This window comes from Diuraphis noxia, unplaced genomic scaffold (assembly GCF_037042655.1).
Source record: "Diuraphis noxia isolate RWA-SAM2 unplaced genomic scaffold, SU_Dnox_SAM2 contig0001, whole genome shotgun sequence".
Taxonomy (NCBI): Eukaryota; Metazoa; Arthropoda; class Insecta; order Hemiptera; family Aphididae; genus Diuraphis; species Diuraphis noxia.
In genome coordinates this window covers 83,556,325-83,628,413 of record NW_028301711.1, presented here as the reverse complement: position 1 = coordinate 83,628,413, position 72,089 = coordinate 83,556,325, and the positions used below count along the sequence as shown (strand labels likewise).

Genomic DNA, 72,089 nt, shown 5'->3' with positions numbered 1-72,089 from the left:
GCCAGATTATCAAATTTGAATTTACGGCGGTTGTCAGACTATAGTCTATAATACAACGTTGATAATCGGCGATTAATAATCGCAGTAGAAATCGACAAAAAAAAAACCCAACAAAATTAGCAGATAACAAAAATTAGAACCAAATACCTAAAACTAAATTATCGTAGTATTATATTATACCTATATATTAACGCTGTACGGCATTGCATCATAGTAATCGGCCTATTTACTTAATCTATAGGTACATTTACAATTTATTTGATAATTCAATTGAGAAAAATCTAAAAACATGTTTACTAAAATATAATTTCATAACATTTTGACAGATTTTGATTCAAAAACAGGTAAAAATGCAAAAAAATCTCAAAAAACCCAAAAAAAGCAGTAAAAACTAAAAAATCGTAAAATATGCAAAAAAAAGCAAAATAAAATTTTTAATTTGAGTTCTCTGTATCATGAAACACATTTTTAGCTTACTCTGCTATTTTTTAAGCATCTCATAAGAAATATGCAAATGCTATAAAATCCCAACCCTGGTTATGACATTTGAGCTTAGTGAAAGTAACACGGGAATATGATCAGAAGATAGTTCTATTAGTCCTTCAGCTTCAACATAGTTAGAGGAAATATTTTTAACTACGAAAAAGTCTAATAAATCAGGGATTTTATTCGGATCAGTTGGCCAGTAAGTTGGTTTACTCGTAGAAATTACTTCGGCGTTGTTTTATTGACTGCTTTAAATAGAGCACGTCCTTTCTGAGTGATAAGTCTTGATCCCCAGTAGGTGTGTTTTGCGTTGTAGTCTCCGCCGACAGTGAATCTGTGTCCTAGCTTTTGAAAAAAAAATCAATAAACTTAATTTTGTCTGCGCCTCCCTTTGTTTTTTTTTTCTTATTATCGACGACGCTGCCGGAACTGCTTGCGCATTACGTCAACAGCGCCGCCTAATTACGTCAACAGCGCCGCCCGTCTGCGCCTCCCTGTGGTGGGCAATAAATAGCTGTGAGGTCATTGTTGCCATCATTGATGCTTACGGTTGTGGCTTTGTAAGTATAGTTCTGAGTGTTTCTCAAGCTCAAAATATTTAATAGATTCTTTTATGATTATCGCCGCACCTCCTCGAGCTTTACCACTAGGATGGAAAGTGGTATAGATACTATAAATTATAGTCTATAATTTCTAATTTTTAAGACAGTCCAGGCTGTAAAATGTATTTTTGATATAAGAGCTATATCAATGTTTTCATTGTTCAAGAAATCATCAAGTTCTTGTTTGCGTTGTACTAGCCCGTTGGCGTTCCAAGCTATGATTCGCTGTGTGCGATTCATTTATTTTTATTTTTATTTTTGTTGTTAGACTTAGATTGATTATTTTCTAATCCATCTAGTCTAGATGTGACGATTTCTAACGATTTTGCTATATTATTTAAAGCAGATAATACATCTATTAACGTTGGGTCGTTTACATTAGTCTGTTGTTGTTGTTTCGACGTCTGGGGCGTTAAATTAATACTGGGAGAGCTAGTCATCTGTGCATAAGATATAGCTGTTGTGACAGTTTTCGCTGGTTTTCGTTGAATGCGTTTTACTGCAGAAGCCTTTCTTGGGTATGCTTTTTCTTTTGCTTGTTTGTAGGCAGAACAACCCTTCCAGTTTGCAGTATGAGCTTCACCGCAATTGGCACATTTAGCTTTTGATTTTTTCGGCTTATTGCAGTCTTCTGTTTTATGCTCTTCGCCGCATTTTACACACATGGATTATTTGTGGCAGTAATTTTGTGTATGTCCAAAAGACTGACAGTTTTTACACTGTGGTAAATCTTTTTTCTTTCTTGGTGGTTCTATTTTAATTTTATGATAACATAGAGTATCTAACTTGTAAATATCTTTGTTATTATCTTGTGGAACCAAGTCCACAAAAAATAGAGGTAATCTTATTCGTTTCTTTTCGCTGTTTTTGTCATTTGGGTTTAGCTTTTTTATGATTTGAATGTTTGAAACATCACATGCAGAAAAACCTTTGTCAGCTAGTTCTCTTTTAATTTCACATATTTCAGTTTCTGGGTGCAATCCGCTTATTACAACACGGAATTTTTTTCGGCTTTTAATTGATATCTATGAAACTCGATGTTGTTTTTTTCAAGAACTTTTAATGTTCGTTTAAACTGGTGTTCATCCTCTGTCAGGATTTTTATGTCACCGTTAGCGAAAGTTTTCAGTTGCTGTTAATGCCCTGGGGCTTCTTCACGAGTTAAATTGGTAACTAAGTTTTGTATGTCATTTACACCACATGCTGTTATTGGTGGTGATTTATATGTTTTAGGCACTATTTTGATGATATTATTATCTATTTCAGGGGTCTCCAACCTTTTTTTACGGCCGACCAAATATGATATACGCTTTGGCATCACGGGCCAACATTTTTAGAAATGTGTTGTCTAAAAAAAAAATATGTGTGATTGACGAGTTTATCTATTATTAGTTAGTATTAGTGTATATGTATAACTATTATAAGTTGTTATGAATAATACCCACCAAAAGAAAATGTTATAAATTCATTTTATTTTATTAATCAATTCAATAAAAAATAAATTAAAAACAATGAAAAATAATATATTATTTTCAAAACATTAATTACGTTGGCGGGCCGGTGCAAAAAGCTTGGCGGCCCGTAGGTTGGAGACCCCTGATCTATTTCGTTGATGCATTTATTACGTAGGTTTGAACTAGCTTCTGAGCTGTGACTCGTTTTTTCATGTACATTTGTATTGATTAAGTTTTCATTTATAGAAGTATTATTAAAATTAATATTACTCACTTGAAGGTCCAGTAATTGACTCTGAAATTGTGCATTACTCGCTTAATTCGATTACAAGTTTATGTAATGTTTCATTTTCAGTTTGTATGCGAACCAGAATTGCTTGATCAACTAAAATTTAAGCTGGCGCCGTGTGAGCATTGTCCATAGAGCCCATTGCTGGGGGGCGGTCTAAGCCGCCATCGCCATGCGCGATGACTTAAATAATTTGTGTTAGGACACTTGACTTTTGCGTTGTAAGCAAAAACATCGTATAGATATATTTAATTTAATTAAATAAACACTTCGCACAATTCGACACAAACGAGGGGAACGTACGTGTTGTTAGTTTGGCAGGCAAAACGCAACTCAAAATTACATTGAAAAATAAAATATTAGTTTCAAAATAGAATATATGACAATATTTAAATATAATATATCCTAGATTGATAAATCATCTCCGTTCAGAATCGTTTTTCGTATACAATGATACCTATCATTGCATTCAAATCTAACCTACCCTAGCCAGAGGTCAACCCCAGCACCTAATGTACAGCAGAGCGACATCCTCTTACCCGCTTTTTTTAAAATATTTAAATGTATAAATTGCAGGCGATAATATCTCTGCACAAATTCCAAGTTTAACAAGTCTTAGAACTGCAAAAATTAAAGCAATTTTCGCAACCAGGTTCCATTCTGACTCCATAGTTTCTATACATATGATGAAATACAGTAAAAATTATAGTTCAACAATTCATGATATTGGTTATGACAAGTTTTTTGTTCATTTATGGAGTAACAAACAAATACAAATTTACAAAGAATCGTATTCGAAAATAGGTATCCCATGTATATCATTTGATGCTACTGGTGGATGCTGTAGAAAAATCAAAACACCAGAAAGTAATCAGAGTAGCCACTTATTTTTATATGAAGGTGTAATGGAAATTGATGGGAGATCTTTCACGGTTGTATCGATGATATCTGAAAAACACGATACCTTAAGTATATGCATCTGGCTAAAACGATGGTTGAAATGTGGTGTCAGAGCACCTAAAATGGTTGTTTCTGATCAGTCATTGAATCTTATGTCGGCACTTGTTCAGTCATTCACCCACTACGATTCACTTAAAATTATCTACTCGTATGCTTTCACTTAGTTATGAATACCAGTTCAAATAATGAATCTAGGACAAAATATCCATGGACAAAATATCCAAATTTATCCGTTTTTACGTAAATTAATAGATTACACATTACTTTCTAATAAAATTAACTCAAATTATTTAATTATAAAAATATATCTAATATATAATAATTATATAAATATAATTAATATATTTTATAATTATATATATATATAATTTTTAAATTTGTAGAAAATAGTGTAGGTAGGTAGTCATTTTTTTAGCAAATTATTCCTGTATTCATAAAAACAAATTGTTTTACATTTTATTTTATATTATTTGACTATTTGAGTAATGTTTGTGCAGTATATTTTGTGATATTATTATACTACTAACGTAATTTATATACTTAGGAGTTAATTTTATTAGAAAGTAAAGTGTAATATACTAATTTACGTAAAATTTGGATATTTTGACTGTTGGATATTTTGGTTTGGATATTTTGACCGATTACCTCATATAATATACCATCATGCTACGATGCTACGTAAGGAATGACATTAATCATTTTGTAAAATTAATATCTCAATGGAGTCCACTTAATAAATCGAAATTCCCCAGAACAAAACAATTATTTGTGAGATCAATGACACTCTTGATATATTGTACATCGATGGAAGAAATTAAAAACATTTTAGAAGCTATTTTTAAAATAGCACTCAGTAAATACGATGGCCCACTTTTAGTACCCACTGATAATTCAGTAGAAACTCCGTGTGCTTTGAGTAAGAAATATCTTCAAACCCTCATTTCAAGTAAAACATCATATTTACAAACTTTTGATAATTTTATTGAAGAAAGTGTGTCTATAAATATAAATGATCAAGAGTCTTGCAACGACAATAGAAATGATGAATGTGATGGTTCGTTTATGAACTGGGCATTATCAATAGCAAATAACTGTGAACTAGAAGTGGAAACAATTGAAGGCGAATACGATAACGCACAATATATACCTGAATATGAATACCTTTCATAGTCAAAGCTATGAAGTTGTATCCCTGTTGACCTGGAATCATGCTGAAATCGTTTGGTTATGTTGAAGCCACAGTTTCAAGTTTCGAGTAGAAAGCAATTTTAATCAGCTAAAAAATAGAGTTTTTGAAGCAGATAATTTACCCATAAGAGTAGATGATTTTGTAGAAAAGCTAATATCATATTATATTGGAGATAATTTACTGTTACAAAACTCATAGTTATTGCTTACCGTATATAACCCTACTGATGAGGGCTACACAGAACCGAATATAAGAGAAGATAATGACTCACAATCACCAAATCAGCGTATTACAGTATCAGTATTATCAGATGATGATAATATTATTGATGGAAATATGATTAAAGAGTACCGTGTAAATGTAGTGCACGAAAAAATAGTCGATCAAAATAAATTTAATGGAAATATGATTGAAGAACATATTAGAAGTGTAGTGCACGAAGAATTCGTAGGTAAAAAAAAATGTAATGCACAAAATGAAAAAAATAAAAAATTGGACCGAGAGTTTGCGATAAAAACGTCTTGTTTACCATGTATGAATGGAGATTTCCCGACAGGTATATCCCCACAAGTGTCTATTTTGTAATAAATCTGTACACTTATTTGGTTGCTCGGTTAAACATGTGGATAGTGAAGAAGGCTGCGGAGAAACAGGAATATGTTTGTCATGTTTCAACCAATCGGAAGAAGAAAACGCTGAAGAACACTGGCAAAAAAAAAAAAAAAAATATCTAATTTGTGCCACAAACGATCTGCTAATTCATATCTTGTTTCCCAGCCAGGATTCAATCATTTAGATTTAAACCAAAAAGGTTCTATAAAAGCTATAATATTTTTGAAAAATGGGAATACTTTTCAAAATAAACTATGCACATTACCAGAAATAGGTAAAGTAATTCTTAATAATAGCTGTTCGCCAGATTCATTGATACCAATTTTAGCCTGTGCTGCAGCAGACAGTAAAGTTTATTTTGAATATTTATTAGGCATATCAAAAAAAGATAAGACTGCCAAATTTATCATGAGTATGCTAAATACAGAAACTAAGAAAATTATGCATAAAGAATGAATATTATTATTAGCTCCTCATTTTTTATCCAAGGACAAATATCTTGTTTGAGGATTTAGTACAATTGATGCAATGGACACACTATCTTCAACAGCACATAAATTATTTAAAAATATGCCATCTTACAAAAAGATAAATCGTTGTGAAAATTTTACATGTGAAGAGTTTTTCATTGACCAAAGTTGTGAAGTTATAACTTTAACTGCGGTTGATGGAAACATAAACATACAAAAAGAAATGGATGATTTTTAAAAAAAAACATCTACCATATGTAATTATTGTAACTCTGTAAGAAACATTACAGTAAGCGTTAAACAAAATGTTTTGATTGAGCTGATTTCTATTCCAAAAGGTATTTATTTTTTAATTATACCTCTATATGATGCTTATAAATAATCATTAATTATTTTTTGTACCTATAGAACTTGAAGTATCAACAGCATTCCGGATATTGACATAAAAAATTAAGTACAGCAAAATTATGCTAGAGAATTAATGTTGACATTGGATGACATACCATAGACATTAATTCTAAATGGACATACATATTACCTGAGGAGAACTATTATCTTTAATAGTGGTTTACGAACAGGTCTCAGAGTTGCAAGTGGTCACTACATGGCATTTGCGTGTAGAAAAAATAATTATTGGGAAGTTTACGATGACCTAAAAGATAGAATAAGTCAGCCAAAAAACAACTCAAAATAATGTAGAGGTTATAATTTATACACTTTAATAATATCAAGAACACAATAGTAGTATCGGGGGCACTTGAGCACACTTTTCCTAAAAATATCAGTAAAAGATCACAAGATTGATTTTAATCAGAAAATCATCACAAACAGTTAACTTTATCAGAAACGCTCGATTAATCAGAATTAGAACACAAAATGAAATAAAACATAAAAAGATCAGTAAACTGTAATTAAACATAAAAAGATCAGTAAAATTAATTAAATCACAAATAGATCACAAAAATGAAATAAAATCCTCAAATGAAAAATCTTTAAAAAGAAATTGAATATGTTATTTTAAAAAAAAATAAAAATTATAATAAACAATGGAATCTATAAAACATCTTAATAAATTACAAGAAAATGAAATGCAAAATGAAATAGAAAAATCAATATTAAATAATAAAATATTTGTTAAGTTTTGTAAATATGAATAATATATTACTAATAATAAAAATATTAAAATCATGAAATATAATCTAAATGCAATTCCTATTAAAGGAAATATTATAATCGTCGATAATGGACACAATATTTCTGGAAATGGAAAGCCTTATGCTTCTAAAATACTAGAATCACCAACTTGGCTCGAAATTTGTAAGATAGCTAATGATTTAATAATTACAACAGGTACTTTTTTATTCAAATATCTTCATGATATTTGTGTTTTTCAAGATTTAGGAAATATTAAAATTTGTTGTCTTGGCATGGGAGGTACAGATTCCGATCACAAATTGCTTAGAATATAACTAAATAATCGTCATTTTTTTAATAGAAATGTTTCTATTAAAAATATCTTAATATATTATATTTAAATAAATTTTTTATAATTGTCAATAAATTCTAAACATAAATGTCCACATATAGGAGGATCATTATAGTTTTGAAACTTGTCATTGTTATACCACAGATTATCATCACCTAAATAATTTAAAATTTCAGGAGGAGGAGTACTCGAAAATGAATCAAAATATATTTTATTATTTTTTATTTTTTTCCATACAACCCAATGAGAACCATTTTGAGTAGAATTATTTAAATTAAATATCCCACATTCATTTAACCAAGGTTTTTCAGGTAATTCATTTATCATGAAACAACCTCTAATTTTTTTTATATTATTTCCAAATTTTATCATATCAAAATTACTTAACGGTTCGATATTGATATTTTTTACTTTACTCCAAAAAGTTGTATAACAACCTGGATAATTTTTAATGTTTTTTCTAAATGTTGATATATCGAAATTAATCATTTTTCGATTTTTTTTTTTATTTGTCTTCGATTCAGAACCTTTATTTTTTTCCATTTCTTTATTGTGCCGAATTATTTCCTCTTCTATTTTTTTCTTATGTTTACTATCTTTATAACTATCATACAATGCAATTAAAGCTGGAGTAGCTACTGCTGCAGCTTCTAGAAAAGGTAAAATTAATGGTAAAAATCCACCTTTAATTTGCTTCGGTGTAATCTCCAACCTTACTCCAGAATTTTTTTTCTTGGCATTTTTTAATTTATCTATTTGATTTTGATCTAAATAATATTTATTTTCTCCTTTATATATTTTATCACTAGCAATATGAATTGTTGAATTAGAATTTTTTTATGAGCTTCAGCCAACTTTTTTTATGGTTTTCAGTTAATTAAAAATGCATTTTATTGTACAAAATATTTATTTAAAAAATATTAAATTCATTCCTAAATATCTTTTTGTTTTTATTAAATTTAAATTTGCAGTTGTCAAAGCAGCAATTTTTTCATTCAAAGAACTATCAGAAGCATAAAATCTTTCCATTGCTTTTTTTTGTAAATTTTTATCACCAATATGTCTTGTTTTAGTATCTTTATGATATTTATAAAAATAATCATGTTCTCTTGCATATTCGTCTAACTTGTTAATCGGGGGAATATTTTCATCTAAATTTGTAAATGGTCCTAGATAATTATATCCAGGCCAATGTATCGGAGGTAATTTTGAACAATTTAAAAAATCATTAAAAAGCCCTGAACCTTTTATAATATCCTTTGGTAAATGTGTAATATACGACATTAAATGTTCTACACCTTTAACGGGAATATCAATTATCTTTTCTATTTTTTTAATACAAAAATTAAGAATTTCAAGTTTTTCGTCGTGATAAGTGTTTTTTCGCGATCTTTCTGCAGATGATATAACATGTAGTCTGTCAATTAATTGTTTAATATTATATTCTAACTTATTTGTTGTTTCTTTTGGTAAATTTAACAAAGATTGTAGTAAATATTCAACACCTTTTTTGGGAGTATCAATCAGTGTTTCCATGTTTCGTTTAAACAAATGAACAATACCAAGTTTTTCATTATGAAAACCATAATTTCCCGCTATTTCTTCAGTTAATATAAAATATAGTCTGTCAATTATTTTTATTATATTATCGATATAAATAAATTCAATAGGATTATTTGTATATTTTATTAAACATTCTCCTTTGGGTAAACTTTGTGATTCTTTCAGTGTTGGTGATTTATCTTTTTTTGATGTTTTTGGTTTATTTTCTTTAGTTTTTGTTGTTGTTGTTAGTTTAATTTTTTTCCCAAATAGGTTTAAACATTTCATTATATTTAGCACTTACACTTGATTTAGGTTTTCCTGTGTTAATATCATTATTTTGATATATTGAATCTGTTTCAATTAATATTTTTTCATAATTTTCAAAATCTTCTTTTGTATAAAATTCTGGTTTTGTAACATCTATATGAGTTAATAATCTCCACATACCTGGGGTTAGTATATTATGTTTTTTTCCATTTAAAATTATATCATCAAAATCAAATATTATAGGGTATTTTCCGATCATGAATTCATCAGTTTTACTACTATGATATATTCCAAATGGATTAATACCTCTAGCTTCATTTGGTAAAGTTGGTAAATATTTTTGCGCATTTTCACCTAATATTATTATATTTTTAGGCATAGGAGATTCATTTGTTGTTATTCGTGGAGAATTTTTAGGTGTTTTCATAATATCTTGATCTTCTGTTAGTCGTAATAATTCTGGATTACGAGATTTATAAGGATTTGTATAAGTAGGTTTATAAGGAGTAGGTATTATCATTTTTTGAATATCATTATCAGTTTTAATAGCAACCTTTTTAACATCATTAACAGATGATTCAACATTTGATAAGGCTTTTAATATTGGTTCATAATGTTTTACTTTTTCTTCTGATTTATATTTATCGTTTAAAACTGTTTTTCTATAGTTATTTTGTAAATTTTTTTTAAGATTAATTATTTTATGTACCTCTGCTGGTTGTTTTTTATTTATTTTTTTTATCTTGTGTTATAAGTTATTCTGTTGATGAAAACGGGCCAACTATAAACTCAGGATTTGTAACCAATTTTCATGGTGGTGGTTATTTTGAGGCTTATGGTTACTTATAATAACTAGCTTTAGGAATCTTTAAAGACCATCCATATCCTGTTTTCAATGTTAATATGGAAATAAGTTTTACGAGAAATACAGATGATGATGCTTTGTTAAAAAGAATTATTACAAGATCAATAAATGGGAAAGTTATTGAAGGAGATGGAAAAGTTGTTACAGGAGTACAAGTTGTGAAGATGTACAAATTATTAGGAGAAAACGAAATGAAGTAAATTCAGCTCCAGCGGCACCAATAGATTTAAAAACTCTAAAGTTACCCAAATATATACAACTTAATCGTCAAATGATGGAATAAACGAACAGTTCTTATTAGCAGATAGTGGGCAGGAATCAGATAGGGTCTAAATGTTTGGCCGACTTAATGGACTAAAAATATTAAAAAATTCCCGAACCCGGTACTGTGACGGCACTTTTAGAATTGCTCCATTATTATTTTCCCAGGTTTATGTTATTTTGGAAGAAGCATTATGAATTTTGCATACTCGTAAAAAGCATTATCGCATTAGCTTTCGTTCCTATATCAGATCTTGATGATGCGCTAGATATTTTATCAGAAAGTCTACCCGAAGAACTTATAGATTTATTAGATTGGTTCGAAGACTTTTATATTGGCCGGAAAAATCATAGTCGTGAAGGTCGACGGCCTGCGCGATTTTCTCCGGCAATGTGGAATTTATACGAACGTGTACTAACAAATAAAGACCGTACAAATAACCATGCAGAAGCGGCGATTAGAAGATTAAATCTGTTTTTGGCAAACAAACCTACAATTTGGGCTTTCATAAACACATTACGTAAAATACAAGCAGGTACGGATACACAGTATGAGCATTTGGTAACGGGTAATAGTCCACGAAAAAAGTTTAAAAAGTTTAGAGACACAGACAATCGTATTTATAAACTAGTTGATAGATACGATAAAAATGACATTCCAACATTTATCAGGGGAATATCAAATAATATAGCGTTGAAATAAAATATTGACTATAATTGTATAAACATTAATTAACATTAATTGACTATATTATTATTATAATATTATTTTTTTACTAATGTACCTACATCATTTTTTAATCTGTATTATTTTATATCTAATTATTTGACTATATAAGTTATATTATATTACTTTAATAATTTGCATTATAATAATATGTATTTTGTCATTATCGCCGAATCGGCGTCGCCGAAACAGCAGCGCCGAAAATATCTATCACCGAAATGGCAGCGCCGAATTGACAGCGCTGAAAAGCCCCATCCTCCCTTTTCTGACAGGAAAGCGAATCTTGTTGGTAATTTTTTTTTTTTTGGGGGGGGGGGGGGGGGGTCAAAAGTAAAAATTGATTTTGTAGTAAAAATGTATAAAAGGTTCAATTTTTATAGATAGAGATTGAAAATTTAAAACAAGCTTTCACAATAACCTAACCTAGGTTATTAAAACGCATTTTTTTTTATAGTTATTTTACGTTCAAATTCGGACGATATTTAAACGAAGAAGAAAGATTTTAGATTTGTGTTATATTTTTAAAATATTATTCGTGTATACCTATTTGAAACTTCTTAAGTATATTATTGTATACAAATATGATAATAAACAAATAATAATAATTCAACTTCACCGGCTACCGTAATAATAACAACAACCTTTTTTACCTAACGGCGCACTTGATCATTTTAAAAAATTTAACGGCACAAAAATTAATAATTAATAAAAAAAAATCGCAATTGTGTCATTGTTCTTCTAAAAAATGCTCTTTTTTGTATTTTTGACATTATCTAATTATAATATTCACAAGATACTTATATTAAATAGGAGTTGTAGAAATACAAACTACAGTAATATTTTGAAACTCCAATATTTTTATTCATTAATTTTGATAAAAAAATAAAAAATAATGTGAAACTTAATAAATTATAAATATTAAATTGTTTTTGTTTAATATTTTAATAATACAAATTTAATGTGATATTCTGGTATTTTTTACATAATTCCTCTATTCGGGGTGAAACAGTTGAAACAGCAAGACACAAATCAGGTTCAACATTTTTCAAACGATTTCTACTGCTTGTTTTTATATTGTTCAGAGCAGAAAATGCCTGTTCACAAAGATATGATGTAGTAAATGGTAATAACAATAGTATCGCTTTCTGAGATGGATATTCTGAAGCTAAATTTAACCAGAAGGAATCTATGTTACTTTTCTGACTATTCAATAATATTCGGATAGTAGAACTAGAACACATATCAATGAATTCATTCTTTTCGTCATTAGTAAGATCAAGTTCATTAATATTGTCTGTAAAATCAAATGGCAACACGACCCAATCTGCAGATGTTGTCAACGATGTAAAATACCTAATGTTCAATTTTTTCTTCGAGTAATATAAGATGTTCAATTATAAGTTGTTATAGGTAGTTCTTTAACCCATCGTTGGTACACATGTGAGCGCACCCACACAGCAAAAACATATTTTAAAAACTTTTTAAAAACATTATCTTGCAAATTAAGAATGTTTTGAAAATGTTTTGAAATGGTTATGGATTTATTGCGCAAAGCTATTGAAAACATTTTAAAAACATTTTTTGGCCGCTGAATTATAACTTTAAAAATATTTTTAAAATAAAATGGGAAATATTATTTTTACATTCATGTAAAAATATTTTACTATTTAAATTTGCAGAATGTTTTAAAAATAATATCCGAAATGTTGATTAATAATGTAATAAAAATATTATATTTATTTCATTTTAAAAATATTTCTAGAGCATTCTATAAAAGTGTTTAAAATATTTTTAAAATAATATTGTAAACATTTATTGATATAATTTCTGAACATTTTTTCTCCACTGACTAATATATTTTACATTTATAATAGTTACTAGGTTTTAAACCAATTTAATATACTGGACAGTGCAGGACATTCATCTTTTTTTGTAATAAATATAATATCATTCAACTTTTCACTTGCTTTTATTTTCCTTTCATAATACATAATAATACACAATGAAAAAAAAAATATATATCCAAAATATATATATAAAAAAAAAAATTGTAAATAGTAGAAATACAAATAATAAATGCATTATTTTTCAAAATACAATCAAAATTAATTAGGTACCTTTAATTTATGAAAAGAACCCATACATTATTAAAATACAAAAAAAAATAAAAAATAATAGTACCTATTCAGTGATATTAAAATCATCTGTTTAAAATATTATATACCTAATTAAAATTAATCAAATAAGAACCTTATTTTATTTAAAAAAAATCTAAATATAGGATATAGAATAAAAAAATAATCATACTTATTATTATATAGTGATATTTAAGTTATTATTATCTGTATCAGAATTTAGTGAAAAAGCATCTTTTAAAAGTTTCTCATGTTGACGAAATTTTGCTCCAGCAAGAAATTGACACAGTGGGAATTTTATCTCTTGGTCAGAAGCATTTTTAAACTTTGGAATTTTCCTGATAACTTCTAAAAAATAAATGGAAATACCTCTTGTTATATTATCATGCCTCAACTTACATACTTTTTTTTTACATTTATATTTAAAAAAAAAAATCATATAACGCAGTATTGAATTCTCCCTTTTACATATAATTTGTTAAATTAAGTATGTAAATGCAAAGTATAAACATTTAGAATTAATTATGATTTTTATAAATATAATTTATTTTTTATCTTTCAGAAAACAATGTACAAACTTACCAAAAACTAAGTTATTAGATTTTAAACCTTTAAACGGTTTTTTTCCTTTTTGCCCCACATACGAATAACTGGATAACAAATTATTATGGAATAATTTATTAAGTATGAGTTTTACAGTATCACCTATATTTGATGCTACAAGACGTACTAAATCATCAACTTATTTAACAAAAATATAATATTAGCTACAGCAATGCATTTAAAAATAAATATTTTAATCAACATATTATACAACACTTGAATGTAGGAAAAAAAGTCCCTGGAAAAAAAGATTCGGAAAAAAAGTCCCCGGTGAAAAAGTCCCCGGTAAAAAAGTCCCACGGAAAAAAAGTCCCACGGAAAAAAAGTCCCCAAATTAATATTTGATTTAAATTAAGTCTTTTATCGTATAGGTTAAATTAAGTCTTTTATCGTATAGGTATTTATAATTTATATAGGTACATAGCCCATAGGTTACTTACATGTTACATATTTTGCTGAAGATAATTAACAAACAACTAAATTAAATAGGTACAAAATATTATAATAATTCAATATCTTAAACATCTTTAATAATATTAATTAAAAAATATAAAAATACATTTATTTAGATATATAAGATATATTCCTCTCGTAAAATAATTTAAAATTTAATAAAATATGTCGTATAATATTATTTAAAAATATAAAAAATTATTTAATTAGTTATAAAAGATATTATGTTAAATAATAAAATATGTCGTATGTTAGGTATTTAAAAAATATAAAAATGCTAAAAAATATAAAAGATATGTAAAACAATAAAATATGTCGTATGTTATTTATAAAATATGAAATGCTTTTAATCAGTATTTAATAAAATGATCTTTTTCTTGAATTTTGACCTATATGTTTTAAAAAATTAGAAACATCTTTAGATTCGTCCTCGTCAAAACGCTGACATAAAATATTTAATCGTACTTCAATTTTTTTACCAGCTTTTGTTTTTCTCCGGTTAATTTCTCCTATTTCAGCCAATGCCATTCTTGCTTTGTCCGTTCCAACTTCTTGACACATTTTTGTAAGTAGTTTCCAAATACTGGGATGTTTAATGCCGACGAGATGGGAAAACCTATTATTCCAGCCCTCACAAGCATTATTAGTTCTATAAGTGCTTTGGGATAAATGATAAAAGCACCCACGAATTGAAATATGTTCACCAAAAACTGTTTTGGCAGCTTTGTGAACTGCGATTTCAAAATCAACATTGAAGTATAATGGATCTGGGTACAGTTCACGATTGTTACACTCATTCAAAATTATTTTGAACATTTCTTCGTAGGTGTTTTCCGTTTTTCGCTCGAGTAAGCAAAACACTGGCGTAATAAAAATGTTGTTAACTTGGATTCGAATGACGTATAGCTGTAAAAAATGCTCGGGCGCTAAACCAAAGTTCCCATCAATAAACCAGGTATCGGCATTTGCTAACTGTTCTAATGAACTATTTTTCCGGGAACTTTTTTTCCATGGGACTTTTTTACCGGGGACTTTTTCACCGGGGACTTTTTTTCCGGATCTTTTTTTCCGGGGACTTTTTTTCCGTTTACCACAACACTTACTAGTTTTTGTTTATATACATGATCACATAATTTTGTTTCAAACTCTTGTAATTGTTCTTCATTGTGTAAAGGAAAATTAGAAATAAAATCTATATCTTCATCGCATAATGCACTAATTTGACTATATTTGTTGATGTTTTCATGAAATTCTGTTTGCATGTTTTCTAATCGACCCAGCTTTAATGACATCTCATTCATGGTGTGTTTCATATTTAGGGTTGTTCTGAACATTGTATTTTGTATTTCTAAAATACAAACAACCACATAATGCAATTATTTTAATCAAATTTATATTATATATATTAAATATACTACTTATAATACATTATATTCACCTGTCATAAAGTTTAAATGATTAAGTACAACTTTGTTTTCTGATGCACCTTCAATAGATTGGTTATTCATCTCAGATTGACATTTAAATTCACTTGAAACTATTAATAAGTATTATTTAAATGTAATATATATACAGTAAGTATTATGAACAAATAAAATATTTTTTATGTTCATTACTTGAAGATAATCTCTTGGAATGGGACGGTAAATGCACAGTGTTAATGACATTTGTTGATTCAAATGCCTGCAGTTCTGCATTAACTTGTAAAGTTCCTATTAAATAATTATATAAAGAAAGTTGGAAGGTATAAGATAAAACTGTTTTCTAATATTATTTTTTTATAAATTTACCTGGACTTTTAGCCACAAATTCAACATTTCTAAATTCATCATGGTCAATTTCAGAAGATGTATATAATAAAAATTAATTAAATTGTATATTTTTAAGCATAGAGGTATTCAATAAGCATATTCGCCCCCTTTTTTCTATAATATTTCAGTTTTTAATATTTTTATTTTTTTATTTCAAGAATTTTAAAATATGGTTAGGACAATTAAATTGTTATCATTATATTCTTACTTAATAAGGCAGAAACAGGCTCATATGTCTTATCGATATCAGAATCATCGTCTCCGGTATAATTGCCTGTGTCATCATCATTAGAAACTAAAAAATACATAAAAAACTTATATTATTAACAAACTTCATACAACTATATAAGTCAAGATTTTACTGTATACTTTGTATTTTACCTTCATCTACAAAATGTGGTGGAGATAGTGAAATATTATTTTTGGTTTTATTTTTTTTTATGCATCCATCTTCAGCAGCAGATGATAAATCTGATGTAAGAGATGCTTTTGACGCTTTTTTCCTAGCTTCAGTCAAAGTCACTTTAAATAAAACATTATTGTTATTTATAAAAAAAATAATAATTCACATTAAATTCAACTTACATATATCATTGCTCAATACTCTAACTTTATACTTTTTGTATTCAAAGCTGCTTGGTATTGAATTAATTTCGATTAATTTTCTAGCTTCGAGGGACTTACTAGGCCAGACACATTTCCCATTTTTATACCAAACTTTTGGTACAGCTTCTACCAAATTTTCATCTTCAAAATGAACAACAATGTACATTCTGATAAGATTATTTTCACTTTTTAAAGATAATCTGCAATTATGCACAATATAATATAATAACAAATTACAATTTATTATATTTGTATTATAATTAATAAAAATAAACACCTTGTAAAAATCTAATAGAACACTACAGAATATTATTATAATACTATCTACCTCGCTATCTACTAAAATAAATCAATTTGAATACCTTAAAATAGAATTAGATGTATGTCATAAATCTGAATGTAATATTGGAAGAGCTAATAATTTTTTATTATAATCAATTAACATCATTTTTTTTTTTTTTGACATATTTTTACAATGATTTTGTCATTTGAAAGATCACTTAGTAGATAAATATTTAATTTTTCAGAACTTATAGGACTATCATAAACTGGTAGTTTTTTCAAAAACTCTCGACATACAATAACAGCTTCACCCAAGTAGTAAGCAATATTAAGACACTGTACGACTTTTCCACAAGAAGTTAAAATATAACTGTCCCGAATTTGTTTTGTGTTAATAGTAAATAAATCAAAGATTATTTTGGAATATTGAGGTCACAATAGGTCCAATGTAGATTAAAAATAGTCGTAGCTCAGTCGCTTTCCATCTACATATTTCTTGTATTTCTCTTGGTTTTCGAGCAAAGTTAGAAGTTATATACTTTTTTATACTAAGTAGGGATAATGTAATTTGATTTGTTGATCTGCTAGACATACGAACACTTAATGGACCTTTAGAAATCCAAAATAATATTAACTTCCGCATAACTCCTAGGACGACTAAGTGCATGTAATCCAAAGGAAAACATTTTATAACATCTAAATTTGGTATATCAGTTATAATTGAAACTTTATCACTTATGTGATGGTCTTCATCAGTTTTATTTATGTAATTTTCATGAGATCTAGCTGGCTTCTGGGATGTGTATGGAAAACATACAGAACTAAAATATTCACCGTAAATAGTACACCTAGTACAAGAAGCATAACCAGAATGACTTTTTATTTTTAGTACATAACTTTTTGCAGGAGCATCACAACATATCATTTTGATTGAAACAGCTACTTTTTTTCCATTAATATCTATTCCATTTTGTGAAATATTTATCATCTCAGAAACAAAATCCGATAAAAAATCATCACTATTTTTAGGTTTTTCATAGCCATGATACAAACCAACAAGAAATACATATTTGTTTTTAAATGGTTCAATTATATAAGCGAGTATAGGATAGAACTGACTACCACTACTTTTTGCTAATGGAAGTCCATCAATACCAATTGCTATATTAAATTCATTCACATTAATACAAGGGTAATTATTTACAAATTGATGTATTTCTGCAGCCAAACCAAAATGAAAATATAGCCCTGGTTCTACTACTCGATAATGGGTGTTTAATTTGTATGGTGTTTGTAAAAATGTACGAGCATCTTTGGGTAATGCTGGAATAGGAACACCTTCAAATGATTTTAATACACACAGTAAGGAATTTACAGTAGTCAATGACACATTACAATTTATAGCCTAGTTTGCTAAATTGTGTGGAAAAGATGATACATTTGTAGATGACAAATTAACAGTACTTAAAGTATCTAAAGTATCAACAGTTTCAGAACATGTAGTATTATTATGTCTAGTAAAATCAAAACTTGTACTAGTTGTCAATAGTATTATTAGTTGGAACGTTCAAACACGAAGTGGATGTAATATTTTCTTTGGATAATATACTCAAAGTTGAATTTGGTTTTTGTTGGTCAACATATTTTTCTACATTATCATTTAATTTATAAACATGGTCTAGTTGTGTTTAAATACAATTATTGATAACATCTATTTCTTCTTTAACTTTACGCCTTTTAGTCCTTTCACTCATATTACTTAAATAACAAAATAATATGTTATATAGATAACTATACAAAGAACAAAATAAAGGTACAAATTCACACTGCCTATAGTACCTATATATCTAGTCAACTAAATACAGTGTGTGGAGGAATAGTACTCTCTCGTTGGCTTTAGTATATATGTGTACCAACGACGGGTTAAGGGGGAAGGTCAGGTCCAACAATTTTAATCAAAAAGTGGTCCCGGTCGCAGTCTAATTACAGTGTAAGTAATGGATCAATTTTTTTGAAAATAGTGTTATAATTTAAAGGAATATCTCTTTTACGCTTCTTGTACATTTGATTTTACCAAAAATGTTTTTTTAAATACGTAATTATTTTTTCTAGTTATAAAAATTCAAAAGCGTATAATAATATCTTAAAACCTCACTTCACAAATCTAGTGTACAAGAAGCATAGTACATGATGTGAAAATTTCAAAAAACTTTATTTGAAAATAATCGGATGAAATTAAGTTCATCAAAATGGTTTTTACCTTTTTTAATTCTCTGGCAGTAAGCTAACGCTGTTAGTGGAATATTTTGTTTCCGCAACCCAATAATGCTCCATTAGTAAGTATTTGTAAGACCAAAATCGAAACTCGAAAGTTGTTATTTTATTTTGCCTTTCATGTTTTTTAAACTTAGTTCGTAATGGTTTGAAATTTGTTATCACATAATTTATAACTTAATTCAACAATAGGATTTCTTTATAATAATTATAACATCGTAGTGGAATAATTTTGTGTAATATAATAAAGTCATCATATTATAATATACAACATAGTGTGGTAAAATTTATAATTACGAAATCTCAGAAATATAAAGCTTAAATTTGTTAATTGAGCCAGCCGGGTCACTTGTGATACATTTTTATTTTTGGACAAATGTATTTAAAATATTCAATAACGAATTAAACGATTTTCGTATCATGTAAAAGTTGGTATTTTTTTCCGGGCAACGAAGTGCACGTGGTCATGGAGTAAAGTATAAAATTATACATGTATTTTAATTATGTAATGGATCATTTCTAGTTAGTTATTTAATGTTTAATAATTAAATTTTAATTTGATATAAATTAAATTTTACTTACGTGTTTTCCGTGTACATTGAAGTAGAGAAAGCTATTTGGTAGACTAAAAAATATTAAGAATAATTTTTGGAATAGTAAACATTTTTTTCAAATTTGTGGTCATTATTTAATATTTGTAATTTGTGAGTTCTAGAATGTAGTAGTCATATCAATGATAAATCTAAATACTTATAATGTATTATAATTTATTGAAATTTTGATTTTTATAATATCCGTTTTATAATAAATTCTGTTTGTGATTAGTTTGTTAAAATTAATTGGTTTATTAAGTGAATAACTTGTATCTACTGTACTGCAATTGTATTTTTTTTTTATTATTATTATTAAATAATAAAAATAAAATAAATCATGTACCGCTTTGTAATTATCCTTTTTACGTAAAACATCAAAAAATAATAAAACCTATTAAAATTACACAAATAAAACTTATGTTAACATTAATTTTTAAATTCACTATCATATTGTATACAACATTTCACCAATGTCGTAGATAACACTTGTACGAGCTACTGTAACTCTTGGCTGTAGATCATTGTAAGCTTCCCATGCACCATCGTTTCTTCTACACACACAAACATAATGACCAATGCTTTTAGAATTTAAGGGTCCACTGTAGGTATAGGTACAATTGCAGCTCTTAATATCAGATTTTTTTTTTTAGGTTAAGAATAATTGGCAAATTTGTGACGGACGATTTTGTTATATCACAGTCGATCCATACCTAACTGATTTACAATTTCTATGGTCAGGGAGGCTATTCAGAAACTCATACGAAAAAGATCCGTATACGAACGATTCACACGATTCACTTTCGTATACGAATGGAAAATAGTATTCACAAAACATTTATATTCGTATACGAATCTGTGATCCGTATGGGAATAATTTTTCCACGATTAACAGCGGCAACGTCGCAAATTTTTATTTTTATCGTGGAAGAAAAAAACTATTTGTATTGTGTACGTAACATTTCCCGCATTTTAATAAACCTTTGCTCTTTTTACTGTTTTGACTGTTCATTCGATTTTTTTTTTCAAATATCAAAATGTCGGTTGAAAAAAGATTTAAATCAAAGTCGGGGACAAACGACCAAAAAGCAGCTATGGTCGATTTTTTGTTGCATAATTTCCCTAAAATGGCGTTTAATGTATTTTCAATTTATATTGAATTTTAAATTTGATCAGTACACTACACAATATAATGCAATAATATAACATACTTATATTACTAATATTAAATGATTAAAATAGCACAAGGAATACAATATTTAACAGTAAAAAAAAAACTTACCTATGTTTAATTTAGTCAATAAATAATATTTAATTTAAATTTATTGTATAAAGCTGTTTTTCAGCTTTCATTCATAAGCTAATTTTTTATTAAAAAACATAAAAATATTATTTATGAAAACGCTGGACACATTTCAAAATACAGGAATTATTGGTAGAGTCAGTACGAATTAACTATAACATTACTGTTTACTTATAAAACTCTTACATAAATATTTATTTACATAGTGCATTTTTCATAACATAAAAAATATATAAAAACCGACAAGTCTAAGAAAATGAAAATAAAATATAATAAATGCATGGTTATAATAGTGACATAATATTTACCAATTGGCAATAACATAATATAGTGAATATGAAAGAATATGTAATTCACATTTTTTTTTTTGTGGGGAGAGGTGATGGGTGATTATTAACATTTGAATATGTAATATTATGATCATGTTCATCATGCTATTGATATTTACGATATGTAAAATAATTAATATTAGATATTATGCTTATTAAACACGAGATAGCTTTTAGTCCGACTTAAATACACGTAATAATAGGAGTTTTTCCAAATTTTACACGCATCTGACGGCCGAATCCCTAGGAAGCATGTATGTTTATTAGTTTATTAACTAAGTAATTCTTGAAAATGTGTACAAATTCAACATGTCATTTTGCTAATCACTACAAAATTTGCGATACTTTAGAAAAATAAACAAATCTAACTTACGGAAGTACCTATATGACTCAACTACTATACCTCGAATTGAATAAGTTTCAAAAAAGTTTTCAACTTGCCTATAAAAAAGGATCTACTGCTGAATGCTCGTGTCTAGGAGCAGCATTGGCATTTTCTTCTACTTGTCCGAGGACTTCAACGCCGGAAAGCAATTCATAAAAATCCAAATCGTTCATCGTTAGATTTTAAATTTAAAATAATAAAAAAAACTCAACAAAATGAAAAAAAAACACGTTAAACTTTGAAACAAGTCACGGGTGTGCAGGTATACAGTATACACGGTGCGATTGTTAGCGTTGCACTGCAATAATGTTTAGAAATGTAATTGTAAACTCGCTAAAATTTAACTTTTTGATGACAAAATTATAACTGGGATATATAGGTTATCAGAGACGACTTAAATAAGAGGATAAGTAAACTGTTTGTAGATAAAAACAGTCAACACAATCAACGTTTGATTATGATTTATGAGTATAGAGCGCGGATTTTTATAAGCATTAAAAACCAACCAAATATGCGCTAAAAAATCTTAAATACCTATGCATAAATTTATGCACTAAAATATTAAAATATGCATGAAAAATAAAAAATATGCATAAAATGATTAGCAAAAAAAAATTAATTTTTGAACATTAGTAAAATAAAGTCAATGTTCAATATTATGGTTGTAACACTCATAACCAATATTTTCTTATCTTAGTTTACGTATTTTATTAAGTATAAGTCCTAAGGCAATATTGTGAAAAACCCGTTTATTTTTACAAGTATACTTATTAATTTACTTTGATATTAATCGAAACTATAAAAATATAATATTTTTTTCTTATTTTATAATAGACAAAATAGGTAGTTTATATTTTAAAAATTTCTAAAAAAAAAATTTTAAAAAAACATCGAAATATGCACTAAAAGATGAAATATGCAATTAAAATTTTAAAATAGAAAATTGCAAAATATACAAAAAATATGCACTAAAAAGTGTCTTTTTTAAATAATTATGTCATGAAATAATATTGTAATGCTCACTTAGCATATCATACGATCGACCAAAATAAATGTGCAAATGTTTACAAATCCGCGCTTTAATTAATAGTATGAGTTTATAAAATATTATCTATATAATTTGTTTCTACGCGCGTCATATGTTACTAATTGACTTTTAATTCAAAATTCTTGATGCAATGAATACCTATTATACTTAAATATATTAAATTATTTAGATGATATCATGATATTATAATAAACATAAATCATCAATTATAACTATAAGTCTCGTCATTCAATTTTAAACCATAATCTAAACCTTAGAACCGGTTAAATAACATGAATCCGCATACGGAAACCAATTTTCATATACGGAAACCCATCCGAATCAATCGTGTGAATATTTTTCACATGACATAATTGTATCCGTATACGAAAAAGTGTTTAAAATACGGTTTTTTGGGATCATGTGAAAACTCATGCGGAAACCACGATTTTCGTATACGGATCTTTTTCGTATGAGTTTCTGAATAGCCTCCCAGTTCATTTTCCTTCATACAGTTTCTGCAGTGTAACGTTTCTCGGAACGATTTTGTTATCATTGAATCCAAATTATTAAAGCTATTTAACCTTAAATACAATACTTTTTTTTTATTTTGCCACTCAAATGAACAATATTTACAGGTGTATGTTTCAATTGTAATTTCTATGCCATTACATATCTTCTCGAAGGACGTTGAAACATTTCCTTCGCATTTCAGAAGAATGTTATTATTAATCAGTCTTTCTGATTCACAAAATATCCTTTAACAATATAATTCGTTTATTTATGAATTCTTTTGAAAATCCTTCTGTTACCAAGGAAGGTTTTTATTATGTCATAAACCCTAATGGATTTATAATTTGATTCAATATTCATGCTATATTCTTGACTGTCACAAAATGCACCGGATAATGCTTGGATTATAGCATCGAATGGGCACGTATTTGATAAAACAAATGACTCATTGTTATATTTGGTATTTTTAGTTTTATTTACTAAATTCCCATTTCGAATTAACGCTATTTCCATTTTTTTTGTATTCGATAGAAAGCATTATTTCTGGAGCCGGAGCCGCATAGTACGAAGATCTAATTTTTTTTTTGTTTTCCCAATCCCCCGTCAATTTTCAAATATTTCAGACGGATTTTCAGCTTCTAAATCAATACAAAATGCATTTTTATTTTCAAACATATCTTTCAAATTATCTTTACTTTTTTTATTTTTTTCAACTTTCATATCATGATCTAATAACTTGAGCTTACCTTCAATTTCTTTCACATGTTTACAGACAAATTTATCAGCGCGAATAGGTAGCTGTGGAAAGATTTATTTTTCAAATCATTAAAATAACTTTCTGCACTTGCAGACGACGCCGTTAATTCATTAACATTATAATGTTGTGTCATTATAGCTGACCACAACGGGTATGTTTTTAAAAATTTGAGGAATGACTTTGAAAATGAAGGCAAATAATGAAAGTTATTTTTTTCGTATACTGTGCCTGTAGATTCAGTTACATATTTTTCTCTTGCAATATGTTCTATACTTAATATCCGTTCATTCAAGCAACCATCGACGTCTTCTTCTTCATCAAGTTCTTGTGGTATGGGATCGTCTTCTTCATCCACTATTTCTATTTCATTCATTCCCACAATTTTTTTTTTCAGAAGTATCTTGGACTTTTCACTTTCACTTGGACTATTGTCATCATTATATCCTTCATATAAACTATTGGATGTTATTAAAACATTTTTAATAACTATCTCAGCATTTTTCAACGTTGTGCACATTACTACTCTGGATATGAGTTTAAGATAAAATTTTTTTACATCGATATTTGTTCCTTTAAAACAGGACCAGTTACTTACGAATTTCATTACGTGCGCATAATCAACCCGAATAAATGTTTTCAGAGTGGAATTTGATTTCATTGAAACAATTGAAAATGATTTATCCATGTAAGATTTTAAATTTACTTCGCCCGTAATTGATCTAGATATACCTCCTAATGTTAATGTATGGTCACAAATTATAATGTTTGGTAGTTTTGCATATCTCATCCAATCTGAAAGCCAATCATTGATCTGGTTAATATTATGGCATTCTGATAACATCTGTGTAATAGGTATCTGTCCCCTTTGTGACCCTGTATGTATGATTCCTTGATATAAAAATATATTACCAGAAATGTTATTATTGGGCCTTTCAATTTTCTTACATAATGTCCCAGTGGCGTCAATATATAATTTACTATATTTTTGTTTACGGATATAATCGTTAAATATAATGGTTTTACTTGGAGTCCAATAAAAAATATAAAAAGGATCTAATCCTACTTTGTGGATGCTTGAACAGTATTTTTCTTCATATTTCAAACACAGAAGTGATACTAGAACATTTTTTTCCGATAAAATTTCTTTAAATTGTGTCTTATCTTTGTACTCTTGGCGAGACGTAAAACATCCAACGAATAAAGTTTACGATTGTTTGAATTTTCAAATACGTGTTCTCTCCTCCAATTTACTGCCATTTTCCCATCACATAACCTCTTTGAAACGTTATTTCTTTCTATTCCTGACAAAGGTCGTTTCATTATATTAGAATGCTTTTTTTCATTAACATTGTTCAACTTATAAGTAAATCGTACTGGTTCGTTCATTTTTGGTTTGTTAATACATCTTAAATCAATTGTTGCTTTACATTCTTTGCAGTATCCTTGACAAGATCAATGACATCATCATTATTATCATCATTATTCTCTGTAAGACATGTATGACTCAAAACATCTTCATCTTCATTTTTTTCTGAATCAGCTTTGTCACTGATTCCTAAAATATCATGACAGTTCAATCGATTGCAATTGTTAATTGTGTACAATGCTGTTGGTGTGATCTTGTTTCCAAAATGAAAACATATTCTGTCCCATAGTGGATCAGTACTTTTACCAAATGCATTTAATATTTCGGTTTTAAATAATTTCAGAACCTCTTAGAATACAATCTAATTAAAAAAAAATAACCAAGAAGTAAAACATTACAACCGATAACTAACCACCATAAACAGTGTTGAGGTGATTTTGATAATAACTTATTTTATATGCTGAGCGGATCGAATAAGATGAATTATTTGCTTCTTAGATTTTCTCCAGCATAATATTAACTGGTAGGAAAGTGAATCTAGTTGGTAGTTATTAAAGTTTTCAATCAATTTTGTAGTTAGAAATTCATAGTAATTTTTCTTTTTATAGCTAAAATTTGAAAAATTAATACAAGATATAACTCAAAAGGTTTTCTACTTCAAACAAAAAAAGTTACAAAACTATACACACTTGTCCAATTTTTCTTTTATTGAGTATCATATATATTGAAAAAGATATTGTTTATGGTATCCAATGTTTATGTAAGATTTTTTTTTTAAGTAGGTGACTAGAGGTTTCACTGTATTGGATATATTATATAGTTAGATTTACCTATGTATTCCTATTCCAGTTATTTATTTTACTAGTATAGAAGTACCTAGAAAAGTAGGTTGAATAAATTTTTACTTAAAAATTGCATTTGTATACCTACAATATAATAATATAGGTAGGTAGGTACTTTAAAAGTTTCCCATTCTTTACCAACACATTCTCATCGGCTATCGTTTAAATAATATATGAGTAATTAAAATATTTAATCATAATAATCATAAGTAGGTACCTACTCGGGCAGGTACCTAGCCATTTTTTTTTAATAAAAAATATTTGAACAAAATGTAGAAAACATATCCATAGGTTTATGTATTATGTACACTGTATTTACAAATAAATTATATTTAATTAATATATTATAATAAAATATTAGCATATTATACAGTTTTAACAAGACTTGTCACACAACATGTAACAATGTTTCACAACATCAGTAGGTACCTACTCACTAGGTAGGCTTCATTTTCAAATTTACCTACTTAATATATTATATGATTTTTCTTTGTACTCATCGACAGATTTTTATAAAAAATGCCATGGTTTTCCAAAATTGTTTGTTTGTTTTTCATTTCATGTTTACTTATGATCACTAATTATCAGTTAAATTACCTATGTGAGACTGGCTTTTATTTTATTGTCGAGACAAGTACGACAAGTTATGGTTTTAATTTTATTTGATGTCTATATTTATGTAATATTTTATAATTTTATATGCAATGATTTCTCATACTTATATCACTACAAAACAATACTATTAAAGTGTATCAAAAACTATGAAATTATTGTATTATATTATATTAATATTATTATATTGTACCTATTACATTATATTATATTAATACAATAATTTCATAGTTTTTTAAGTTTTATTAAAAACAAATTGTTGATGCATTTACTCCAGACATCTGGAAAATTCCCATTTACAAACAGGACACTTTGACTCTGGGTTCATAACCTTAACTATTAACTGAAAATTGTATTCATATAATAATATATCATCTTCTTGCTATTATAATATTATAATTTAAAGTTAATTTGTTAGTTATTAAATTAAAAATTGTATGATTAAACTAATCGCTAATAGCTTTATAATTAGGTACCTATATTTATACTATAATATGATATTAATACAGGGCCGGATTGGCCCATCGGGATACCGGGAAAGTTCCCGGTGGGCCGGTATCCTTGAGGGCTGCTATTGACGCAAACAGTTTTTAATTTTGTTATAAATTGTCATGAATTTTTTTTCCATATTTTTCAATATTTATTATTTATTTATTTACTAGTTTATCACGTCTTTATCATAATTATTTTAATTTCTGACTTCTTATCACTTCTTATCTCATAATATGATAATAGTAAGCAACTTCAATGACATTAAAAATGGTCTTCCAGCTGAAGCACTTGATGTTATAGTCTCAAAATTAATAAAATTTGATTCAGAAGTTACTGCTGATAAATTAAGGACAGAATTAATACACTGTTCTAATAACTGGGAGTCATTAAAAATAAATATTGCAGAGTCCTATACCTTGAATCACATTGATGATGAAGATAATGATGATAATGATGAAGACAATTTAAAGAAATACAATAATTGCACAACACTGTCGACCTGTAAGAATTGTGCTACCTGTTGTTATACACTACTTATGAAATTTAATTTTTATAGTAATGCTTATAGCACATTGACTTTAGCTTACAAATTTTTACTTACTTTGCCAACGACACAAGTAAGATCATTTTTCCTGAAGGTTTAACTTAAAATATTATAAGAATATCCTTTTCTTTTTATAGGTAGCTTGTGAGAGATCATTCTCTATACTTAAATGTATTAAGACCAGATTGAGAAGCACATTATCTAATTCATATTTAGAAGATTTTATGCTAATGGCAGTAGAGAAAAAAATGTTAAATGATATTGACACAGAAAATATCATTAATAAGCTAAAAAAAAAAGTGCATTACTCAATAAAGAACTCTGAACTCTCATTTTAAATTATTTTGCTATATTATGTATGTGCAAATTTTATTTTAATAAATATAAGTCAGTAAACAAAATTGTAATTTTTAAAACTTTAAATCGTGATTTGTGGGGGGGGGGAGTTTAACCACCTATAAAAACACGAGTAATATTATGTATAACATTAGATATTATAGTATAGAGGGCCAATAATTTTCCCGGGCCGAAAAATTCTGCCAATCCGTCCCTGTATTAATATAACCAAAATAAATATGATTACTTATATCATTGATTATAAATACTATAGATTGTTCACTGAGCGGTTTTTCGGTGGCACGATAAAAGTCGGGTAACGCTATGAGGCGCTGTAGTCGCATGGTTAGTGTGGTCGGGTAACGTTGTAATCGCTGTAGTCACGTCTGGTTGGCGAATGGCGATGGCACAGCGATTTCAGGAGAGGCACATCATTCCATAATATTGTCAATTGACTACCAGTCTATACTCTATACCAGCGGTCGCCAACCGGTGGTCCGTGGACCACTGATGGTCCGCGTGAAAATTTAGGTGGTCCGCGGAAAAATTTGAACTTACTTGCAATATTATTTTATTAGCCAAAATTGCACGAAATTCTTTAAAACAAACAGGAACAAATATCACATTCAAATTTAATTAAAACTTAAAACTTTAATCATAAATAAAAATAAAACATTTTTTATTATTTTACATAATATGTATATTTTTTATAATATTTTGGTGCAAAATTTATTAGTAGTAGTACGGTATTTATGTAAAAAAACTATTTTAAGATATAGATGGTCCGTAGAATTTAGAATATGGTTTCAGTGGTCCGCAAGGTCCAAAAGGTTGGCGACCGCTGCTCTATACTATTTATTTATTTCACACTATCTCATTATGGTAATACTACAGCATATATCCTGCATGGAGAGCGTAGTTCATAGTTAGGTACTCACTACTCGATGTATAATCCGAGATCCGCAACGCGGATTTACTGTTACAGTGATAGGGCATAATCAAAATCGACTGATCTGCATACAAAATATCCACTGCTTTAAACAATTAATATAATTAATAAATTAGTGTAATGAATATTAAGTACCTATGATAATTAATAATCCAAATAAATAAAACAATTTAGTACTGCTAGGCTAAAAAAAACAACATAAAACTAAACTTTAATTAATAGTTGGTACAAATTTATAAAATTATACACTCAAATTATTCACATAAATTACCTATTTTTTTTTTTAAATACGTAATTTTTTAACGTTTTGTGCACAGAATGCGTGTTTTAGATTCTGAGAGTAACAAATTTGCTCAATTTTTTCCTCATAAGTAACGTACTTACGTAAAAAAAAAATTGTGTAAATTCATAATAATTTCATAAGCGTCTGATGTTTGAATTTTTTTCTTGTATTTTTATAATAGGTCAATTCACTCTAAATTTTAAATTGACGGAGATAAACGTGATCTGCTGAGCGTAAAATTTGGTGTGCTACGCACTTGTACGACGGAGACAACACTTTCGGGTGTGGCGTCCTCTTAAGGTATACAGGAAAATAAAAGAGCTGTCTAAAACTACACAATTTAAATGTACCTATCTGCTAGGACAAACACTGGCAAGGTGTATAAATCTCCGAAAATAGTAAAGGCATATCGAAAATATTTCCTCCACATAAAACTGTTCGTCCGCATTAAACGCGTTGTGTATATTTATTATTTGGTTTATTTATAACTGCACTGTTAAAATTAAAATATCTATGATAGTAAACAGTAAACACATTGATAATTTACTGACCACATTGTTTGCTTACCGACGTCGTGTAAAGCACTATTCACTACTATCCTGTCTTGTGTTATTTTTTTCATTAAAATTTGCCATTCAATCTAAATAAATTAAAATATGGGTGGTGACAGATGCATGTACAGAGGATGTCAGAATACGCGAAATAATTCTCTAAAAATATTTCACCAATTTCCTACTAATGAAGTTGAATCAAGAAAATGGATTATAAACTCTGGTATGTATTTAAATAACAGTTGTAAAAAGATTTGCAATTTGGTTACAACTTATAAACGACTACAACATGTTATATTATCAATAGGACTGGGATTTATATGTAATATAAAACCAAAAATATGTAGGTACATAAATATGTAATTAAAATTACAAACATATGTTGAATAAAATAAAGAATATGTAATAAGAACAATTTAAAAATATGTTAACGAGATAAATTAAAATACAATTCATCGTTTTTAATTTCTATTTTCTAATCAATAAATATTATATAATGTGGTTACAATTATCGAAGTTTAAATGTATAATACTACTAAACCATCGAAATTATTATCAAAATTTACGAAATATGTAAAATAAAAGCGGAAATCTTACTAATTATGTAAAAATATGTATAGATGACGAAATATGTAAAATTAAATACGTCTTATTTTATTTCAAATTCAAACGAATTTATCATTTGCAACAATTAATTTATCGCGTTTTAGTAAAAATATGTTTTTACATACAAATCCCAGCCTTAAGGCTAATTAGTTATCAAATATATTTATTGAATAGGGAACATAGAATTAGAAGCTCTTAGTCCAAAAAAGTTGAGACGAAAAGTAATCTGCTCAGCTCATTTTGAAAAGAATGATTATTCAAACCCAGCTGCTCCAAAATCACGTTTAAATCCAATAGCTGTATCCAAAAGTTATTTAACTAAAGGTAAATATAAAATAATCCAATACTTTAAAAATAACGTTATGCACTTATGTAGTTTAGAACATACAATATACAAATTTATATTCTAATGAAAGTGACTATATCTTATTTTCAACTATATTATTATTTATTAACTATATAGACAACAATAATGAATGCGATGGTTTGGTTATTAAATCTCCTAAATCTTGGTCGTGGAGAATATCAAAAAAAGAGTCGAAAGTTGAAGGTAAATTATTACGTATCTATGCACTTTTATTTTTTGTTACGTATGAGTGCTACTTCTTAATTTTTGATAAAAAATATAACATAAAATTTGTGTTTAGATGCACATGTTGATGTTGATGATATAATAAATACCACTCCAACAAAATTACAAAAACGTACAACACTAAATATGGTAGAACTGTTTCCAAGTATGCACTTATGAATAATTATTGATAAATTTATTCTTATATGAAATGGCCGTAGGATGTTTTCTGTAATATACTTTTATCAGACTATTACCTACAAAGAATAAATATTTTGTGTTAAGCTTAATTGATAGGGGGGCCTCTCCGTGATAAGTGAAAATAGCTAGGTGACTGTAAAAATGCTTAGATTTTTTTCAACAGCATCTTTTCAGATAGGAAAGTGAATCTAGTAGATATTTTGGGGGTCAAAAGTAAAATATACTCTGAAGTTATCAAAAGCGCCGTGAAAAACAAAAAAAAATAAATAATAACGGGAATTTTTACGCAACATCGATTTTTGGCAAAATGGATTTTGGTTTATTATACAGTAGGTTAAAAGTGTGTCACTGTAATGGATGGTATTAAATTTGAACTTAATGATATTGTAATATCATTCTGTACGAAAAATTAACAAACGAAGACGGTGTGTTAACCTATAATATAATTATAGTTAGGCATATTAATTTATGATATTATTGTGACTAAAGTAATTAATTGTAGTATTATGCATAAGTATTTACTGCAATAGGTTAAAATAATTTTTTCCAAAAAAAAGTACATTTGAAAATGTCATTATTGAGTGTATAAAATATAACAATATACTTTAAATGTTTTATAGGTGTATTCACGAATAATATTTTTAAATTACAACAAAATAACTAAAATCGTTGTTCTTGGTTTTGGTATGTAATTTCGTCCAAATTTGAATTTAAAATGTCTGTAAAAATAATTGTGTTTCTATAGTCTTTAGATATTTTAGTAACAGTATAAACTATTTATGAGAATCTTTTTTTTTAATTTTCAAACCTTAGTTATAAAAATTGAACATTTTATAATTTTTTAATTACCTTCCCCCCCCCTTTTGAAACCGGGAACGGGTTAGCAAAATATTGCCACCCGAACCCGTATTGTTTATTCACCATAACAAAATTTTTAATTACCTACCTACAATGATTAATAATTTTCGAAATGTTGATGAATTTTACAAGTTTAAAACTTTAAATACTTGTAAAAAAAAATTGTGCTACATAAGAAAATATCAAGTATCCAATGTTGTAAAAATTTGAACTTCAAACGCTTTTAAAAATTTAAGTTTACTTTCCAGTAGAAATTTTTGTTTTATGATAAACGTAGACAAACTCATAAGAAATTTTGTATTACATTTTCTAATCTTAGATTTACAAGGAAAAAAAATTATGAATTTCTAACTCAAACTAACTTGTACATTTTCATGTATACGTTTTTCCTTAATCTTTGTTTTGTTTTCCCTTGCACTTTTGATAACTATTGGGATTTTTAAACATTGACCTCCCGAATGCACCAACTTTAGATTTAACCTAAATTATTTAACAAGATTTGTTTTTATCTAGATTCTAATACTGGTAATACTCATACCTCTATATCGCCTACTGAATTGAATGTTTTAACACCAAAGTATAATTACGGAATAAACAGCAACACAACTAATAACATTTCTGTTGACAACTTCTCTATATATAACAACAGTCCTACGCTATCTATTACTCCAAATACCAAATCATGGGTATCTGAACTTATTCAACTTCCAAGTCCTCAAAAATCATCAAATATAGATAATAGAAAATACACTTCAGAAAAATTAATTACTAAAAATAAATTGCTGAAAGAACAGTTATATCGTTATAGACAGTTATTAAAACAAAAAAGATCAACAATCTATTCATTAAAAAAAAAATTAAACAAAAAAAAAAAAATAGATCTCAACCAATTTTTTGAAGAAACCAAGTTTCCATCGGTAAATTCCAAGGCTTTAATAGCTATGCAAATAATGCATAAGAAACGAAAACCATGGAAAAGTACAGAAAAAAAAGTGGCATTGTCTCTATATTACAAATCTCCGTCGGCTTACAAGTACTTACGTAAAAATGGTATTGTATTACCTGGAGAATGTACCGTAGGTCGTTGGCTAAATTCCATAAATTACGCAACTGGATTTTCAGAAAAATATTTAGAACAAATTAAACTTAAAATATCGGATATGTCGTATGATGAGAAAAAATGTGTTATATCACTGGATGAGGTTTCAATTATGAAATCACTTGAATACAATAAAATTATTGATGAAATAGAGGGATTTGAAGATTTGGGTTCAATAGGTCGTACTCAAAAGCTTGGTTCTCACGCTTTAGTGATTATGGTGCGAGGACTTATTAAAAATTGGAAATTTCCTTTTTCATATTATTTTACTGGTAGTGGAATTAAAGGCGATGATTTGGTAAAAGTTATTAAGGATTCCGTGGAAAAAATGTTACACGTTGGTTTACTGCCATCTTGCCTAACCTACCAATCGCTTAACACAAGATGCTCTAGAAAATCTATTTTCGATTATGAGACAAAAAAATGGGTATAATCGAAATCCTACTGCCCGAACATTCCGCTGTTGTTTTAGCCATATATGTTCTTATAGCTTGATGAAATGTATATCAACGTGTAATAATTGTGAAGCAGATGATAACGAATTTCTCACAATCGATGTTTTAAAAGATGTTGTTATAAATAATATAAATACTTCAAATCCTACGGACATAATAGAAACATCAAACTTTGATAGCGATCAACAAAAAAAATCTGATTCTGATTCAAGCACCCAACTATTTGAGATCCCAATTTGGGACATAACTAATAAAATAAAATAAATTTATTAAATATATTTTTTTATGGTTGTATGAAAATTCAAGAAAAATAATTTTACTTACCTACTTTTTTATTATGAGATAATAGCTAATTATTAGTAATTTTGATAGAGTAAATAACTCTTAAGTAAAACAAAAATGTTATCGTATAAACTACACTAATAAAAGTAACTCGATAGGAGAATGAACGCAAACGAAGATTGAGAACACAATTTATCAAGTTCAATTTGCCGTGCTGTAATGAACTGACGAATTCGGAATTACCACCCGATCGATTACGGGTCGACATCGGCCAGGTTATCGGACATGTATATCATTGTAGAACATATTATACATATATTTTCTTATATTTTATAAATAATATTTATATTTAAGATTTAATTTAGTATAATTTATTATGCAATGTAAATATGTTATAAATACTAATAGGTATACTAATAGTAGTAATAAAATCAGCTCTGTCTCTACATTCCGGGAAAAATTGAAATAACAGGTTTATTTTTAGACCAAACATATTGGTGGAATATTTTTGAAGATAATATATCGTATTGATAAGAATACAGGAACGCCATCTAATCTACAAGCGAAATCTTGAATTTTAAACCTAATTTTTTTTCATGTAAACAATAAATCATTGCAAAAAATCCAAAAAGGGGGGATATGACACCCTGATCCCCCCCCCCCCCGTGAGCACGCCACTGATCCCAAACTCACTGGAAGTATCATCAGAAACATGCTCCATAATTTATTTTGCTGGCTATTTAGCCAAAAAATGCATGGACAAATTCAATTGTTCTTTTTGTGATTTAATTAAACCAAAAGAAAATTTATGTGATGAAAAAGAATTGTTACTAATGTATAAAACATATGATCATGTAGGTGCATCTCAGGGTCTAAAAATGAATTAATTAAAAGTGAGAATATGGCGAGGGAGCTTTTTTATTGTAGATTTGACTTTCGAACTAATCATGTATGACTAAAATTCCACTTGGACTTTTAATCTATATTTCATGTCTTGCACCATAAGCACTTTTGAGGCCAGCTCAACAAATTTCCACCAGGGAAATAATAGTATGGTTCGATACCATGATCAACTAAGTAAAATAAGTACTTTTTTACAATTTCGTACAAGATTCTTTCAAGAACTGGCACTTCAAAAAAATTAACTCTCAACGCTCCTTGCGGGGAAAATTGTATTTCAGTGTCGCCACATATAGGGAAAATTTTAATTATGATCTAAGGAAATTAGTTTTATTTTAAATTATTATATAAGATTATGTATTTTACTTATTGTTATACATAAAATAAAGTATTCAAGTCCAAGTTCAAGTATAATAATAGAATAAATAATATAAAATCAGAAGCTGAATCAAATGACAAAAAAAGCGAGGCAAAATTTCGAAATAGATAATAATACAAGATCTTTAATCATAGGCGTTTTGCTTATTTCGACACCGGGAGCGCTAATGCTCTATTTTTGACAGCTGTTTTATAGTGTCATTTTTAAAGTCACTGCGGGACGCTATTAAACATAAGTCGTTGTGCAACCTGTATATCTTAAATCGTGATGGATAGTATACGTAGATAATTATTATCACGTCCATACTCCATGAAGATAAGGGATTATCTTTAATCATAGAAAATAAAAATCTAATAATAATCTACACGACGCACAGTGGGAGGAATACGAGTTCTAGCTGGCCAAAAATAGAAAATTTAGGTATGATTATTAACGATTACAACCAGGAATATTTGCTCCTACTGATATGACGATGGTAAATATATCACATTTTGTGATAATTGTTAATTAATGAGCTGATAGGAGTAGGTAAAGTACTTAAAGATTATTGCATTCAACACAATCACTTGTTATTCGTGAATAGCATTCATTTTAGTTTGTCCGTTGTCGTTATTTCATGAGTAAAAATTTAATTGTTTTTTGCTAAATTGAAAATGGAACAACCAATAGACATAAGTAAGTTACATTTGTTCTAAGTACTGTTTATTAATTAATATATCGTAATAAAAATTCATAGGTATCACGAATCTAAAGAAATTCTTTTTTATTCAATTTGCATAATAGTAATATAATATCAATTAACTTTTTCATGTACAAACGGTTATTTAAAATATTTTGTTTATGGGCAGTTGATAGCTGTTCAACTATACTTCCTGTACTTTTAGTTGAATAATATCCAGTCATTTTTGATAAATTAGTAAGATGCTCTTTAGATACCTAGTGCATGACTAGCAAGCTTGGACTGTTTACTATTAGAACCACTCAGTAGCGTATCTAGGAATTTTTCACGGGGGGGGGATATAACAATTTTAAGACATATTTAGTATAATATACACATTTATTCATATTAATATATAGCGTATAGGTACATGTTGTAATGTGTAAAAAAATTTGTTTTTTAATTATAAAACAAAGTCCAATTTTCTTGAGGACAATGCAAGTACATTGAGTACCTCATCAGGTGTAACAGTTATATTTTTGTGCACTGAGAGCATACAAAGTCCATTAAGTCGATTCTAAAGACAAATTTTAGCACATTATAACCAACAGTAAGTGTAAAATTTATTTTAAAATTTACCTGAGCCGTAGTGTTTCTTAAATAAGTTTTAACTCGTTTGAGTGTAGAAAACGTTCTCTCAGGGGTCGCTGTCGAAACGGGTAATGTACATAAATTTTTAATAATTTATTAATGTTTGGAAATATTTTTGAATCACACAGCAAAAATGCTTCAAGACTTGTTTTCGGAACAATATTGAGCCTGGAGAGTTTAACTTTCCACAACATTAATTCTGCTGTTGAATTATTGGAATCTATTAAAGGCGTATAAAACTCTAATAAATTGTTGAATGATTCTAATTCTTCTTTATAGGATTGATTAGAAAATAAACATTCAAATCCTGCAAAATAATGAAGCATTAGTTTACATAAAACAAATGCTTTGAAAAAAAAAACAATTAACTACTAAACGTCATAACTTACCTTTGAAAATTTTTTTATGATCCACAAATCTTAACTCTAATTGAGAAATAAAATTATCTTTATATGGTATAAATATTGAAATTCATTATGAAATTGAGATTAACTAGAAATTTCAGTTTAACACATTTCAAAAATCAAACAGTAAAATTAATTCAGTTTGTTTTGATAAGCGTTTCTCGTCTACGTTAATTGTTGATTATCAGCTCTGAATTCATCTTAAGATAAGATAATATCACTGAAAAATAGTAACAATCTAAGACCGTGGTAACAATATTATATTCAACAACTAGATAGCCGCCTCTTTCTTATCATCAAAATCGACAATGCTGGAAATGTTTACAAAATGTATTTTCATTCATAGGTTAGGTTAGTTGTTCAATGTTCATACAACTATCAAAATATCGTTTTAAACATGGTCTTAAAAAAATAAAATAAAATATGCTTCCGGGGGGGGGGGGGGATATGGGGGTCATATCCCCCCCCCCCCCGTAAATACGCCACTGGAACCACTTATCTATAATAAAATATTCAAATAATATTGTCATAGATACCTAATATACCTAATATACCTATTATAATAATTAATAATTAATATGTAACAGTTTGTAACTATTATATATATATATTAAGCACATGCTTTAAAATATACACCGAATTGTTTCATGAAACATGTGTAATATATTAAATTACTCAGTAAATTACTTGACCTGTTGGCCCCTTTTCAAGCCCACTAAATTAATTAACATAAATGCTTTTACAAACTTTTTTCCAGTTTTTAAATCCTATTTTTGTGAAAGTATCATCATTGTTTTTTCCAAATAATCGACAGCAAAAGCAATATACAGCATCTTGTTTGACACTGTATTCCAACCAAGTAGGTATATAACTTAAATTGGACGAAAATGATCTATTCTGTTTACCAAATATTGGTTTTTGATAATCCTAATAAGTAATAATATTTAAAAAAATATAATATTATTTTATAATCATGCATAAATTATTTAATTACTTATTTTATTTTGTCATGATAATATTACCTAATGACATTTTAACTATTTATTTAAAACATTACCTTAAGTATGGGCTGGCATGGACCCGAAATCAAATCTCCTAAATCATCCACTTCAACATTAACACAAACATCTTTTTGTTTTTTTGATGATGCGTCACTACTATAATTATTATTGAGTAAGCCAGGATCATCTTTTGTATCACTTGAGGTAACAGAAATGTTATTAGAATTTATAATAGACGAAATTGACGTTTTATTCTTTTGTCTGGATTTGGATTTTTTTTTCATGTTGAAAATACTAAACACATTATTCTTAAAAGAATCCATTTTTAAGTTGTAAGTTTTCTTTATTTTTATATTTATTGTTTTTTTAATAAGAAATTATAACCACTAAATTAATTTCGTAAACTCGAACAATCGTATTAAAATTCATATATTTAAATAATAATATAAGATTGATTCATATATTTATTGTAAATTAAATAAATGAAAAGGTAAATGTTAAAGTTTAAATGTCGTGTTAAATATTATTATTTTAAATGATTATTTATACCTATTATATGATATAATATGATGTATAATAATAGATGTTTTTATCTTTGTAGCCTTGTAGGTAAACGATATTTAATGTTAGTAAATTATATAATAAGACTATTATAACTAGTTATTTCTATCATGCATACCACGAAGCGCTCAGTGGCTAGTTCTTTGTAGGGTAGGTATTCACTTTATTTTTCTTTATTGTAACCATTAAGTTTTAAGTTAATTTGTTAATTTAAATAAACTTCATAATACGCTAATGAACAAAATTTCAATAGTATAACTTGCAGTTCTATGTTTCATTTTAGCATCGCATTTTAAGAAAGGCCGACAGGGGTGGCCTAAAATAAATCGGTATTTGAAATTTGTGCAGCATATTTATTTTTTATTCGTCCAGTTAATAATATTATACATTGTGTTGTGTTTTATGTGCACATTTATTCAAAGAACGCTGTAGCCAAGAAAAAAATAGTGCTCTGGGATAACAACTGGATGCCAGCAGTGTTCCCCCACGGAGATTATACGTGGATAATGCTTGGTACAATGGTTTATTGTACACTTATGTGACCCGGTCACGCTTTAATGTGCGTTTGAAATCATTGTTATTTTAAACAATCGAAGACCACCCAAAACGTGTCGTTTTAGGGACTGCATTCCAACGTACCGTGAGGTACGTGTTATATACCTACTTATTGAAACCACATTGTGCCACCTGCCGTTTCCAAAGAAGTTGAATTCCGTTTGCTCATAAACATAATAATATAGGTACCATAACCTTCTTAATACTGTAATGTGCAGTATAAAATATGTTAAATGTTTATTTATGATCTCGCGCGATATGATTTATTAACTTAGATACATACCTATTATGCTATAATCTAATAAGGTTTTTCCTTCTCCCCTTGTCCCATGTTGTAATAAACTATATTTCAGTTTCAGACACATACGGGGCATTAACGAGTTAAGTTGGTTTCGCATAATAACATAGGTAACTAGTTTTTTTCATTAGAAAAAACTAATGTTTCCTATGTTATGCAGTATCTTGTGAATTATTTGTTTGTTGTATTTTCTTGTTAGGTTAATATGTTTCCTAGTATAAAACCCCACGAATTTAAAATATGTTATTTATTAGATTAAAAAAAATGTATAATAATAATACTCGGAAATATCAAATATTGCGCATAAACTATAATGTAATAACTTAATCTATCGTAAATGTAATGAAATAGCCACCTTCTATTTAAATTTATGAAGAGTTTTAAATAATAAGGTAATAGAGGGATTGAGTTGCTACATAATTTAAAGGTCAAATAACAACAATGTTTGGGGCAAATTTAAAATATGTAGATTATGTACAAAAAATTGAAATTGCATAAAAATCGTAAATAGTTAATAAGTTACAACAAATATTTAAACTAAATTGTACAATATTCGATTAAAAATAAATGAGATCAAATATATTTCAGAGCAATGGATGCTGTAGCATTCCAGCCAGGCCACGCCTTAACTAGATAAATATATTTATTCAATAATACGTATCTACCTATAATTGTCTATAAAAGCATACAGCGCACTGAAAATTTTTGTTTATTTCTATTTCATATCCATCTTCAGACATAAAGTGTTTCATCTAGCTCAGTTAGTAGTAATTATACGTTGGCGACCTCAAAAATAAAAATTTAAATTATAAAATCGACCAAATTATCAATATTATTAGTTTAATAATATAGAGTTTAAGTTTTTTGAATAGGTATCTACTGATTTTTAAATATATTTTTGTATAGAATATTTTATAAATAGGTGCCTTCTATTTATTTAAAATATCCAATAGAGTAGGTATTTTAAATAAACTTATTATCAATGCAAATTGTACCAAATACTTTTGAATACACAATTATGTTATAAAATACCTATTAATTTTATATCGAAAGTAGGTATCATTGCCAAAAAATATAATTGATGTAAAATATATAATTAATGCCCTACTTCCATTGATAATGTATGAATGGATAAGCCATATTAACAAAATAAGGGATAGTGGTTTCAAGGGCGGATGATAGACAGACGTTTTTAAATAGGATGTGCTCTCACTCCAACAAAGGGTTTTTTTATTAGCTATATTTATTATATAATTGATAAGATCTCTCGAAACCGCAAAATATCAAAATGTTAATTCTCGCGTTATTAAAACAAATTTTCCTGGGATGGAACGGCCGTATATTAGTACATTGAAAATAAATCAGATTTTTGAAACATCATGTCGCTTATTTGAAACAATAAAATTATGCTAAGGTCAGTTGACATATGCACCAATTATCCGGTAATAACCAGTGTATTTTAATCTGTTATTTGCAGTCGTTACGTTTATATTTACTATAGGTACCTACGCGAGAAAACAAACATCGTTAGATTAGTATTTTAAATAATATGGTAAAATATATACGTACATACTTTTTTTTTTAATTATTCATACATTGTACATAGTTAAAAGTACATAATATAATATATTATGTAATAAATACGATATATTTTTCATAAAACAAACTAAAACAATTGTTTAATTGACACATTTAACCTTAGTCTCAAAGTTTTCCTAATAAGCAGTTTCTACATTGTACGTTGTAGGTAGCGGTATTGTAATTAAGTTAAATAGAAACAATAATTTACCATTCAATTTAATATAATATTTTATCTTCATTATTTTATGCCACCTACGTTAGTGTAGGTAGGAAAATACATTATTTGTTATGTGTGTGATGGGAGGGGTTGTGGTGTACATGATTGGGTGAGTGTCGAAGAGCGCGCGCTGGTGATGCCACTCCTATGTGCAGCTGGTGGTGGATTTCCACCACCACTTCCAGAGCTGACGAGATGGCCTATAAAACAACTTTTGGAGGGTAGAAACAGTGTAGCAGCGGCCAGTTTGCATTCCGTTCACCTTTCTGTGCCAGTTCACCAGTGTATCGTGTCTTCTTGTAACACGCGTTTCTTTCGCATATCCAAACAATTTAATTGTATTTGCATCATTTGATTGACGGACATTTTCTACATTAAGCCTGCATTCACAAAAAACACCATGATGTCGATAATTGTACAGATGATATCGATCATCACTATCATCACTATTACCGGGGAAGCAGTTGATTTACAATCCGATAAGGATTTTACAGAAAGTAAGTACTTATCTATATTAATTTTTAATTTCGTTGTTTATTCGAATTGAATTGCTATTGTTATTCATATTATGATACTTACTAGCTGTATTACCCGTTGATGTCAGGTTAAGGTAAAAATAAATAAGATTGTTAAATAGTTATATATATACATACATATAACAGTGGCATATTTACGGGGGAGGGGGGGTATGGGGGATAGATACTCCCTGGTTCTCTTATTTATAATGTTTCGATGTTGATGGTAAGTGAACTACCCCCTCCCTGTAGAGGGAAATTAAATGACTGCTAATGTATATCTCTCCTCCCTGCCATGACAAAATCCTAATTATGCCACTGATAAATAAATATAATATATTATGGTGCGGTCGTACGCTCACCTGTAGAAATGTTCTAGTGTTTCTAGCACCCGGATGGGTGACCACCCAGGTTTTTAGCAACAATTCCTTGCCACACACATGTTCTAAACCAACCGTTTCCCCTTACAAACAGCTTATGATCATACTTGACGGGCTTATGATCAATTAAATAAATAAATGAATTAATGTAATGTAGGGATTTTAATTATTATTATTATTATGTATGTATGGTTTTTGTATTTGTGTTATCGCCGTGCGTTGTGCATACCACGATGGCAAAAACCTATTAGCTATTATTATTAAATTATGTTTATTGGCGCACGTCGACTGACGATCCAGACCGACCACGGCGACAACGAAGACCGTTGTTTACTTTAATTTTAATATCTTTCAATAATTGTAATAGGAATTAGTCTATCTTCTCTATCTGTCACCATTCGCCAAGTTCTTGCGTGCAATATGTAAGCATTATGTATACCATTTTTCCTTATTCTAAATTGACATCCTGACCAATGGCGTATTGTCCAGGTATGTTAGTGTGGCGTAGCACACCAGGCTGACTTAAATAATAATATATAACATATATTCGATAAACTACTTGAAAAACTAGATTTTCATAAAGGCTAGTTATGGCTGTTATGAAATACTTGGCCTTTAACCTTCTCGTTCACATCTGATCCCGACGATCGAATGATGAATGTAACCACTATATCACCAAGTTCACAACTCTAAGTCGAATATCTCAATGTTTTTCTTGAGTACCAAATATTAAATACGTCACGGAACACGAAACTAAATATATAATTTCCATCACCTACAGTGGGAATTAATAGATATTCCGTTTTAAATAAAAACTAAATTTAATTATACGTAATAATTATATATTAATATTATACAATATGACAATTTCACTGTTATTGCCACAATTTAAATGTACAGGATGATTCTTTTATCAAACAACACTCATTATTTCAAAAACTATTGACTTTTTCAAATTTTTTTTTTTCAAAATTTTAGATCCTTCTTGATCTAGAACTATATATGTTTTAAATATGTTCACCCTTATATTTATCAGGTAAACCATTATCAACTTTTGATTTTCAAATTACAACCTATACTTGAAATTTCATAAACTAAAAAGGCTATTTTTTCAATGAATTTTTACGTTTAAATTTTCATTTTTCGTTAATCCGTTTACAAGTTATAGCCTTCCAAATTGTGTGGTTTTGGGTGGTGTTTGTGTGTTTTAGGTGTATGCTAGGTGGTATTTACACACAAACACCTTATGAGTGATGCTTGATAAAAGAATCACTCTGCATATGCCACGCAGTAACGCACGTCACCGCTGCTGATGACGACACATCAATATCGCAGCAGACGTAGGAGTTGTGGGGGTTGTAAAAATGTGTGTGTGTGTGTGTGTGTGTGTGTGTGTGCGCGCACCGAACAACGCGCGTCGCTTTGTTATAATACAGAAAACTTTATATTAAACAGTTATTAATTTATTATATTTTATATATTAAGATGTTTAATAAAAGAACAGTATTTATATGTTATATCAGTCTATTGCGGTGACTCTTTCAAGCCATATGTCCGATAACTTCTTCAACTGTCACGGTCATTACTGCGATAAGCCATTTAGATTTAGTCTTAACCAGTACAATAAATCTCAAATAAAATTACTTAAATGTTTTTTGTTAAAGGTTCAGATCTACTTTTTTTCTGTATATGAAATAAAATTGTAATTTTTCATTTTTGTTTTTTAAGAATCTGTAACAATAAATTATTTTAAATTATTATTAAAAAAAAACTTGTGGAAACACTGAAAACTAGAGAAATTGAAAAAATAAAATAATGTGTCCATCATGTCAAAATAAATATGCATGTGAACAAAATACCAGTTTTCAAACAAATGGCGTATCCACTCTCCTCAGTCCAAGTAATGTGACGTAAGCATTTCTTTTGTTTTCATTGGTTCGTTGCTGGCGCCACCGATGACTCACCCACTACTTCACCGCTTAGACTGAATCTATTCTGAGGTATCTCCACCGCTGTTTTCTCATATACATCGAATTATCATGTTAATAGTTTTCCTATGTTGACCCATCCGGAAAAACGATAACAATAGTAAAATACAGAAATATGCAGTGCACCTAAAAAAATGACGAAATATGCAAAAATATGCTAAATAAAACTTAGTGTTCAAGATATTATATTGACTATTATAATTCAATCGTGTAGCTCATTTAGCTACTTTTTGGACTATTAAAAAAGGTTCTAATGGTATATAAATTCATTATCCGTACCCTATTTATTATGATATACATCCCTACATAGTTATTCACCAAGCATGCTCACCCAGTCAATCTGTGTTTCCTTTGAAAAAAAATGTATTTGAATTCTGATTTTTGGAATTTTTAAATATTCTTGAACCGTATTTTCAAATTCTTGAAATGTTTGTACTGTATAAGCTGTGTCCTGTGACAATACAAACTTCTGTTTTTCAAATGAGAATCACCTTTTCTACTGTAATTTATTTAGAGAATAATTTATTTTTAAATTTTAATGTACCTACTTCAAAACATGAATAAGTAGTTAGTAATTTCTAAGTTATCAAAATTTTTGTAAATAGTTTTACAAAAATATATTTTGCATTAGATGCAATATTTGAACCAGACACTAATATTTAATAATGTGCTTGGGCCATTTTTACAAATTATTAATGTTGATAGATAAAATGAATAACATTTATGACTAAAATATTCAAATCACTATTATAGGCCGATTACCATCATGCAATAAAAATATGCAGTTTCCTTACATTTTAAATTTGTAAAACGCTATTAACCAGGTAATCGTAAGTGGCTACACAGAAAAAAAACTGATTTAGGTGGTATGAAGAAATAAACTTTGGTATTATATTTACTATAAATAAGTTAAAAGAAACAAATTATAAAGATTTAATGAAATATTGTAAAGAGTTACAATATATTTTGTCTTATAGTGACTCAAACGATATTGAAGTGGTAGATATATATATACAAAATTAATTTTATTTCAAAGCTTCGTTGGAGAAAACATGATAGCATTACAAGCATTGAAAATTACAAAAAAAGCTCGTAATTGTTTTCCTAATATTTTAATTGCTTTACAAATGATTCTGACGATTCCAATTACTTCTACTAGCGCTGATGCTAAGAGATCATTTTCAGCACTTAAATTTGTCATGAGTAATATTATAGTTTAGTATAGAAGTCTGAGAATGATACGACACTGTGTGTACTATTTAAGATAAAGTTTATCTTAAACCATGGTAGTGTGTGAATACGGAATAACAGAATACATTGTACCACGAACAAATGATTGTATTCCTATATTATAAGCATTATATTTTTAATATAAATACGGCCCCCCTTTAACACTGGATATAACTTTCATAAGAAATCCCCTCACATTTTGATAATATATAAAGATTAGTTATAAAAAAATCTTACGATAATTATTTTGAAATATTTTTTGGATTTTGAAAAAAATTAAATTCTGAACAGAGTAGTGAATATTATTCATTTTAGAATTATGTATTATAATTTCTTTTTGTGTTTGTGTCTTATCGAATTTGAAAGAGTAAAAAACTTTTATTTTCAACTTTTATATATTTTCTATCTTTTTAATTTTGAGGTAAAAATTTAAAAATATAAGTTCTGAATAACTGGAAAAATAGAATAAAATAAGGAAAAGTTAGATGTTATACGCAAAACCAGTTATCGACCAAAATCGTTTTTATTATTTAGTTATAAATAACATACAAATACTTATTTAGGTTTCTCTATGCATTGTAATATGTTTTAAACATATTGTAACTCTATAAATATGTGAAATTTTCTACAATTTTTTTAATCTTTGTTTCAAGTATTTTCAATATACACGGTTTCTCATTAAATTTCACAAATTTTCTTTACTAAACTTGACCTCACAGTAAGATTTAGGTAATAGTTAGCTCTGAATGTTGATATAAATATTAATATTGGCCCAGAATACCTAGTTTATTATAAAATCTATTAATAAGTTTGATAAAAATATTATAGATTAAATGCTATTAGTGATAATTATATTCTGCATTTTTCCTGTTTAATTTTATATACCTATCAATGATTAATTAAAATTTCCATGTTTTTAATTAGGTAATTAGTTAAATATAGTTACCTATATTTTTCGTATATTTTATATTAGACAGTCGACCTGACAAATACATTATATCTATTCGTTTTGTACCAAATTACATAAATTGTTTTAATGGTAGTAAAATTTATTTTAATTATTATTTTATTACGGAATATTCAGCCGTTCTATGATTAACATTTTTATAACAGAATACGTTGTCTGTACCTCACTACCTGTATTTTCATATTCTTAATGTAGACTTCATATTATTTTTATTTGATTTTGTAAGTTGTTACTACCATCATATACATACACAATCTAGTCTAACTATATAACTGATATATCCACTATAAAAACCAAACCTTCTAATTACTTTTATTTACTATTTATTACAGTCTCTGAAGGTTGTCCGTTTATGGAGAATACTGAGTATGATGTTACCGTAAAGGGTTCGGTTTCGTCGCTGATCGGTGGTTGTGCCTACATAAGCTACAATGCTAGTGATAAAATACCACAATCATATAGCTTGTGGTTTGGAAATATTGAACATGATGGACCATATTGCCGTGGATATGGTACGTGTAACAAACTATTATTTTATTACGATACAGGATTCTGCATTACACCCATGACTTTAACACAGCTTCTTCAATTTAATAATAGTAAAACAAGTACTAACGTTAATTAATTAAATTAAAAGTTCCACATTGTGTGTTAAATATATTGTATTAATATGTCAATACAAATCTAACCATTATATATACAAACGCATAGATATAACTGAGAATTCGTTGTTAATTTAATTAAATTTTATACCATAACTATTTTTCACTACACATCAAAGATATTCAATAAGTTAGGTATTATATTGTCATTCTGGGTCCAAAAACCATCTCCAATTATTAACTGTCTGATGATGGTTGAAAGTTGTATATCTCATTGAATATCACTCATTTTATATTAAAAATATCACATATTTATATCAATGTGTATTTGTTTTGTACTGTTTTGTCATCCATCGGTGTATATCTAGGTATAGAGTATTTTCTTTTTTACTGTCTATCAAAACCACTTTCAACGTCAGCAGACATCAGCAAGGGACGTATGTATATAAACAAAGTATGGCCATACGACGAAGCTGCCAATAAGACGGGAGCACGAGATCGCAGATGTGCTGTAAGTATATAATATCTACAGCTGGACTTACCAACTGGCACATCTGAAACTTATTTAAATTCGTTATTAATCAACTTCAGATCGCTTATCTAATTTTTTTAATTATTCAATTCAGTATACCTTATTAGTTTAAATAAAATATTTATTTGTATGTTATTAATAACCCCAACAAAACACTCTGCCAAACTCAGTGAAAAAAAAAATTAGGAACGACAGAAATAGCTCCTTTAACACAGGATACGCCTTTTCCTCTAATCAATTGCTTACCTACATAATGTTGATTTTAATACTTATTCTCTTTTTTTTGTCCTCGTGGACCTTAGTTGTATGAAAAGATCAACAATCACGATAAGACACTCCGTGTGGCAATTAACAGTGACGTTTCGTGTGATGGCTTGTCAGAAATATTGTACAATTCACAGCTGATTCATCGACCCAACAAGGGGTCTATGTTAATGATATTTAACAAGACCAAACATGACGTAACCACAGCAACTACTGAGTCGATACAATCGATATCAAAGCGTTACGAGAGATTAGGGTACATCCTACAAAATGTTGGAAATCGACCAAACCCATTTTGGAAGACAGAAGAGATTAAAGAAGAAAAACATAGAAGGTTAGTCTCATAACAAAAACATCTCACACTTATCGTCATGCTATTTAATAAACAAATAATTATTTATAACTAGCTGATCCTTGTGTTCTTCATTGATGGTTAAAAATATGGTATAAGTTGTGTCTGTATAATTTAAAATTTGTTTAATTCATCGTTAAATACTCGGCATAGCTGTAGCACCGACATGCACTATTTAGACGTTATCAGCCAACTAATATTATTATTTAATAGCTTGTTATATAAATACACAATATGTATATAAACTTACAATTTACATGTACAAATTTCTTTTTGCCGATTTCAACCGTTTAAAATCAAAATTTTGAAAAATCCTTTCTTATTGCATGCTGAAAGTATTAGAGAAACCACTGTTCTAAATTTCAAGTTCGTTCGATGAGTAGTTTTTGAGATACAGTAATCAGTGAGTCAGTGGTATTTGGATTTTATACGTACCTATAGATAATAACTGTAAATCAAATCAAAAATTCAATATGTTTCTTACGTTTATAGACATTTTTTGGTTGAATTCAATTTTTTTTTTCTGAATTAAAATCGAAAAGCGTAAGCTACATTTAATGTTGACATAACTTTAGGTATTTTGAACTAAAATCAGAAGTAGCTAGTGAAGTCTAATGGCTTATAGTTGAATTCAGTTAAAAATATATATTCCATTCATGTATCATACAGTATCACAACTTGTACTTGAAAACAACTAAGAATAGTTCTGCGCATTCAAATAGCGTCACTAAATGTATTTTGTTCAAGTAGCATCCGTGATTTTGTCACGACGCATCCGACATGTGTCAAAGGGGTTTTCAGCAACTGAGAATAATGTTTGGTGATAAACTCATAAATAGTCTCGATTGTTGATGTATTATCTATAAATACCACCTTAAATTTTATTGTTGGAAATAAATTTTGCTTCTGTTAGAATTAGTCACAATTCGACATTCCATGTTCTACAAATCAACATATTTGTATGTATTTTTATTTATATTTATTTAACTTTGCAATGGAAAGTCTTGAAATAATTAAAATGTTCAGTTAAAAAATAAACTATTATATTCTATTAATGGACACAAATTCGCTTTCCAATAATGTTTAAATGATTATGTTCAGAGGTGGTTGTGTTCAAAATGATTATGCAGATTTTGTTTTAAAATGAACGAAAACAGTTAAATAATTTTTAGAACTTTAAACCATGAACACAAAAAAGACGACGAAAATATTTTTAATCGTAAAAAACCCACCAACAAATTGAAGCGTAAATTTCTTTATGATATATTTGAATATTTACGGAAAATTCTATATCGAGATATACACAAATACCAGTCTTTGATTTGTAAAAGTGAAAAAAAAAATGTATATTTATTATTAACCAATTAATCAATTATTAACCGGGACGCAACTCGTACATGTTGCGAGAAAATAGCGGAGCAACTAGGATATGTTTAACACATTGTGTTATATAAAAACCACGGAAACAACTTAGAAATCAGAATGTATATTTTCGTAATTTGGGTCGCAATTCGTATGTAGCCCAATATACTTACTTATAACTTATATGTATTTTTTTTTTTTTTACGTTTTAACCCTATCACTGCTGTGGACGTGTATACACCCGGTACCACCATACCACCAGGCCGTGTACTCAGTGTGCTGGATTTAACTATTATGCCACTTTAAGCACTAAATAAATTGCCGCCTTTTGATATAAATATTTTTTTAGTCTAAAAAATGTTATTTAAGCATACAATTATAGTTTTTTCCTTTATTACTTAAAATTTTAATGATGAAAAATAAAAATATACAGCTGTTATAATACATAATTAAATATATATGTTACGGGCAAAGTAGAAAGTCAGGCATTGTGCACTGTGCAGTGTGGACAATGAGTGGGCACTGTGCACAGTGCCCGATTTTCAAGGGCAAAGTTGGAATAAGTTAACGTTACACAGGCGCGTATTTCCGAACCCTAACTAAGCTGGGGCATGCCCGAATCCGGTTAGACTCCGTAGTGCGCGCTTCACTACGTTCCCTAACTGATTTGGGGCACACTATTAAATATTCGTGTAAAAGCATAGTTTTGTACCTATATTAATTATATTTACATAATAATACATTAAATTACGAACCATACAATATTGTTGTCATAATATACATATATGCTATAGGGTAAAGTAGGCAGTTATTGGCACCTTAAGGAAATTTCGCTCTTTACCTAACCTATATCTTGTGTTTAACCATGGTTAAAATTACTGAATTCTCTTCGACTTTATTTAAAATGTTTTTATCTTTCTAAGTTTATTATCAAAATTGGTTTAGAAGTAATAGGTTTTTTTATATTTATAGTTCTTTACAAAAATATCAAAACATTTAGTTATTGGCACCATTGTTGAGGTTATTGGCACTCTCATCATTAGTTATTGGCACCCACTAAAATTATATGACAAATTATGTTTTAATTCTTTAGAGACTATTAGAAACTTAGTTATTTACTATTTTTTTGTTAAGAAAAAATATCTACAGGTATATAGGTATTGATAAATTATTGTACTTACCATTAAATTATGTTCTTTGAACAATAATGTATAATTATCTTAAAAATATATCACAGATCCTCATAATACTTAGATACTACCTATGCAGTGGTTGTTATAAATTGAATCACATACCAAATAGGTATTTTATAGTAAGCCAGAATTATTACCTACCCCATATTAGGTATATATTGTATAGTGATTACAATATATATTGACACAATACCACCTCATTGGGGAGTTGGGCCCAATGAGGTGGTATTGTGTCAATTATATTTTGAAGTATTCTTTGATATTTATAAATGATCATTGGATTACACATCTGATCAGCTGCATTAAATGTAAACATGGCAGTAATATTTTCTTTTTCATTCCCTTTAGCGATTTCATAAATATCTTTAGCCCCTCTTGGGCCTAAGACAGATTTGGTTTTAGGGCAGAGTGAAAAACCAGTTTCGTCACCATTGAAAATTCTTTCTGGTACATTTAAAATATCTACCAATTTTTCATCAGATAAATATGCATGAATGTCATTAAACCATTTTTTTTATATTTTCTTCGCTCACATTTCCACTAGCAGAAGTCACATGCTCACTGGTTCTTTGTGAAATTATAGGATTTCTTTTTAAAAATGCTTTATACCCAGTAATTCCTAAAATAAATAAATTATAAAAATTAATTTAAGCTAGTGGTGTCAAATACATGACATACAGTACCTAGGTATTCAATAGGTATACTAAATACTTTATTTTTCAAAATTATAAAAATAATATTCATTGATACATAAAAATATAAAGAAGATAAGTAATCTTAGGTAGTACCTATTAAAGGCTTATACATGTAAGTATAAAATTTGAATTACTTAAATTAATAAATCCTTCCATTTTTATATTTGTTTATTAAACAAAATTATTTTTATAGAAACAAATTTACTTTTTTAGTGTACCTACATAATATTTATATTTGTTCAAATTATTTGACATGAAATATCCCACACTTTACTTATAATATAGGTATAATAATTACTTACTAATTAAAATATACTTTATAATTAGTTACCAGGCAAATTATTAGTAAACGGACTAGATCTTCCCTGGTCATCCAAAAACAATTTAACACTCTGTTGTAGATCCTCACGTCGCCTAGGAAATCCTTTTTTAGAACAATCTAGAAGCCATTTAACAAGTGATTTCTCTTCTTCAACACTCAAAACACTTGAAGGTCCACATGAAAATGTTTCTTTATCCCTATGTTTTATTCTAAATTGTAGAGTTGACCTAGCAACTCCAAATTGTTTGGCAGCAGCTTTTTTAGAAATTCCATTGTCTACTGCCTTTATGGCTTCTATCAGATTTAATTCAGAAAATGAATTTGATTTTTTTGGCATCTCTGTAAAGCAGTTTACATTGTAAATTAATAACAGCATTATTTGATTAAAATAGTAATAAATTAGGTATCTACCTATAGTCTAATTAAAATATCAATTTGGTTATATAGACAATTCTGATAAATCTTAATGCCAATAATGTAATTATGTATTTTTAATGTTAATTCAGTTATTGGCAGGCCATGACAATAACTGGAAATCATGAAAAAAGCATACAAATTTAAAAATTAAAATTGATTAAATAAATTTGTTGATTGCATTCTAAATATTCTTAAAATTCATTAAATAATATCACTAACATTTAACGCTATTATACAATGGAATAAAAGCTTAAATTCATACCAAAATATATTACGAAAATAATTAATTTCTTACTTGTTTCCACGGCGAGCTGAGGCGTAGTTTTGTCTTTGTGTTTTCAATATTAATCAGCAATCATAGAATGTTGATAATTTTTGGAGCGAAAATTAATCAGTTTAACCAATTGATAAAAAAAAAATTAATAATTTAAAAGATGAAAACACTTATTTATCAGCAAAACAAATTCACTATGCCAATAACTACCTACTTTACCCTACCTATGCTATATACAACATAAAATATTAGGCTTGTACATACATTAGTAATTAGTATATATAAACTATATTCACAACAAACATACTATAATTATATAAAAGTTATAACTAATACAATATATGTCGTTAGTACATCTTTTTTGTACCTAACTTAGTATTTTTATGCTAATAAACAAGTAAGTATAATTAATAATTCAACTAATACAATTATTTATATTCCATATAATTTGGGTAGGTAAGTAATATTGTTATTTATTTACATTTTATGTTAGTAAGTCAGAGCGATTTGAAGTTACATTTATTATCGTCAATAATGCTAGCTAGATTAGTATTTTTAGACTTTAATGATACTAATTTCCAACATATAAAGTACGTAGGTATACTGTCTGTCTTATCGATAAACTTTTCCCATCCAAGCTATCTTTAAGTGTCATACTATTATCTTTTTTAATCAAATATTAGCTGTGTCCAGTGTGCCGTGCCATATTCCACAAATTGTAACACATTTACCGTTTATACATTGTTTGAAGTTATAGTTTGTAATATTTGTAATGGAAACATTTGATGAAACTTTTCCGCAGTGTTGCTTATGCCAAAAATGAAGACTATTTTGAAGAAATGGTAGACATATTAATGAAAATAGATCAAATTTCAGAAAAGTATCCAAGATTTAAGAACCATTGTGCATCACTTTTAAACCGTAAAAAAGAATGGTATATTGCGTATAGGTCTACACTTCGAACTAGAGGACACAACACCAACAACATTGTTGAATCAACAATATGTTTATTTAAGGACATAGTTCTTGAAAGGTGCAAGACCTTTAATGCAGCGGCGATGGTTGATTTTAGCAAAAATTTAAGCAACACTGCGGAAAAGTTTCATCAAATGTTTCCATTATAAATATTACAAACTATAACTTCAAACAATGTATAAAGATAAGACCGACAGTATACCTACGTACTTTATATGTTGGAAATTAGTATCATTAAAGTCTAAAAATACTAATCTAGCTAGCATTATTGACGATAATAAATGTAACTCCAAATCGCTCTGACTTACTGACATAAAATGTAAATAAATAACAATATTACTTACCTACCCAAATTATATGGAATATAAATAATTGTATTAGTTGAATTATTTATTATACTTACTTGTTTATTAGCATTAAACTACTAAAGCTTAAAAATACTAAGTTAGGTACAAAAAAAAATGTACTAACGACATATATTGTATTAGTTATAACTTTTATATAATTATAGTATGTGTGTTGTGAATATAGTTTATATATACTAATTACTAATGTATGTACAAGCCTAATATTTTAAGTTGTATATAGCATATACAAGTACATGTATATTATGACAACAATATTGTATGGTTCGTAATTTAATGTATTATTATGTAAATATAATTAATATAGGTACAAAACTATGCTTTTACACGAATATTTAATAGTGTGCCCTAATCAGTTGGGGAACGTAGTGAAGACCCGCACTACGGAGTCTAAACGGATTCGGGCACTAGTGCCCCAGCTCAGTTAGGGTTCGGAAACTCGCTACCCGGGCATTGTACACGGTGCCCAATATTAGATTTGAGCACAGTAGATTAAATATTGAATATTACATAAAAAATTAAAAATAAAGTTGCACAGCTTTAATATTTAATTTATTTATTATTAAATTACAATTATTATTTATTTGCTTTATTTATTACCACATACACCCTTATTATGCCACTTTGAGTTGCATAGACGACCAGATCTTATACATTTACACCCATAGATAATACATACCTAATGGTATATTGGTTATCAGACGGTTTTCGATTTTCTGTCTCACTCAGCGAAAGAGTTTACACTCCATGGTATTTCAAAAATATCCTTCCATGAAAATTAATTGAAATTTGAATTTTTTATAACAGAAGTGAATATGTCGTAGGCTGTAACGGTAATGACAAACAAACTTTTTGGTTATATATATATATAGTCACATAGGTACGTACATTTATTAAAAATACTACAGTATTTATTACATTATATTCTTTTATATTCATTATTATCTGTTCGTTAGAACATACAATCAAAATAACACAAGACATACCTAATTGTGTTAACTTTATCTATGATATTTAGTAGTACCCGTTAAAGATAGGGACGGTGAGGTGTAGCAGTGTCGGTAAAACTACGGGTTGCCGTAATCCGTACACGCTAAGGATAGGGACGGTGAGGTGAAGCAGTGTCGGTAAAACTACGGGTTGTCGTAATCCGTACATGCTAGGGATAGGGACTGTGAGGTGTATTATAACAGTAACTCACCGTTTCCGGACTGGACAGTTGGTTTTGACGGCTGGGCACTTAGGCTCCTATGGTTCGTCGGCTGGTCCTCCGTACTACTGCTGCTTCCACGCGCTTCGACTGCAGCTGGTCACGTTGACTCGTCGGCTGATCCTCTGTTCGACGGCACTAGTCGTTCGCCGTGATATGTCGGAGACACGGATACAGGGCGTTAATACAGATATACTACCCGTGTGAAGTTAGGGTAACAAAGCCAGGGGACTAATATTCTCGGACGACTAGTGATAAGAAGCATTGTATACACGGTTGCGTTTTATTATATTCAAGGCACCCGCAATATAACACACCATTAGCCCAGAGATGGCGCCATGAAATCCCATTAATCGCAGCCGACCGTCTCAGGGGACGACCGTTATTCGTACGGCCACGATGCGAGTACCCGTGCGCGGTTTTTAATTTTTCCGACCTTGTTCCGGAAGGTGGTGCCGAATGAAACTAATATTGTAGGAAAGCCAGGAAAATTCCCTATGACATATATTAATTTTGGAGTGTACAAAGCTTCTATCTTGGCGTGTGAATGCCACGATTATTAAGTGATTTTGTTTTATTGATCTTTACTTTTATGAGCCACCATAACGTGGTGGCTTCCAAAAATTTTTCAAAGGCGAATTAGTATTACAATTGTAAATATTAAATTAATACTTACTCTCATATTACGACCACATACTAAATCGTGGTTACTTATATCTTCAAATGATTGTCTTCTTGTTGGAGAATTGTGTTTTTTTTAGTGTTATTTTTGTGATTTTGGAATGTATACATTTTTGTCTTATGATTTTAAAATGTTTCATTATGCGTGCTTGCTATTACATTCTATAATTTGTTGCTTTACTTAGAAGAAGTTTGTCATAAAAATGTTAGTACAATTTCTAAGAATATTCATCTAATGTTGGGTTGCCCATGAGAGACATCTAGTGTTTTTAATTATTTTTATATTTTTGTTATTCAATAGTTAATTGTGTACAACAATAATGGATAGTTAATTGGTTAGATTGCGTCACATGTTTCGAAACAATAAATTACACTATTTTACTTTTAGAATACTACATACAATATTTGTATACCTATTACATCACATTAATTTATTCAATTTTTGTTTATTTACATCATTTTTTACTTATTGATAATTATTTATTATAATGTTGTCAAATTGTAATAAGTTATTGATAGAGTTGTAAAAAAACCTAAATTATTTGATTAAGTGATCGAACATTTATTTTTTCATAATGATTTGTTTATTTATAAATGGTTTAATTTTATTGGAAATAAAATCACTTCTCCTGAAAAATCAGTATTTTAGCAATATTACGTTTTTCAAATACACCCCTCAATTATTCATGGACGGTGCTTTGGAAGGGCAAGTGGGCAGACTCGTATTTTGATATATGTATGTCCTTCATAAACACGTAATAGCCAATATTTTTAAAACTGAGTACAATTTCATATACTTACTTAACATTTTTGTTAAGGGGTAGTCAGAAAAAAAAGCCAGGGAAAAATTCTACAAAAAAAAATCCAAGAAAAAAAATCCAGGGGAAAAAAAGCCACGGGAAAAATAAGCCACAGAAATAAAAGTCAAATTACTGCAATAATCAAACATACCCATAACAATTAAAATTAAAGTATTAAATTAGGTATTATTTAAAAATTGTAAACACATTATTGGTCAAATGTATAAAAAATAATTATAATTAAATATACAAAAAAAATAAAAACAGCTCAAAACAAATAAAAATATTTTGAGAATTGTTTCGTGTATAGTTAATGCAAATATAAATGTTTAGTGAAGTTACGATCATCTGAAGTTGAAAATCTATGTATTATTCCGACTACTTATCGTATACAAAAATTAGTATAAAAAAATTGTACCTACATCATCAAAATATATATGAAATATGATAATAATATAATACTTACCTTCGTCAGTATTTTGATTTGATACCTGCCATTTCCAATTCATGGGTGACTTTTCAAGAGTTGTCTTTTCGGTAACATTATCATATATTAACTCATCTGAAATTTTTTAATTTATATTTATTGCGTCAAAAACGAAATACACAAAAATATAATTTTTTCTTACTTAAATATTTGTTTGGTACTGCATTCCAGTTTAGTCGTGATTTTGGCGCTGTGGGATTAGAATAGTCCTTTTTTTCGAAATGAGATGAACACACAAACTTCTTTTTCAACTTTTTAGGACTTAAAGATTCTAGTTCAATATTTCCTAAATTAAAAAAGGTTTTTTTCATAGTATTGCAGATTTTATTTATATTATAGATAAATTAAAAAAATTAATTACTTACCAGAATTAACTATCCATTTTTTAGACGTTTCTTCGTTTGATGGAAAAGGATGAAATATTATATTTGTAGTATTTCTACGTGTATTTGTGCAATTAAAAAATGCACATTTGTCACTAGACATTTTAATTATTTGAGAACAACACAGTAGACAATAAAAAGTATAAATGATTTCACCGATATATATGTAATACCTTATTACATAAAAATAATATCACAAAAAATACAACACTATAGTTTTTACGAGACACCTAAGGAATAAACGCAACAACCAAGTTTAAAAACATAAATTATCCACGAGTGGTCGTTTAGAGTGAATTGACCTCTTATAACATTTTAAGTTAAGATTTTCTTCTAATTTTAAGTATTTTGAAGGCTTTTTATATTATTTTATTTCATTATAGTTATGTGTATTTTAAAATTGTAAATTGTTTATACATATTAACATATTAATATAATATTCATAGCTCGCTCTGGAATTAAAATACATATAACAAAAAACTTATGTCATATCCTACATAATATTGACTTTAAATTTTATAGGTCAATTCATTAATTTTTCAACTAACGGAGATAAATGTGTTTTGCTAAGCGTACAATTTGCCATGCTACGCGCTTGTAAGTCTGAGACAATAATAATTAATGTCCCCTAAGTTCTGTTATAATAAATGTACATTTTAAAGAAAACTATACTACCAGCCGAAAAGGAGGCTACCAATATCTAGGGTTATATTTAAATATTTATAATTATTTTGTAATCGTTGGCAGTGCGGCAGTGCAACAAGTACCGGTTTACACTAACAGTTTACAGTATACGCAGTATAATTGAATACACTAAACAGCATTGTTATTGTCTTATTCTATGGTATTCGCGTATACGTCTTTATAGATGCCCCGAGAATTGAAATCAAGATAGGCCAATGTCAAATATTGTCAATAGGTAGGGTATGTCGTATGTCCGTTTCTACTGTGAAAAACTTTAGACTAATCCCTACTCCTACGAACTATACTAGCGAATATTGCGGTACACACCATAACTACAAATATCGTGAGGAGCGCCACGTAGCGGTACTCACCATTCAGCGCGCAGCATATTTTGTACTGCAGTGAGCTATCTATAGTATTTATAATCAATGATAATAAGTAATAACTATTTATATATTTCTTCCAGCCCACTATTTACTGATTAACCCGTCGTTGGTGACGCATTTCGCTCCCACAATTACTATTTTTAGAACCATTGGTTTAGGTTATTCAGTTATCGAAGGAAATGAATAGCGAAAATCATTAATTAAATGTTATAATTATAAATAAACTAGTATATATATATATATATATATATATATAGTTATTGTTGTCCAATGTTGTCGTACATGTTAGCGTTGTGTCCGCACGTCACTGATCGCTTTACCATATATTATTTATTTTATGACAATTTTATTATTAAGAATATTATGCTTTAGCCGTTATTTCATATTTTCATAATTGTATAATTGTCAGTACCGTGGTTTATAAATTTGTACGCTCGTCGCTCACACGAGTTACACGTGTATTTGAATAGGTGAGCATTAATGTGATAATTTATAATATTCGAAACTTATTTTTTTAAATTTTCATGAATATTATTTAGACTTTTAAATATCATTGTTTTGAAAGTTTAATAGGCAATAACTAATTTTGTCGTGGCAGTATTTAAGCGCCGCGGCTAAACGAAAACTTAAATAAGGAAAATAAGAACAAAAAAAAGCTATCGGGGTCTATGGATCGATTCTTTAATAAAATACTAGTTTTGACTTGTGGTGGTGGGGGTAGGGGGTAGGGGGCCTCCAAAAAAATTGTGCACTTGGCCCTAATTTTATTAAATCAGGGACTGCCCATCACGTATTAAACGTTACTAAGCCGTGGTGGCTATCCCCCACAACCCCTATTACCCCTCTGTAAAACATATAAAAAATATTTATAAATCAGCAACTTAAAAAAAGTTACTGTAAATATTATGCTGTATATTTTTGTTACAACTTATAAAATATAATAACAAACTCAAAAGTAATATACTATTAATAATAAATACATAATTATTAAATCTATGGTAAAAAATTATGATTTAATCACTTGTATTTTGATAAAAATGCAGAATGATGTTGCGTCCCGTCTGTTCCCCTTAAAAATAAAAGTAGGGGAACGCTAAAATTTCTGAAGAACTAGTGATATTAATAATTATTAAATTATTAAAAAAAAATAGTTATATTAATAGGTAATACAAATATTGAAATAATTTTGTCACGTTTATGAATAGTGACCGCCAATCACAACTGATGGGTAACATAAATAATATAAAGTTTATGGTTATATTATAACTTTTGTTTAGATGTCGACATTTGTATACTAATATTTTGGTGGTGGAGATGGTGGTCGCGGTGGTCGCGGTGGTCTCGGTGGTCGCGGTGGTCGCGGTGGTCGCGGTGGTCGCGGTGGTCGCGGTGGTCGTGGTGGCCGCGGTGGCCGTGGCGGTCGTGGTAACGTGGACCCTAGATATAGTAAGTATATTTTGTACCTACTTACAAATTTGATTTTATAGATGAGTAGTATCTAAGTAAATGTAATATTCACGTTATTTTCTATACTTAAGTATTCAATATCTATTAATACATCATTACACTATTCAGTGTAACCGGGTTTGGGGTTTTATATATCAGTGCATTGTCTATTTTTTATTCTAACTAGTAACTACATAAGTACTATATAACTTGATCAAAATGTCCATTTCTTGTTTAAATGGTTTACACAAAAAAAGTATTGATTTTGTACTTCATACTTATTATCATAAATTAAACAGTTAGTGATGTTATTTTACTGTCTACTTACATTGCTTTTCGTATACTAAAATCTTGTTTAAAAATGTATCTTATTATGACTCAAAATCTGTTGAGTGGAATTATGCTTTCCCTTAACAGAAATGTGGCCTATCCAAAATTTTATCATGTATATGTTTTAATTTCAATTCTTTTGAATTTTTAGAATGTCCCAACTGTAAAAGAAGGGGGCACACTGCGGCTGACTGCTGGTTTAACCAGCCCGAAAAAGCAGCAGCCGCAATAAATAATGATCTTGCTGCCAAAGCAGCAAAAGCAGCTGCGGCAGCAGTTGCTTATGCAGCTAAGCTGCAAGATAAAGCTAATGCTGCCGCATTAGCAGCAGCAGCAGCAACAACAACAGCAGCAGCAACAACAACAGCAGCAGCAACAACAACAGCAGCAACAACAACAACAACATCAGCAACAACAACAACAGCAGCAGCAACTAAATAATTGTATTAAAACAATAAAAATAATTTTTTCTTATTTTCTGGTCATGATTATAGTGTATTACTTGGTTACTACTTCTTAGGTGTCTTAAATATGAGTAAATATAATGAACAATGATGTTCAAAATAGTACATACATTTATCAATATTGGATAGTAACTTAAACATTCTAATATTCAACATTACTACTTAGTAGAATACTTTTAAAATAGGTACTGTTATTGTTTGAAATTGTATTGGTTATTGGTGGTTGAAGACCTATTGAGAAAATAGGTTTATAACTTATAACTCGGCTTATAGGTCTATGTTTGGGGTTAACACTATAAATTTATCGTGAATTATTTAATGTTTTTAATAATTAATTTACTATAAATGAACATTGACGTCACTTTATTTTATCAAGGATTCATGTTGGTAGTGGTTGATGTCACAATGTAGAGATGTAACAGGAAGACCTGACCGATGAAAAAACTTTTGTTCTATATGTTCTAATCAATATTTAAAAATGTTTTTATATGATTTATAATCACTTGCGCTGTCTATTATAAAAAAAAAATTAATACAAAAATTGAAAAATACCGAAAATATTTGGATAAATTCCAAATAGCCCATTTATGAATCTGATTAAAAAATGTTGATGGTAAAAACATTTATCTAAGTCTAGTAGTTTATTTCTCAGTTTAAATATCAATATTTTTTTGGTTAAAACTTTCGAACATAACAACTTTTTGAAAATTTGCTAACATGATTATGTTTCTTAAATTATTTACTAATCATAATTTTTTGCAATTTTTGTGTGTTATCATATGTTAAAGTAGTATGGTGTAGGTGTTCATAATAAATAATAAATATAATTTTGAATTGTTTTAATACAATTTATTTTATTGGTATTATTACAAAATATTATAAAGCTATTATAGAATTTGATATTCATAATAAAATTAAAATTGTATTATTTAATTAATTATATTTACATATTTTTCTACTTAAACATAACATTTAATTTTTGAATCTTAAAATAATTTCATAAGGAAAAATTACAAACTAAAAATTAATTAATATTAGGAGTATATTTACTCGATTATATTATGTTTAAGAAGTCACAAATTTCGATAATTTCTTCTTGGTCCTATTTAATTTCTTACTTTCTATATTTTTTGTGTAACTATACTGTCGCATTCGCATAGTAATGAACATTACAAAGATGTTAGTAAATATATCTGTTTTATGCAAAGAACATTTCCATTTGAGATTCCTCCTAGTTCCTACTATAGTTGTTGAAAAATTCTTCTTGGGTTTCTTCAAAAACATTTATATTATCAGCATATTTCTCAAAACATGATTCTGTAGTGATCACGTCGCCTACAGGTATCAGTAGTCAAGGATGATGGTTGGAAGGTGACTCTTGAGTTAATTACACAACGTAGAATTCTTCTTAATTCTTCTTAATTGTTTATTTATTGTGGTAAAACATATATTTATTTATAACATGAAAGCTGAATGTAAGTTAAGTATTCTGAATGATGGAATAAATTCGGTTTGATTCGAATATTTTCTAAGTTCAAAATATTGTTTATAAGAAATTTTCTAAGTCCAATGAATTAAATTAAACAACAGACTGGCGTGAAGGTGCTCTGGCTAGTCTGGTCAAGTCGCGTTTGAATACAGGCCGTTTCGGGGTCTCTTATATAGTGCTACCCTCTACTCTCCATAGTCTACTTGCTCTTGTCGCTGTTCTCACGGATGTGGTATAATCATCTAAACTGACGGAAATGCAACCCGCCCACATATGAGATCAGTACACATCCCGTGCAGCTGCATGCTTGATAATACTGTATCTATTATTATGACAGTATATTCCTAATTTGGGTATCGTTTCTTGGAATTCTTATCCCATAGTCGTGTCTAACGTCCTGAGGACATGGAACGCCTATCGATCTGTTTCTCTAAATGTTCAGTTAATCCCCCATTGTTATATAATGTTATTTGGTGTCCACGCCCAACTTTTACCTTTAGTAGTCTCTTATTATTTTAATAATCCATGGCCACTCCCTTGGAATTATTACCCTCTCAGGTGGTGTCTACATAATTATTACCTAGTTGACCGTGAACTAAGCAATGCGGGACGCTAGTCCATAGAAATTCTAAGGATTTAATTAAAAGGTAAATTTGATTACAATTTATAGTTTTTCTATTGTAGATACTAGATAGCGCTGTAACTAATCGTAGGTTTTTCAATAATTTTGATAAGAACATTTGTTTTACACATTTTAATGTCTCGATGTGTAACCATCCTATCTATATATCATAGAGTAATATTAATATTAATATTAATATTAATATTATTCTATGCTATATATACAGCCGTGGATCTGATAAAGATAAGTGATATCATAATTCGTGATAGTTAGTAAATACTAAATAGGTTAGTAAAAAAACGTAGCAACACTAGCAAAGTAACAAACTAACAACAGGCACTATAAAAAATAGGCTCAATCACATTTTGTATCACGTTTTTTAGCGCGTACAGCGTTTTATCCTGTGCATTTTATTATATAGGGGAATGCGGGGCAGAACCGTACTATTAACTTCTAGTCATTGTAGAACTTACAAAATTTGAAAAATTTGAAATTGGACTGCGTAAATTTATCACAAATATAGTCAGCTTCAATAATATCGAAACATTTTCAAAAAATCTCAACTTGGACTAAAAAAAAAAACCAAATTTTGAAAGTACCTAAAAATACGATTTTGCCCCATAGGTGGGGTAAAACCGTATTTGTCTTGGGGCAAAACCGTATGGATGGTTTTATGATCTAAAATAGTAGAAATATAATAGGCACACTTTCCAATACATTTTAATATCCCCTCGCTGCAAAAAAAATTCTTGAGTAAAGTATTATGCATTTTTATATTAGAACAAAATAAAATAATAACTCTTCAATAAACATATTACTTTCACTTTATTATGAACAAAATTGTGTAGGGTAGTTCTTTACGATCTGTAACCTTACATAACAAACTTTTTAAATAACATTACATTACATAACATTACATGATGTACTAGCTTCAGGTGCAATATTATTATTGGGTATTACTATTTCAATTTGATGTGCAGCTACTACAGGTTCTGTTGGTTCTTGAATTAGATTTGTTGTTTCAGCGGCAGCAAAATCTACTTCTGTGAATACTTCTGGGTCAAATGGAAAAATACCAGTCTTTTTAAAACCAGAACATGCATTTCTAATATTAGCTGCTTTGACGTATGCTTCTCCAAATATTTTTGATATTTGGTGAAGTCCAACGACACGTCCAGGATGGTTTACTAACCAATAATCTAATTGTTGACTGTAAAAAGTACTTAATGGCCCCATAAATGATACATCAAGTGGTGGCAAACGGTGAGTTGTATGTGGGGGGAAACAAAGTATAATTACATTTTTCTTGCGTGCCAAATCAATTACATCTAAGTTCTTAACATGGGTCGCATGTCCATCTAATAGTAGAAGCACAGGATTTGATTCTGTAGGATTAGTATGTTTTATAAAATGTTCTAGCCATTGAACAAAAATATGTGACTGCATCCAACCAGATGGATGGCACACAACAATTGTAGCTGGTGGCGCTCCATCAATAAAATCCGGGTTCATTCTCACTCTTGGAAATATCATAAGAGGAGGAATAAAATTACCTGAAGCTGACATACAAATAGTAACCGTCACATTTTGCCCTCGTTCTGCTGATGATAATTTTCCAACCTGTTTCCTGCCTTTATGTACAATAATCTTGGCACGACTTTTTGCAACATTTGATAGGCCACTTTCATCAACATTAAAAACTCTATCAGCAGAAAATTTATACTTATCATAGCATTGTCTTAATAACTCATAAAAATTCATAACAACTGGCTGGTTGAATCCCATTGCTCTAGCAGCTGAAGTAGGCTCTGGAGCACGTACTGACAGCTCAGTATGCCTTTTTAAAAAACCTTTTAGCCAATCTTTCCCTGAAATTAAAATTATACAAATATATTGATATTAAATAATTCAATTTTTTACACATTTGATACAATATATATATAATTGTGTTATCTTACCAGCCATGCCAGTGTTCATATTAAATGTATGTTGAATACCATTTCTATCTACAAGCTGAAAAGCAAGTTTCCTAACACTTTGTTGAGTTAATCCAAAAAGGCGACTTTCCATGTCTTTAATATATTCAGCAAGTTCATTTTCTTGTTCGGTATTAAAGACTTTCTTATAGTTACCTAGTACTTAAAAATAAATAAATAAATCAGTAAGTTTATTAATATTATAAAGTGTAATAATGAGTGTACCTATATAAAAACAAAAATGACAAAAGATTATGTAACATATTAGAAAAATAGAAAACCTGTACCAACCTTTTGAAGCACTGCTGCCATATTCTATTTTTCCATCTTTAATTTTTTTAACTCTATCTTGCAATGTTGAATGTGGCACATTGTAGTTGGTTGATGCTTTGGTATAACTATTTTTATCGTCAATTACTGATTTAATGGCTAATAACATTGAACTCTCATCCCACGATTGACGATTCGTTTTGCGCACATAGTTGCGAACCATCTTTAATAAAAAGTAATCAAGTAAATAATTATAACACGTAATAATATAGCCACGAATATAACGCTGGGGCAATTCCGTATAGCATACGCTATTGCCCCAACGGTTTTGCCCCACAGTAGGTGGCTTCATATTAACGGCAATTAACTAAAAAGTATAAGCAACATTCCTCTAAATGACATCATTAAATAATCTGTACTTACTTTTCCGTAATTTGATGCAGTTTTTTTTCACATCGAAATTATATAAGTATAAAAGTTTTTAATAACAATATTTGAAATACATATTTTGTGATAACAACAATTTTAGCGGGAATTTATTACAAATGAGGTTAATAGTTATCGATAACAATAACAATAACGGTCATGGACAAATAAACATCTATATTTTTTTTTCTATCTTGACTCACTGTTCAAAAAACTTTATCATACGGTTATGCCTCTCGTACGGACTTACCCCGCCCTCCCCTACCTATTACGTACATGTTATTACAATGTTGATTCTTAAGAGTGATTATTGTTTTAAATGCATAGTGAAATCGTGAGGATAAATGAAAATGCAAAAAGAATTTTTTTGGTTTTTCCCAACAAACATCCTGCTCGGTAAGTATTTTATATTATATAGATGTTAAGGTTAACTATCAAACAAGTCAACGGTATTTATAACTGGTAAATGTTACACAGTTGCATATACCTAATGTTTTTAGCCTAGTTAGCAACAATAAATAGCTACACAAATTAAAACAAAACAGTGTACAATACATAATGCGTACCAAGCATGACAAATTGAATAGGTATGTCAGCAGTGTAACTGGACCTTAAGTTACTACATTTAGTTACTGAAATCACTATGAAACTTGTGTAATGTGGAACACGGAAATTTTGGAGTATTTAAATTTTACAATAATGTAATATGTTATATAGGTAGGTTAGTGGTAGGTGTCTTGTTGGACGCGCCGGAAGCATAAAATAATATTACGCGTGCCCGAACGCCAATGCTTTAGGGCACCACTAACACCTAGGGCGGAGAAATAATATGGAGATAGCTGGGTGTGTAGTGGTGTAGTAGCTCAAACAGCAGTGGTCGGGGTTGCCGGGCAAATACTGTCAGTGTTGCCAGGTTTGGGGAAAAATCTCCAAATCTGGGGAAATTCGGAGTACCTGGGGAATTGGGGCGAAACTTTTATAAATCTCGATAAAATGGGGATAAATTTGAAATTTAATAAACAGAATTATTATTATCTCAATCGCATACCAATTTATCACTAAAAATTTCAAATACATCCAATTCTAGTTTAAATTGTATGATAAAAAGTTTGACCCCTCCTCAAGTACCAATCACGGTTGTAGATAGAACACATTCTATCTACCGTGGTATCAATTGACAACCATAGATAAAAAATGATAATAGACAGAATGATAGTACAATTTTAAAAATAGTCAACAACACGATTTAAGATATAAATAAATATCACAACCACAAATGGCACAAATTTACAGACTACAGCACTGCTACCACAGAATAAATGAAATTTCATTTATTCTGTGCTGCTACTATCACTTATCAGTACTATATGGTCACACGGAATAGAATATACATTAAATTAATTTGTGTCTGCTGCTGATTTATTTAATAATTACTCTATTAAATCAATTTTACGAATTACGATGTAAGTATATAACTACTAACTAATATCCAATAGCACAATATCAGGTCATGTTCTGTTTTGAGTGTTGACTGTTTACTGTTGTTTAGTGTTTAGGTTATATATGACTCAACTATAAGTATGGATATTGATTACCACACTGATTCGTCGGATGATCAAATAGAAGACACTCAAATCGCTCCATCAACTTCCAAAAAATGCTACGACCATAAATATAATTATATGTGGGAAAAACAGGAACATTTTAAAAAATGGATTGCCAAAAGTACAAAAGGTGAATTATATTTTCATTAACTTGGTACATATTGGTGGGTGTGCGACCAACTAAAAGGGCCCATGTACAGAGGCACAACAATATGGGGAGGGGGGGGGGCGAAGCCCCCCCCCCCCGAATACGATTCAGACCCCTCACAAAAATATTTCTTATTTATTTAGAAATAAGCCGCTTATAGGTTATTTTAAATTAATAGTTTTGTTAGGTAGGCCCCCCCAGAAATTTAATCCTAGTTGAGACCATCTTCATGCACCAATAAGTCATTACAATATATTGCTTGTTGTTTTTAGCTATATACATTATGTTATGTGGTTAATATAATATTCACTGCTATACTGCTTACAGATAGGTAGAGCTTTGAACACATATAAGTGAGGACCATAGATAAGTATAGGACTGAGGAGCAGTGATAGCGGCACTTAAAAACATTTATTTTCTTTCTTTTCCCAATTTAAATATTTATTGCATTTAAATTGGGAATCAGCCGTCACAACATAGCAAAATTAAGAAATTCGAGAATCATTATTTTGTTATAACTTTGGTTAGGACTTTGTTTTATTATCATAATAAATAATAATTTTCATTATTCTAATGTATTCATTAGTTTCTATTTTTTGATAAAATAATAAGATAGTAAGAACCACTTTGTGAAACACCTTAGTAATAAAATATATTAAACACTATCTTCATGAAAACACATAATATATAATTTATAAAATAATAAATAATAAAAAAATAACAATAAAATTGATTTTATTAAATATGGGCAATTTTTAATACTATGTTTACTTTAAAAAGTTTTTTTTTCTTGCTTTTTGATTTGCAAAAGTATCAATTATGTAATCAATATTCAATTCATCTGTTCTTGCTTTTTCAATGTTTAAAATGCTTATATTTGTGAGCCGTTCCTGAGAAATTGAATTTCTTAAATAATTTTTAATCAACTTAAGTTTTGAAAAAGAGCGTTCTGCCGATGCAACAGTTACAGGTAGAGACAAAAAAATTATGCAGGCAGTAAGTATTTCACTAAAAAGTGATGAAATATCATTTTCTATAATATATAAAGACAATTCTTTTATTGTTTTCATTTCAGTTTTTCCTAGAAAATCTCTTAATGATAAAACTTGCCTGGTCAAATCAGACGAAACATCAGTACTATAAAATGAAATGAAGTCATAACATGACTTAATTATATTCTCTTCACTGTACTTAATTAAATTCAGTGGTTGTAAAAAGTCAAAATTTCTTGAAACTGTTTCAAGTCCTTTGAAACGCTCTTGTAATTGAAATATAGCAGTATCAGTAAGGGGCAAAAAAACGGTAACGCGAAAGTTTTCTTCAATTGTGTATAATCGTTTATCATTATCAATACTATCATACTGCCTCTTTGCAAATTTCTTGCGTTTATTTTCTTGTATTATAGATATTCCCCATTTTGAACATAATTCTGTTGCTGAAGAAACTAGTTCTTCAAAACCATTCCTCATTTTTTTAATTGCTTCAATACATACTTGTAAATATTCTACAGCTTGATGTAAACTAGTTTGTGGACTCTGTAAAATTTTAGAAACTACAGACAATGGTTTCAAAACTTTTTCCCATATTGTCATTAAAATTACAAATTCAAAAGATTCCATTTTTTTCTTTAGTGATACTGCAGTATTTTTTTCATCATTTTTATTACTAGTTAAAATTATATTAGTTAAAGATTTTAAAACTTGTATATAATTCACTTTAAGTGCATATACAGCAGTATGCCTTGCTTCCCAACGGGTGTTACAAACTTTTTTAAAAACTTTATTTCTTATATTTGAAGCAACTTCGTCACCCTTACTGATATAATAATAATTTTATATTGTCATTTGTCACAGTGTACGCAGCGTAGAATATGCTAAGACAGTTCGGCTGGTTGTGATTATAGTGATTATATTATTATAGGAAATTGGGATTTATCAATAATATTTTGTAATTTCCTATAAATCTATAAATAGGAAAAATATGTTTTGTACAGTCGTTGCCAGATATATTGAGCAGGCGGCGGCGGTACTTTTCGGTGTATCCCAAACTAGTCGCGGTGTGTTTTGACCGCGCGGCGCACCACAATTGCGTACCCCTGGGCCCTGGGTCTTTCGTTATCGCGCCGCCGCCGCTGATGCCTGCTCAATTTATCCGGCAACGACTGTTACCATTATTTTTCTGTACATGTATAAATTGTTCTTGGAAATGTCACTACCTATATAATACACCTAAATAAGACGTCTTGTATGGCGTGTCTTGGCGATGCGGGTTGCGATAACTGTTAAACATACTCATTACTCATAAGTTAATAATATTTTATAATTTTTAAATGACAAATAAATATTTTAAAAGAAAAAAAGTTCCAAATAGTTCGGCCACGGGCCCGGGGCCCATTGTTATGATTTACAGGGGTCCCGGGGGTTCTTTGCACCCCTAGCATCCCCGGTTGTTGCGGCACTGGCTGTGAGTAATGTAAAAGTAACATCAGTATTTAACATGAAGTCGGTTATTCAAAGTAAAAACTCGGCAAAGAATATTAAAACCACTGAGGTACGTATTGCTTCATTTATCGCAGAACACAATATACGGGTCTAGGCCAAAATAGCGAAACAATTAACCGCGAATGTAAAAATCGCGAATTGATAATAGCGAAAATAAAAATAGCGATTTTTTAAAAAAGCGATTATGCATAATAGCGAAACTGCAGATTTTTATAATTTCTTTTTCAAATACTATAAAACATATAATAAAACTAAAACTTTTACTAAAACTTAAATACTTGATAAAACTTATTTTTACCTGTAATTTCTGGCGCAATTAATACATACTCACTACGTAACCACGGACGTATCGGGTTATCGTCAATGTGCTATCTTAGTTACTATTATGACTATTTTGATATTGGATATATACCGAGATAAGATTGTCAATCGTATTATATTTGAGCTGACACAATTTAATACAGTTGTAGTTCGATAGTGCGTAAATGTGTGTAGCTTGTACTATTTAACTTAATATTTTCGTTCGTTAAAAAAAAAGTGTGCAGTGAAAAAATATTTTAATATTATTTTCAATGGAATTTGTAAATAGTAATAAAAATAAGGATTTATTATTGTATAGTGGCTTTTTGCATCGTGAAGATAGAAAACAAAATAACACAATATATTGGCGTTGCGTTGAAAGTTCATGTAAAGGTAGAATTATTACGATAAACGGAGAAATTAAAAGTCAACCTAAGGATAACTCACATAATCATGTTCCCGATCTATGTAAAATCCAACGCAAAATGGCTGTGAATAAGATAAAAGAAGCGGCTGTTCATACACAAAATACTCCACATGATATAATCAGTACTGTTCAAATATTACCTGGAGTAGCCGGTGAAATGCCATCAGTTCATCATTTAAAATACACTATACGAAGAGTTCGGACACGTAACCAATGTGCACCACCTATTCCGAAAACCGTGAGTGACCTTAAAATTGCTGATGAGTATACTAAAACGATGAAAGAAGAACAATTTTTAATATTTGACAGTGGAGCATCACAAGATCAAATTTTAATATTTTCGACCGAAAATAATTTAAAATTAATGGATCAATCAGCTAATTGGTTAGTCGATGGAACTTTTAAAACGGTACCTTCACTTTTTTATCAGTTATTCACTATTCATGTACTTATTCAACAATGTGACCAAACAGTTAGTCCTACCATTTATGCATTATTAACCGATAAATCCCAATTAACATATACGCGTTTTCTTAAATATTTATTAGAAATAAAACCATCTTTAAATCCTACATCGGTAATAATGGATTTTGAAAATGCCTCAATCAATGCATTCAAAACTGTTTTTCCACATGCTGAACAACAAGGTTGTTTTTTTCATTTTTTTAAATGTATGTGGCGACAAATTCAAAATGTTGGTCTAGTCGAAAATTATATTAATAATGCTAACTTTGCTCTTCATATTCGTATGCTAGCTGATTTGGCCTATGTTCCACCAGATAACGTTATTAATGCATACGAAGAAATTTTAGAAACACAATTTTATGTTGAAAATGAAGACCTGGTAATGCCATTCTTGGATTATTTCGAGGATAACTGGGTAGGAAAAATAACAGGAAGACGAAAAACTCGACGACAGCCAAGATATCCTATTCATATTTGGAATTGTCACTATTCAGCCAAAAATGGTCTTCCAACAACAAACAACGCTATTGAAGGATGGCACAGAGGATTTACATCTGTTATTGGTTCGTATTATTTTATTAATAATTAGTATCTTTAGTAATAGAATAAATATTCTTTAGGAGCAAGCCACCCTAATATATGGAAATTCATAGATGGAATTAAGAAAGTTCAAAATATAGAAGAATTAAAACGAGAGCAATATATAGCTGGAGAACAACCACGGAAAAAAAAAAAAGTACAAGGACTGTAATAAAAGAATTCATTCATTAGTTACAAATTATAATACTAATGAGAATAAGAACTTCATAAAAGGTATAGCATATAATTTGTCACTGAATGCCTAGATATAATTATATTTAAATTGAATATAATTACCTATTTTATTTAAAATTATTATTATTAATACTATAAATACTTATTATTAGAACTTAACGATATTATAATTATAATGAATGTAATTTAATCTCATTTATAAACTATTTTTATCTATTTTTTATTGTAATAAATATATTTGATTTTCGCT

General features: G+C 28.8%; 4 protein-coding genes and 1 pseudogene across 4 annotated transcripts; 3 read left to right on the top strand and 2 right to left on the bottom strand.

The window, feature by feature from the left end:
• The first annotated feature begins 6,006 nt into the window (after positions 1-6,006).
• LOC149062134 (uncharacterized) lies at positions 6,007-6,784 on the top strand (annotated as a pseudogene).
• Positions 6,785-41,669: 34,885 nt separating this feature from the next.
• Positions 41,670-49,510, top strand: LOC107167727 (uncharacterized). The gene is made up of 5 exons (XM_089215228.1): positions 41,670-41,807; positions 46,873-47,125; positions 47,584-47,726; positions 48,050-48,345; positions 49,465-49,510. Exons 1-5 carry the CDS (start codon positions 41,670-41,672, stop codon positions 49,508-49,510), a joined length of 876 nt encoding a protein of 291 aa, XP_089071354.1.
• Positions 49,511-63,851: 14,341 nt separating this feature from the next.
• On the bottom strand, positions 63,852-65,417 carry LOC107172748 (uncharacterized). Its single transcript, XM_015523046.2, has 3 exons — positions 65,216-65,417; positions 64,907-65,086; positions 63,852-64,816 (listed from the first exon to the last, which is right to left on the bottom strand). The coding sequence occupies exons 1-3, from the start codon at positions 65,415-65,417 to the stop codon at positions 63,852-63,854; spliced, it is 1,347 nt and encodes a 448-aa protein (XP_015378532.2).
• A 2,722-nt stretch (positions 65,418-68,139) lies between these two features.
• On the bottom strand, positions 68,140-68,991 carry LOC149062133 (zinc finger MYM-type protein 1-like). The gene has a single exon (XM_089215810.1). It carries the CDS (start codon positions 68,989-68,991, stop codon positions 68,140-68,142), a length of 852 nt encoding a protein of 283 aa, XP_089071936.1.
• Positions 68,992-70,964: 1,973 nt separating this feature from the next.
• On the top strand, positions 70,965-71,716 carry LOC149062132 (uncharacterized). Its single transcript, XM_089215811.1, has one exon. The coding sequence runs from the start codon at positions 70,965-70,967 to the stop codon at positions 71,652-71,654; it is 690 nt and encodes a 229-aa protein (XP_089071937.1). The 3' UTR covers positions 71,655-71,716.
• Positions 71,717-72,089: the final 373 nt, after the last annotated feature.

Bases quoted from the DNA above. Each gene is read 5' to 3' on its own strand.
- LOC107167727 (XM_089215228.1), top strand. From the start codon at position 41,670: ATGCCACTCCTATGTGCAGCTGGTGGTGGATTTCCACCACCACTTCCA. The intron at 41,808-46,872 runs GTTCACCAGTGT...TACACAATCTAG, and splicing joins CCGTTCACCTTTCTGTGCCA to TCTAACTATATAACTGATAT. The intron at 48,346-49,464 runs GTTAGTCTCATA...GATTATGTTCAG, and splicing joins AAAGAAGAAAAACATAGAAG to AGGTGGTTGTGTTCAAAATG.
- LOC107172748 (XM_015523046.2), bottom strand. From the start codon at position 65,417: ATGGTTCGCAACTATGTGCGCAAAACGAATCGTCAATCGTGGGATGAG. The intron at 65,087-65,215 runs GTTGGTACAGGT...TTTATTTTTAAG, and splicing joins TGGCAGCAGTGCTTCAAAAG to TACTAGGTAACTATAAGAAA. The intron at 64,817-64,906 runs GTAAGATAACAC...TTTTAATTTCAG, and splicing joins TATGAACACTGGCATGGCTG to GGAAAGATTGGCTAAAAGGT.
- LOC149062133 (XM_089215810.1), bottom strand. From the start codon at position 68,991: ATGGAATCTTTTGAATTTGTAATTTTAATGACAATATGGGAAAAAGTT.
- LOC149062132 (XM_089215811.1), top strand. From the start codon at position 70,965: ATGGATCAATCAGCTAATTGGTTAGTCGATGGAACTTTTAAAACGGTA.